The sequence below is a fragment of the Callithrix jacchus genome, chromosome 2 (genome assembly GCF_049354715.1).
Source record: "Callithrix jacchus isolate 240 chromosome 2, calJac240_pri, whole genome shotgun sequence".
In the NCBI taxonomy this organism is placed as follows: Eukaryota; Metazoa; Chordata; class Mammalia; order Primates; family Cebidae; genus Callithrix; species Callithrix jacchus.
Window position 1 is genome coordinate 33,638,603 of NC_133503.1, and position 71,272 is coordinate 33,709,874.

Sequence of the window (71,272 nt, forward strand, 5' to 3'; positions counted from 1 at the left end):
TGGCAGGCTGACTCAGACCCCACAGAGTGGCTGGCCCTGGCCTTTGAAGAGCTGAGAGCTGTTTACATCCTACTAATGGACCTCGCTGGCTGCAAGCAGTCGATTTGGCTGTATAAATATTCCAGGCTGGGGCCATGGAGTGAGTGAGGACATGAATACAAGGAGAAACCCCCTCCTCAGCCTCATCTCCTCCTCAGTAAGGGATCCCTGGGCAGGAGCAGCTGTGGGGACAGGAAGACTCTAGTTTAGCAGGAAGCCCACGTGGCGGGCCTGTGCGTGGTAATGGAATGGTGTCTAGTTGATGATGTGGTATGTAGACATTTCTCCCCGCGTGAAGTTCTTTGCATAAATAAACAGTGACCAGCTGTTAGTCTTCCTATTAGCATGAACATTCATCATGGCTTGTTTCACATCTAAGTCTGGGAGGGAGAAGCTTAGACTCCCATGAAAGGCAAATGTTACAATGGTAATCCAGCCCAGTCTGGCGCACATCTGCTTAGAGAAACTCACAAACTGGAAATATTGGCTGGGATCTATAAGGGGTGTCGGGCATAGGGTATGATGTTATCTGTAAGTATCCCCACCCAGGGAGCTACATTTTTATCAGCAGGGTACATGTGATGAGATCAGGTTCCCACTGGGGGCTGTCAACATGATGCCGATGGCTGCTGTTGTCTCCAGGATGCCCTTCCCTATCTCCCATCACTGATCCTGGCCCACAGCAGGCCTTGGGAAGGTACAGGTAGGCTGGGAAGGGAAAGGTCTTCTTTCTCAGGGCTCAGACCCAAGACCTGGATGTTGTGGTCATGGACCATGGGCTGTCTGAGATGCCCTGGTTCGGGAGCAGCTAGTGATAGGGCAGAATGTCACAGTCGGTCCTATGGCGAGCTTTCCAGTGCCATTCTCTGTCTGTCCCACCAATCTCTGAGAGGGAGGCAGGAACCTGCCCTGCCTGCACCATCCATCCACACGTCCCTACTCCTTATTCATTGTGGATGATGGTGATTATTTTTATATCTTTCTGGGAACTCAGTCATTCACCCACCCATTCTACAAACATTTATTTTATACCTATAAGGTACCAGGTACTAGGAATACAGGGGTGAGCAGGACAGACATGGTGCCCACCTTACTGGAGCTGACATTCCATTAGAGCAGAAAGGATAGTCAGATAAAGCACAAAGAGACCAAAAGACAATGGCAAGTTGTAAAGAGTGCTATGAAAGAAACAGAAGGGATGGAGGGACCTAGTCTAGATAGAGTGGCTTCTCTTAGCAGGTAACTCTTGAACTGAGGCCTAAAGACTGGGATGGAACCCAATAAATGAAGAGCAGGGTGGATGAGGGAGCATGTGCAAAGGCTCTGGGGTTCAGACAGAGCTTGGTTTCCTTGTGGAATTTGGTGTGGCTGGAGTGTGGGGAGTGAGGGCTAGCTAAGAACAGTTCCTGGTGGAATTGCAGGCTGTGTGCCAGTCTGGTGGTTGGAGGAGCTTTGCAGGGGCTGATAAGGCAGCAACATGTTATGGAGATTGGGGATAGGTATACCCTGAGCAAATTGCTTTATGTGTATTAGTATAAAAGCATTTATTTGGGGCCTAGTGCTTGCCAGACAGGGTGTTGAGGCAGATTAAATACAGTTTGAATCTTCTCTTGAAAGCAAAGAGGAGCCCATGGGGGTCTTTAATTTGGGGTGACAAGGTGAGGCATAGAGGCAGAGGAGCAATGATACTGGCTTCCATGAGTTCTCTGCAAATGGTTTCCCAGATATTGACACTCTCTTCTCTCTACCCGGCAACCTGGGGCTCTGGCTTATATGAGTGCTTGCTGCAGATGTGGCCAGTGGTCTGCACACAGTAGGTGCACAGCACACCAGGACTCCGTGCAGTGCAAGCTAAGGAGATCCTGTCCTTGGGTGATGCCTCAGCCTGAATTGCAGAGGGTAAGGGGAGAATAGCACTTGCTCAAGCTATAGAGCTTTTGGATGCTTACTGCTTACCCTGTCTGCAGATAGAGAAATTGAGACCTAGAGAGAAAGTCACAAAGTTCATGACGAGCTGATAATCATATTTTCCATTTTGTGTTAGAAAAGTATTAAAGAAATAGATAGCTCAAAGAGCTACTGCTAGTGCTACTGAGATGTCTGGGCATTCCTAAGGATCCAGCAGCTGTGTCCTGGAGAACCCTCTGTGTATCCCATGCCCTTTATTTCTAAGGAATGAAGTCATCTCTGGCCCGAGAGGCTCTGCACCCTCGTATTTTAGGAGGGATGATTTCTATTCTTAGCCTTCTTGCTTTCCCTGCAGAGTGGCACAGGCTGTTTATAGGTATTACCCACCCTCACCTCTGTTTAGCCCTGTAAAGAACATCATCAACACTTACTCTCTGTTAGGATTTGAGCTTTAAATGGAAGACAGCAAGGTGTGGTTGGAAGGCTGTGGCCCCAGGAGTCACATTGCCTGGGCTCTAGCTGTTTGAATTTGAAGTGACTGGACTTTTCTGAGCCTATAGTCCATTCAGGGAGACAGGAGGGGCAGATGGAGATTCTTGCAGTTGTGAATGTAGCTTATGTGGCAGGTGCTAGTTCTTAATCACCTTCATACACAGCTGAGTGGTTCTTCAACCTACAGTGTGTGTGAGAACCACCTGGAGGACTTGGGAAGCAGAGATCGCGGAGCCCCACCCCGAGAGGTTCTGATTGAGCAGGTCTAAGGTGGAAAAGTTTGCATTTCTACCAAGTTCCCAGGTGCTGCTGCTGATCCCGAACCACACTTTATGCAGGGCTGCACACACTCACTGAATTCATTTCGGCAGCCCTGTGGTGTTGTATTGTTACTGTCCCTTTGTGAACGAGGAAATGAAGGCTTGGAGAATTGGGTAACTTGCCCAGGGTTGCACAGCTGCTAGGTGGCGAAGCTGGAATCCCAGTCCAGGTCTGTGCTGTCCACAGCCACTGCCTTCACCTCCAGCTCCAGCATGGTGCTGCCTGGTGGGACAAGGTGCTCGGTGAAGGCTGGCTGCGGTCCCTTTGCCTCTCTAGACCAGCATCAGGCTTGGGCCTTTATCCAAGATTACAGTTGACACCAAATGGTTTTCATTATTGTTTGGTGATAAGGCAGACCAAATAATACTCAGAAAACGTAGATGAGAAAATCCAGGGTTGAAAGGATGGTAACTAGAGAGGTGCCGATTCACTAGTCATAGGCCCCCAGGGCTAGAGACAGTGGCTCCCTCCAGCCTCCAGGCAGTGTCCTGCCACGCCACAGTTCGGGGTCTTCCTGCTGGAAGGCTTCCAGTGGTGGGCAGCTCACTCCCTCCTCTGACACTGGGACAAGGAGAAGGGACTTGCTTCTTAAAGTAGACGTTGGTTTGATGGAGCCAGCCCAGGCAGCGGAGAGAAGTCACAACCCTCTGTCTTGCAGTGCCTCTTTCCTCAAGTGGGTGGGAACCTGGTGGCCCAGAGGGTCAACCATCAGCACCATGAGCCCCACAACCTGCACAGAGAGTGTGCGTGCCATCACCATCGCAGGAGGCCTGAGCTCCAGGACAGCAGTGGGAACCTTCCAGCTGGGCCTGATGGGGAGTGAGGGGCTCAGACAAGTGCAGGGTAGGGAGGGCACCCCGGGCCGGAGAACTGAAAGGAGCAGAGAGAGGAGCAGGGGACAGAAACACAGGTAGCATGCTCGTGGCGCATTGTTTGGCCTTTCTGTAAATCCCCTCCTCGCTCCCTGACCACGTTTCCCCTGTGGAAACTTACTTTCTACCCTGGTCAGACTGTTGGCAGCCTTGAATACCAAGTGTTCTGGAAAGAGGAGCCCCCAATCCCCCAGCCTCAGCTGGAGCTTGGGGCTCCTGTGGGGAGCACGTTGTCTTCCTTTCTGAATCCTTGGTCCAAACATTTCTGCAAACTTTCCATGTGAGTTCTCTGGAAGCCAGTTTACCACAAAGACTTCAGCCAGGCAACCCCATCTTCAGCCCCTACCGCCACCCCTGCTCTTTTTTTTTCTTTTTTGCCGGCAAGACGGAGTAAATTAGGGAGGGCCGTTGTCCGCGTTCCAGCTCCCCCATCTCTGAGCAGGCCCCGCTTAAGCTGGTACCTTCATCTCTCAGTGAGCTCAGCCCTAAACTCTTGGGTCTTAGCTGGATTAAGGGCCTAGGTTGTTGCTGAGGAGGAAGGAGGTACCTCTGTAATTGCTGTTTAAATCTGCCTAACAATAGCCACATGTGGAGCCCGATTTGAGGGTTATTAAATATGAACGCCCTTCTTTCTTCCCCCAAACATGCCTTTGTTTGCATAGCTGGGCAATGCGGGGAAGGGGAGAGACTTAAACCTGTGGAGTCAAAGGGGGGCTTCAGAGGCCCTGTTTTCGGGAAGCAATGGGTCCTTGGGTAGGTCACATTCTGGGGGCACCAGAACCTGTCACCCACCGAGCCCTCTCTGACTGTAACCTCTGAGGTCCCAGGCAGAGGCAGTTGCTTCCGCAAAGCTTGTGGGGGACTCACCCCAGTGCCTGCTCCTGTTTCAAAGGTCTCGCCCCCTGCAGTAGCCCCATGCACTGTCATGGGTGATGCAGAGGGAGGGGTGGGTACTGTGGAGGGAGCCCTCCAATGTGGCCCCTCTGCAGCCATTTGGGGCCAGATGGGCATGTGCTGCTCAGTGTACCTCTGGTACACTTGTCCTGTGATGTGGGTGGAGGGCAAGAAAAACGTGTTTGGAAGGCCTGCTGTTGGCTCCTGGCTGTTTTCTCGTGGGGTGTAGGGAAGGCCAGGGAGCTCAGTTTCCCTGTTCTGCATCCTAAGATGTGTGAGCAACTTTGACTTGCATGGACTCATTTTGATCATTGCTTTTTTGGAGACGTGCTGGGCAAGTGTGTGTGTGTGTTTGTGTGACAGATAACTGGGTCGGATGAAGGCCTGGAGTGAGCATGGAGCTGCCTCTCGAAGGGCGTGATCCCTGGGAGGATGCAGCTGGGTGCCTAGGTTCCTTTGTGGCTCTCTTGTCTGGGTGCTGTGCTGTGCAGCTGTGGGGCCTCCTGATGAGAAAGTCAAGTAGCAGCCGCTGGCTCCAGGGCCCTGGGAGCAGGACAGCAGGTGTTGGCTGTCTCCCCTGGGAGGGCTCACCCACTGGCCACCACTGGTGAGCCCCAGGGTACCTGATAGACCTGCTTCCCTTTGGAGGGTCCTCACCTGTCACTCCCCAGACACGGTGGCTTTGTCAACCATAGCTGAATTAAAATCCTACAGAAAGTAGTCTTTACAGGTGACAGATGCCTTGATTTTTGCTTTAAAGTATAAATGTAAGCTACTTTGTAAGCTAGATTATTAAAGTTAAAATTATAGGAAAAGAACCCAAAGAATAAGTAATAAAGACAGGAACTGACAGAGAAATTACATTTGTACCAAATGATAGATGAAGAATCTACAAGAGTTCTTACAAATTGGTAGAACCTTCTTGTTTGTGAGGATGTAGGGGTAGGAACGCTCATGTAATGCGGGTGAAATAGCCACCGCATCTCTGAAAGGTGCTTTGGCAAAATGTATTAGATATATTTAAACTATACACAAAGATCTTTTATCTGTTTCTACCAAGTCTGTATTTCTTACAGACTTTTCTCCCAGGTATTTTTCTTTCTGCTAGTGAGCAGTTGACTCTTCCTTCCGTGGAGTGCAGTTGTGTGTTATGTGTATGTGTGTTATATGTGTTTATTATATTTATACTTTGTACTGAAATGCTGTTGCAGATTGTTTCTACCTGGCCCAGAGCCCATGTTACTAACATTTATTAAAATTTCTAAGAGCACTTTAGTACCAGGCTCTTCTCAAATAGAATAAAATGCTAGAGTAGGGAGGGGATTGAGGAGAAGGGAGAGGAAGAAGTGTGGGCTTTGGTATAAGGTAAGGGTTTGAATCCTGGGAGTGTACCTTTTTTCCTGTGTGGTTGTGGGTATGTTACCTAACCTCTCTGAGCCTTAGTGTTGTATCTGTTACCTGGGGCTAGTGTTCACCAAGGGCTACTGCTGCGATCATCAAATGAAGGAATGTGGATGAAGCCCCTGAGCTTATGCCATGCCCAGGGAATGGAGCTATTGTTATGGCTGCAGAGTTCCTGTGACTATGACTTAGTCACCTGGGCACAGGGAGCCTCTCGGTTCCTCAGGTCCAATTCCCTGCCTCTTGGCAGCACTGCATTCCAGGCATTCTCAGAGACTGCCCCGTCTATCTTTACCCATCTCAGAAGCCTCAGGGGAAGGGAAGCCCAGACTCCTGCTTACTCAAGCCTTTCAGCGTGGCACCCTCGGAGCCAGGGACTTCTCCTGAGCGTCTACACTTAAACCCCATGGCCAGATTTGAGGCTTCCTTCCTCTGGCTGTTTCCTTAAGGACAGAAGACAGATTTTTCTCATGCAGAAAGATGTCTAACTTCTGTGGCAAGCAGCTCTATCTCCCCATGAAATCACCTCATAAGAAGAGTTAAAAGGAGGAACTAAGGGGGGCTGTGGAGAGAGATGTGTGTCCTATAACATCCTGGGACTTGTTCCTGAGTAGCCCTCCAAGGACCACGGGGCTATGGTCTGTGTCCTGGATATGCCTGTGTCCCCCTGTGGGACTCCTGTACTCAGCTGGCCCCTCAGCATCTCCCTCTGCATGGCTGTCTCAAAGGGATCTGAGACTCAGCCATGGTCACAGCTGCACTCCTGACCCTGCCACGCAGAATAGCACAGACACTTGCCCCTCTTCTAGTGTCTCCATCTCAGGGGACACCTGGGAGGCATCCCTGACACACCCTCCCTCTAGCCCCCATGTCCAATCCATCCTGAAGTTTTATATCCGAGAGCTCTTTAGTCCCTCAACCTCTGTCCATCATCACTGCTGCCACCCCAGTCCAGTCACCTTTACCCCTCACCTGGACAGCACATCCTAGGTGGCTACCTGCTCTCACCTTGCCCTCCTGCAGTCCTTTCTCCACACAGCACCCAGAGCCATCTGTTCAAAACCCAAGACTGATCATGACTTTCACTTTCTTAAACATTCCCATGGCTTCCCGTTGTCCTTTGAATGAAGACCAGACTCCTTAGCATGACCTCTGCGCCCTCGTCTCTCATCACTCCGCCCATTGCTCTCTGCTGTCCAGCCACTTTTGGCTTTCCTTTCTCAATTCCTCAAACATGCCATGTTCCCTCCCATCCCAGGGCCTTGGCACATGCCCTGGACTCTTCTTGGACCTCTTTCCGCCCTGCCCCTTGTTGTCTGGTTAACTGTCACTGATCCTTTAGATCTCAACTCCTGCGAAGCCTCCCCTCAGGCTAGGTCACGTGTCTTTATCAGGAGCTCTTCTGGAACTGAGTTCCTCTCCTGCAGAGTCCTTGGGTGTCTTTGCAGTTAGGTGTTCATTAGTGTGGCTCTCTGATATTTGTCTTGATCTTCACCTCCCCCTCCACACTCCCTCCATGCTCTGGGAAGGCAGGAATCGTGTCAGATTTGCTGTCCATCTCACCCATGCCTTAGCATAATGCCTGGCACACAGCAGGTGCTCCATCTGCACCTGTGCAATGAGCACTGATCTCTGAAGTTCAACAAGGACTAGAGCTTTTCCAGCCTCCCCTTTGGCGATTATCATGGGGAGCCCATGCCCACTTTCCCTGGCATCCTTTTTGTGGTCAAATGTGTCTCCCACCCCCCATGATCTTTGGGGTTGGGAGCAGCTGTGAGCTGAGGATCTGGTGCTTTATGTAGGGCAGTTGTCAAGTCCCAACTTAATGAGTAGCTCTGAGCTTCTCAGTGGCTGGGTGTACTCAGAGCTTTGTGAATGGGATTATATTCAAATGCTGGAAAATCTTTTGCTCTTTATAAGAACTCTGGGATAAAGAGAAAACAATCCTTTGGTAAAACAAATAATTACCAGCAAATATTTGCCAGCTAATTTGTCCCTTTTGTAACTTCAGTTTATTATAGGTACTAAAAGAGCTTTGCCAGCCGCCTATTAGAGAAATGAGTGACGTTTGCTGACTAAAAAGTCTTTGTACGAGTAAACTCAAGGGGCTCGGTGGTAATGATGTCTTATTGGTCAGCTGGCTCTCCCTTCCAAGTCTCCGAAGTGATGTAAAGCCATTAATAAGTTGTCACTGTTTACTACCACCCCCCCATACACTGCCAGGGTACTGGACATCCAATGCTTTCTCCACATTCCCCTTCCTCCCTGTTCCAGCAAAATAATCCCCTCTGGAATACCTTGGGTGACAGTGCCAATTTGGCTGGCAGGTGATCTATGGGAAGAGTGGCCTGAGGTTTTCCTCCCAGCTCTGTCACTGGTTTGCTGTGTGAGCTGGGGCATCACTTCACCAGGCTTACCTCAGTTTCCCCTATCTGATGCCCCTCTTACAAGTGTGTAGGGCCCATTCTAAGACAGTGGATTAAAGTGCTTTGAAAAGTCCAACATCATTCAAACCCAGGGAACCCTGAAGATTGAAATCTACCAGTTGGCACATTACTAGTTTTCCAGTATTACAACTTTTGAATGCTTGGTCTTCTGTTCCAATGTGACCACCTTGCATACATGCACCTTACATCCCTGGGCTTCCATTTCCTCACCTGTGAAATAAGATGGGCTGATTCTGGGTTGGTGAGTAGGAGAACTGGATGCTGCCATTTTTCTCTTCTCCCACAATTAGGGCAGCCATCACTAGTGAACTCCAAGGATTCAGTCCTCCTCAGCAGAGCCCTCTGGAGAGCCAGCCAGGTTTCACCTGGGGCCAAGCTATTTGCCGGCTATGGGGAGTAAATCTTCACAAATCATCGGGAGGTACAGTTGAGAATTGAACCCTAAGGACTCTAAGTGACTCACCTGCCACTGAGGAGTGAGCATCTCTCTGGATGCTGTTGGGGAAGGCAAGAGGTGTCACCCACCTCAAGTGATGGGCAAGTTTGGGACATGTGAAAGGGACCCAACTCAGGGCCAATGTGGGCCCATTCCTGTGTGTGTTTCATGGGCATCACCTTTTCTCCTGCCCACCCCCAAGGTGGCTTTTGACCTTGTCCTCTAACAGAAGTTGTTGGGCTTGTCTTTTGCCTGCCTGCCTCCTCTCCTGGGGTGAACGAGGCAGACCCTAGCGAGAATGTTGCCAGTCCCTGCAGGAGCAGATTTGTGGCCATGTCCATTTCTGGGGTCAGGGGCCTGAGCCCCTTTTCTTGAACAGGTATGTGGGGCTGGGTGCCCTAGGAAGTGCTGTCTTTTTGAAGTAAGCTGGTTTCTCATATTTTGAGGTGGTGTTCTTCCCAGAGTGCCCTAGACAGAGGATTATTTGGGTGGGGGTGAGTTATGGGGCAAATGCACTGCCTTCCCATGTGCATTAGGAAGCACAGGCGAGTGGGTTGGAGCTCTCCCTTCCTCCTTCCTGTGTTGGATCCTCCACTGCGAGGGGTGGCTGGTAGAGTGGGGAAGGATGGGGCCTGAGCAGCTGGCTGGGCAGGGCAATATGCTGGGCTTGGGCTTCTGAGGGCAGCAGGCCCACCTAAAGCCCCCTGCTCTGTGCAGTGGGCCTGGGCTTGGGAGCAGGGGCCTGCCTCCCAGTTCAGGACTGAATGGCTCTAGTGCCTACGAGACAGGCAAAGGTCTTCTTTGGTCTCTGTTCCTCTCTCATCCCGATCTCTATTTTATTTGCAGTTTGCTTAGGACATTTCATGAAGACATTATACAGCCAGACTCCCAATGTGACCTCCAAGCCCCAAATGCACGAACTCCCCAGCCCCTCCTCAGACATTTCCCCAGTGGCCACAGGCCCCTGCTTGTGAATTCTGGGCATCTCCAATAGGCGCTTTCCTCTGACCTGGTTATGCCGCTTAACAAATTCATTTGGGGCGAGCTCAGAGATGAGGATCGGAGAGGAGAAAGAATTGTCTTTTCTTCTTAACTGTCCCCAGGACACCCTGAGCAGGCTTGGAGGATTCTCACTAATCTAATCCCTGTCAGAGAAGGAACGATAAAACAATTCAGGCTTTAGAAGCCAAATCCCCTTCCTGCACTCATACTATTTCTATATCTCTGCCTTACCATTTTTCCTCCTTTGCAATGAGACTGAGCTTTGGTTTCTCAGAGAGGGTTTCAGTGGATAAGGGTTTCATATTTCACTCTCCCACTTTTCATATTTAAATTTGCTTTACTCTCCAGTTTGACTCTCCACTGACCCTTGAAGAACTGGCGTATTTCAAGGAGGGGGAAAAGATCTCATTATAGGAAATGAGAAAAATGGGGCAGAGTTTTAAAACTTTTAATGACTAAAACACAGTGTTCCAAGTCGGTATTGTACTGGGGTTGAAGTCACTGTTTGGTTACAAGTCTTTTAGGTCCAAACCGGGTCGATGACATCTGTTTAATTTTAGATGTCTGGAATACATTCGGAAAATAATGAAATCCAAATGTATGACCAAATTAGAGAACAATTTTGTCTGCGACAAAGAAGTTTTTAAAATAAGAGCAAATATTTCGACCAAACAAAGCTTTAAAAGACCCATCAAATCTTTGGTCATCTCCCTCGTATTTTCCCAGTGGGTCTCCGTGGTGGGGAGAACATTGATTTTCTTGGTGTGTGCCTCAGACATTATGATGTCATTTGATACCCATTTTTCCATCCTTTCTCTGGGCATGTGTTCTGCTCTGTGCCATCCGCCCTGGAGAGACCATGTTCAGGGAAAACTCCTTTAATGAAGCAAAGGGCTCTTGTCACAACACTTGAGGGCCACCTATCACCTGTTTCATAACGGCCTAAGCAACTGTGGGAAAAGTCCTGGGAAGATAAAAAAAGTGCCAAGGCCTTGCTAATGGGCATGGCGCTACCCATGGACCTCAGGAGAAACCAGGAGCATTCCCAACTCTTACTGTGCCTGTGTGACCTGGCAGCCCTTGACCCTCTCTGGGCCTCGCTTGCCCCATCTCTGTGAAGAGCTCAGACACATGGGGATCCTGAGAGGCTGGCAGGGGTTGGCCTCTCTCCAGGCAGATTCTGGTGTGATGCCGAAGCCCTGCGATTGGGATGTGCACTGAGCAATTCCTCCCACACGCCCTGGAAAGCCCAGCATCTGGGATGATGTGGAGACTCTGGCCACGTGGGTCTCCTTTATTGTCCCTACCCCAGGAAGTTCAGCGAGGGTAGTGCCAGCACACAGATGGTCTCCTGTCCACTCCACTCCAGACCAGGTCCAGTGTTCAGCCATATGCTCCATCCTTGGTGGGACTTTCATGCATAGACAAGAAGAGAATTATGGGCAAGGCCTTGCCTGATGCCTTGAAACCCTTGTCTACTAGACAAGGTAATTCCCTTCCTCCAGGGTATTTGAGCCTTCCAAATATTTGTAGACTCTTATCCTGCCTTGTCCCATCGCTCCAGTATTGGCTGAAGCCTTTCCCTGAGAACCAGCCCCTTCTGTATTGAGGCCCCCCACCCCCACTTAGTGCTGTTTGGTTAGGCTCAGTCATCCCAGGGTCAGCTTCCTGCACCACAGTCCCTTGGAGAACATCTACACATTTCACTTGAGGCTTGGGCTTGTTTTCCAGGTGTCCCAGAGGTGGAAGAAGGTATCCTCAGTGCTTGCCCTTGACTAGTGACCACAGATAAGCCTGGAGGTGGGGATGATACTCTCAGGATGCCCAGGGTATGGCTGGGGTAAAGCTGGGGCGTGGCTGGGCCTCTGGGTTGGGCCCAGTCCCAGCTAGAACTCTGGAATGGGGTCTGTGTATCTTGTCTGTTAGTCCCTTGCCTGTGCCATCTGGCCCCTTCTTGGTGTCCCACCCAGTTGGGAGGCATCATTGGCTGTGTTCTAGGAAGGGCTGAAGGATAATCTGATTGCTGTGATATTTGGCAGGTATGTTTCAGTACATTCATCGGGGCTTCCAGAGGCCCCGTGGTCAAGGGCCATGGACTCTGTTTTCTCACGGACGATGGGCTGAGGTTAGCGAGGAGCAAGGTACAGGAAGGGGCAGAGTAGTACCTCCAACCACTGGTAGTTGGTGAGGAGCTGTGGTTCTATGGTTCTTTGGGGAGCTAGGGTGGAGTTTCATTTAGGTCTGGGAGGTGGTGGGTGGAGATCATGGAGCACTGAGCAGGGGGTCAGGAGACATGCCCCCTGCCTCTGATGCTCCACATGACCTTGGGTGAGCCAGAAGCCTTGCTAGGCCTCAGTTCACCATCTGTAAGATATGGAGATGAGTACCAACCTGAGGGGCTTGTGGTGAAGCCCAGATAATAACATGGATTTGAAAACAATGATAAAGAGCGTACTGTGAAGGAGTTTTAATTTTTGTTTTTACCAGTAGAGGTGTAAAACGGGGTAGTAATGATAACAGCCAGTCCATTGCTGTTGTTTTTTCATGCATTCAGGGCAGAGAGATTGAAAGAACATGGAGTTAGGGGTCAGGCTGCTGGGTTCCTAGTTTCTCCTGCCTAACTCTTGTGTGGCCATGGGCCAGTTCTGCCTGTCTTTGGTTCTTAGTGCCCCTGCCTATCAAGAGGGACCAGCAACTCCCACCCCCCTTTCTCTCCTGGGCCACTCACATGCCAGTGGGGTGGTATAAGCAAGCTCTTTCACAGGCTGGGAAGCACTTGGGAGTGGCATCGATGGTGCTGGGCTGGCACTGACCGTGTTGGTTGCTGGGAATGGTGTTGAGGCCAAGGTATCTTGGTGCCAGATTGGCTCCAAGGGCCGTGCATATCTTGTGGACCGTTCCGAGCCGGACATTTTCCTGTCGCCCAGGTATAACCTGCCAGGTAACCAGTTTGTAGGGTTCAGTCTCTAATTTTTTTGGCTGGCAGTCAAGGGCTTGGTGGACAAAAGGTTTGTCAATGTGGCTGTAAAGAGATCTCTTACTTTTTGGATATTAAGTGTAGCTTAATGTTATAACTATGGTACAATTGATTTATAGCATCCAGGGCTGGGTCTAGCTACTTGGTAGGCTGAGGACATAAAGAGGCACAGTCACATTTTACCAAATACCTATCAGAGGGAACCCTGGGGCTAGGCTTGGTGCTGAGTTTTAGCTGGCATTGTTTCCCCAGAAGGGGCCCTGTGCAGGGCCCTCCTTCCCATTGTCTAGATCACGTTCCATGGGCTTGGCCTATGGGATGGTGCCCAGATCTGGCGTGGGCACTCAGGGCGTGTGGGCCATCTGTCTTCTCACACAAATGTCTTGTGTGTCAAGGGAGGAATCGGTGACCTGCCTGCCACCCTGCGTGGGAGGAGCTTGGCCCCCTGTCAGGAAGGAGGGCAGGATTACGCGTGATGTCAGCACAGGTGGGTTCCATTATTTGTAATGTCACCTTATCATGAACTGACTCAAGGCCCTGTCATTTGACTGAGAGGGAACGCAGGGCACAGGAGGTGTGGCTGTTTGAACCTGTTGGTGGGATTAGCAAAGACAGTGCTGAGTTCTTAGTCTTGAGATCTTTGGCCACACTTGGCCGTGGGTCAGGAGGAGCATGTGTGGAACCCTTGTACTCCCTGAGACCTGCTCCCAGTCCCCACCATTGCTCATAGTACCCACATAACATCTCCATTTCATTGAGCAGGGTCTGTATGCCGGGCCCTCCTTACAATGATTATTTCATTCAAATGATCACAATAACCCAAGAGGAAGATGCTGTTCCTAGCTCCATTTTTCTAGATGAGTAAACTGAGGATCAGAGAATTGAAGAGACTTCTACCTAGTCTCTTGGTCATAAGTGGAGGAGCCAGGAAGTGGGCCCTGCCTATCTGATTGCAGAGCTAGTATTCTTAAGCTCAAGGCTGCCTGCCTGGCCATCCCCTGGCTGAGGGGAGGTGTGACCCAGGGCCACACACAGATCTCAAGGGGTTTTGCCCAGTCAGTTGGGAGGTAGGAGTGGCAGCTGAGGCTGGGACATCAAAGATGGCCACTAAGATTTCCACTCTCTTCACCCCCAACCCCAAGCCCTCACATTATTCAGAATATTCAATCTTAACCATGCTGGGCCTCGTGGGAAAGGCCAGGGTCTTGTGGGAGGTGGGTGGGTTGGGGAGGAGGAATGCAGAGATGGGAGAAAGCAGACGTTCATGCCATGGTGACTGAACATCAGATCTAAGCCAGGTGCTGTGCTAGATGCTGGGGCCACAGCCATGGGCATGACTGGTGAGGTCTGTGCCCTCCTGGCCTTCTGTGCTGGGGGGACACAGGCCGCAAACACAGAAATAAACACGAAGATTGTCAGGTGTGAGAAGCATCCTGTGTAGCATTAAACCTGGGTGATGTGATGGGTGGTCAGGCTGGCTTCCCCAAGGAGGTGACATCTCAGTGGAGATCTGCATGGCAAGGAGTCAGCTGTGAGAAGATCAGGAGAGAGCATTACAGGCAGGCAAAGAAGTAAGTGCAAAAGCCCTTGGATGGAACAAGCTTGGTGTGTTCAAGGAGAGAATGGACCATGAACTCCAGTTGGACATGGAATCCAAAAGGAGTGGCACATGATGACGTTGACGAGACAGGCAGGGTTCAGTTCCTACAGGGCTGTCCTCGCCAATGTTTTGGAGTTTGGATGTCATCCAAGTACAGTGGGGTGGTGATGGTGGTGACATGATTAGATTTGTGTTTTAAAAAGACCCCTTTGTTGAATGAACAATGAATTGTAGGGAGCAAAGGTGAAGACAGGGAGGTCAGAGGAGGCTACTGTGGAGTCTGGGTGCAAACGATGATGGTGTAGGCTCACGTGGGGCAGTGGGGAGGGAGAGAAGGATCCAGACATGCTTTGGAAGTATAGTCAGCAGGACTTCCTGATGGAAGCTCAAGCCAAGAACTATTCTGGACTTCCCTCTTTTTCTCACTCCAACAGCTGTTTGCTGAGATGGGGAAAGAGAAGAGGAAGTGCAGGTTTGGGGCAGTGGGTAGTAAAGATCAGTCTGATCTGAGAGGCCTATTAGACATGCAAATACTGATGTCAAGTTGGCTGTGCTGAGTCTGAGAGGAGAGGTAGGGGCTGGAGACAGACCTTTTGCACCATGGCAGTGGCACAGGCCTAGGTGAAGCCTAAAGCCACGGGACTAGATGAAATGGTGGCTGGAGATAGGAGACAAGTGAAGAGGTCTCAGAGGAGTAAGCCCTCAGGCACCGCAGAACGTGGACATGGAGGAACCAGTAGGGGAGCCCACGAAGGTATAGCCAGGGAGGTGTGCAGTCTGATGGGGGGCAGGAGACAGGAGGTGTTCAGGGGAAAGACTGTTGAGAGCTGGCTTTGACCTCAGTGAGAGCCGGTTTGGTGGAGTAGGGGAGATGAAGCCTGGCTCCGGAGGGTGGAGAAGAGATGTTAGATCCATGTAGCTTTCAAGGGGTTTTTGCCAAAATAGGAAGCTGGGAAATAGGGTGGCAGCTGGAGAGGAATGTGGGGGTCAAAGAAGGGTTTTTTAAGATTAGGGAGAAATCACAGCAAAATTGTGGGCTGATCCAGGGGATGGAGGAAATGTAATAATCCAGAGAGGGGACACGGACAGAATGATGACTGAGGGTGTGGGAGGTGAGTCAGGGTATAAAGTGAGGGGCCAGCTTGAAGGGGAACAGGGATGCTGTCTTCAGGCCTGGTCACTGGACGGAAGATGGAGAGAAGAGGATTTGGTGGAAGGACCCTAAGGCTCTTAGGGTCTCCACCTGAGTATCTGTCCCCAGAACAGACCTCCCTCCTGATCCTCCTGCCCATCTGTCTCCTGACATCTCTGGCCAAGTATCTGTGAGCACACATGTCCTTCCCCACCTGTGCAGCTCGTTTGACCCACTTCTACTGTTTTCACTGCTTCAGCCCATACTTCCCCAGCCTGCCTCTGCCCCCTTCCTCCAGGGAGCCTTACCAGGTTACTTCTATCCACAGGGCTCTCTTCCTAGCTGAGGTGTTGGAGCCTGTGGGAGGGAGGCTGTCTTGTCACATCTTTTGTGCCACCGTTATGAAGCTCTCTGCAGCAGGTTGTGAGTTTGTGGAGTGAGAGAGAAGCTGGGGGCTTGGGCTCTGGAGTCTCACGGGCCTCTGTTCAAGTCTGAGGTCCTAACTACTTGTGTGACCTTTGATGTCTTACTAAAAACAAAAACTTCTCTGAGCCTGAGTTTCCTCATTGTAAAGTAGGGTTAATAACAGGATTTACCTCTCTGGCTCTGGTGGGGGTTGAGATCATGCCTATCCATTGGGTCAGGCACATTAGTTAGCTATTGGGTGCTAGCTCAATATATCTCGTGGATATCATCATTATTCAGTGTTATTCTGTCCCTTCCATTTCTTCAATGGGACCTTAGGGAGTCACCTGAGTTTTCCATGCCTCAGTGTCCTCATGTGAAATATGGGGATAATAATACTCTCCTTAGTGGGCTGCTGGGTTTAATGAGTTGAAATGTGCAAATAGCACATAGTAAGTGTTCAACAGACAGCCTGCTGCTGCTGACAGTGATGAAAACGCTAGTTACTGCTGGCATCCCTGTTTCCCCTGCAGAACTCCGAGCCCCACCACAGCTGGGACTGTGGAGCCAGCTGTCCCGCTGCCTCTGCTCTGCGTGGCCAAGGTGACCCCCGCCCTCTCTGGTTAGCCTCTTTGCACGTTTACTTCTTGCACTTTCCCACGAACCCATTCATCTCTGGCTGTGAGGTTATAAGGCTTTGGAAATTAATTTTAAAAATCACACTTTCTGACCCTTTAAACTTCATTTCAAATCCCCTTAGCGCCTTAATGACGCTCAGGCTATTTCGGGCCCCTTGGAGAAGTGTGGCTGACAGTGGCTTCTTAATTTACAAGACAACATAGGAACAAGCATGGGCCCAAATATGTATCTGTATAATGAAGAATAAAAAGCATAATCCCCTAAGTGGGCTGTGTTAGTGAGCATCAGGTTTAATAGGGGATTAGGAGGTGGAATTAAAGTTGCCCAGGGGGTATAGGGGAGACTTCAAACACCTTTTGGAAAACAAATTAACGTGGTTTGCAAAAACTGTTTTCCAAGAGCGGCAGAGGGTTTTCCTTGGGCTTCCCTGCTTTCTTTTGAAATGTATTTTTAACACTTGTATAAACACTTTGGGCCCGTGACATGGGGCTTCCTGTGCTCCCTTCGTTAGCTGGTATCTCTGGGAGAAGAATTCGGCTCATTATCTAGGTGTTTTGATCTCCGTGGCCGTGGCTGTTGCTGCTGCTGCTGCTCGGCCAGCCCCGGGCCACCCTTTTGCTTTCCTGTTGCCTAGTGGTATGGAACCAGTTGGCTTGTGGCTTAGCCTGCCTCCACATCTTCCTGCCAAGCCTGGCCTCCCAGAGGGGCTCTCGGTTTTCTAGACAGCCCGAGTTCTCAGGCAGGGGCAGTAGTGGCAGCTGGGTGGCTGGAGACTGGCCCTGTCTTAGGCTCAACTGAGAAACTGGCAAAAATCGGCCTCCGCACCCAGCCTACTGGCCTCTTCATTTATTTCCCTTTCCCCTCTCTTCAGGTGTATCTGGAGTGGAATGTGAGGCCTCTGTAGGTACTGAGTTCCCCGTCCCTGGAAGTGTTCAAGGAACGTCCTGGTGGAAGTTTTAAGGGCTTCTATGAGCAGCTGTGGACCTGGATGGTCATTAGAGTTTCTTATAAACCTGAGATTCTGCAATTTACACTTTGCAAGTGGAGTCTGAGCAGGGCCGTGTTGGCCCTTGATAGCCACAAGGATCCCTGTGATAGAAGATGCAGCACTGAGCTCCACGCAGACCTTCAGGAGCCCCCATTCTGCTGTCTGTGCTGGAGACGAAGAGACAACCAGCTGTTCTCATTGGGAGGCTCCTGGCTTAGGCTCAGCCATAGCATTTCCTTTAGAGACTTGATCCTGCAGAGACTTGGGACAAAAACTCCAAATTATGTTTATCCAGGTTCCCTTTTAAAGTCCACTTTCTTCCTGTGTAAAAGGGGGTAATAAATAATAATAGCTAACACCTATTAGCCTCTCATTGTGTGTCAGACACAGCTTGAAGCACTTAATCACTTATTTCATAACTTCTTAGGAAGAGGTACTATTATTCTCCCCATTTTGCAGAGGAGGAAACTGAGGCCCAGGGAGGCCAGCCAACTTGTTGAAGGCTACACAGCAAGTAAGTGGTATATAAGAACACTGCCAGATGCTGGGGATCTGCTGAGCTCTTCACAGGAAGGTGGAGGTGCCCCCTTGGCTGCCCTAGGTTCTGCTACTGTCCGGCGTTGGTTCTTCACCTCCTAAGAGGTAGAAATGACATTAGTCCTTTTCAGCCTTGTCCCCCTTCAGCTGCCCAGGGCTGGCAGGAGCCAAGCAGTGAGTGTGGCATTTCCCATCCCAAAGACAGCAGAGTGCCTGTGGCCTGGCCAGCCAGTGGCATCCAGGCTGGGCTGATGGGGGTTTACATTCTGGACATTTCCCTTGCCTTTGCAAGTGGGCTGGTGGTTGGAGGTGAGCCTTGTGAGGCTGATTCACCCCGAGTTCACACAAGGCCACATGCCCCACATGCTGTATCTCCCTCCTGCCACTGTAGGCAGGTACATGCAGGTGTGTGAGGCCAGAAGGAGGGAGTACCCCATCCCAGGAAGTAGGTTTTTCTGTTATTTTCTTGTCCGTCTGGTCCATGGATAAGGGCACGAGCGGTCCTGGCAGCTTTGTCAGCCCTGTAATCCTGCTTCTCATGAAGCTGCATGTAAATCCTGTCCCCCTCTCTTCACCCCTGCCCCCCACCTGCCAGCTGCTGGCCCTCCTCTCACAAGGGACTCTGGCTTCCTGTCACAGAGCTACGGTCACCGGGGGGGGGGGGGGGGGGAATGCCAGGAGGGAATTAGCTGGGTTCACGGGTCTGGCTTCACAAAGGTGGTGGAATTCTCTCATGACCCTTGAGGCATGAGAGAATTTCTGCTAGTAGAGAAGGGGCTGACATTGTCTGATCACATCCTTGGAAGGCAGTGTGCTGAGCCTGCAACAGTCATGCTCCTATTTCATGCTCAAGAAGGCCTGTGCTGCTATCTGCCTATTATAGGTGAGGAAACAGAGAGAGCAAGCAACTTGACCAACGTTCCATAGCTAGATCTGAAGCCAGGATGGAAACACTCTCATGGTCTCTCCCCTCTAGCAGCTGGAGGGAGAGGCATGAACCGTGGCAAGGGGGCATGGAAAGACATGGTGGGTTGACTGAACAGCTGGGAGGGAGAGGGGATAACAAGACACGAGGCTGGGATTGGTGGTGGTGGAGGTGGGTAAGGTGATACGTGCCCAGAGCATCAAACCTCACTTCGTGGTGTGTGTTGGTAAGCATTTAACAACCAGCTGCTCTCCAGGAAGAAAAGAAAAGTAGAAAAGTCTCTGATGTGAGGCATTTGCCAATTTCCGTGGTGTAAATATTCCCACCATGGCCGATTTCAAGTTGTCAGTGTGATGTCACTGAATACTAGGTTCCTGTGAACTGGCAGGAGCTGGCTTTGGCACTCGACTGGCCTCATCTCTTAGGTTCTGCTGCTTGCGGCTTATTTGGGAAACAGAAAGTAATAGGAGAGTTGACATCATCAAGGCTTTGTTTGAAAATGCAACTCTCAAGATTATCATGTCTTGGGAATAAAGGCTGGAGAACATGGCCAGTTGGAAGGCCGCTGCTGGCTCTTGGGAGCAGTAAGGCTTGGGGGCAGGCAGGGGTGGGAGGATCCTTGGAAGAGATGGGCCAGATCCCATCATATTCAGTGAAGTGAAAATCTTTCCCTCTGTCCAGAAGAATCTCTTGCTCTAAACATGCATTTCTGAGTGAGTCTTCCAGAGGCAGTGAGACCTTAGCACTCCCAGCTCCTTTCCTGTCTAAGGTCAGTTAGCCCTAGAGCAGTTTTACAGGGGACTGCTTGGCTTCCTTTTGTACATCCATGCAGTCCAGTTGTTTAAAGCCAGTAATGACATATATTTCCCAAGAAATGACCTGGGAATATTCATTTGGGAAAAAATAGATTTTCTTGAAACCCGTCTGGGGAATTCAGGATAAAAGGCTCATCAGTCTTTGTGCTCAGCTGTGACAGAGGCCTGCTGAGCTGCAGGGACATCTATGGGACTGGAGAGAATCCAGTGGGGGCCTCCTGCCCTGATCCTGTATGAACAAGGAGGCACCAAGGCCAGAGTGTGGCCACAGAGAGATCAGGGCTGGTCCAGAACCAGCAGCCCAGGCTTCCTGGGGGAAGATGCTTTTAGCTGGATGTTGATATATGGGCAGAATCCAGAGGGGCAGGGGTCTCTGGAGGGGGGGGGTGTCTGAGAGTAGCTCCATGGCTGCCGTTTGCCTCTTTGCTCTCAGATCCATTTTTGCCCTTTTCCTGCTTCACTCTGTATCTCAAGGGCTGGCTTTGCAAACTGCAATTCCCAGACTTCCTTGAAAACTAGCTCTGGCCAAGTTTGGCCAATGAAAGGCACTGACAGAAGACTGGAGGGTAGGGGGAAGACAGAGGAAAGACTATTTCTCCTCCGTGCTCTGGCTTAGGCAAGGTCTCTGCAGCAGTTGCATCTTCTCTGTGGCTCTAGCCATCATTCCTCAGCCTCTTTCTATGGCCTCAGCTCCCCCAGATTGAGGAGGCCCTTAGGTGACTTTAACTCCTCCTGGGTGGCCCTGGTTTCTGGGCTGTGGAAGCACCTCCTCCTGCTGCTGTTCTACAGATGGCTCTGGTGTTGCTCATCTCTGCTTGCTTTACTGCTCCCTGCTTGTCTTTGTAGCTCTCGCAACTTTGTAACTAGTTCACATGTAGATTTATGGGCATGGGCTCTGGTCTCTGTTTTCCTACCTGGATCATGCTTTCCTTCCTGCCTGGCCCCTCCTCCCTCATCCTGCCCTGCTCTGCCTTGCCCAGGGTGGAGGCCTGCTGACTGCTGGGCCAGGTCCTCATTCTGTGGCTTCATGGAACCCTGTATCTCAGTGGAAAGAAAAGGTGAGACCAGAGTTCTGTCTTGTGAAGGGAAACACTTGCCCAGGGTTATACACCAGGCATCAGAGAGCTCAGCTTTGATAGGCCTCCAGGCCCCAGATGTGGCTGCAGAAGGGTTTGGGGTTCATCAGCATGTCTGCGAAGGGGTCCCTGAGACCCTTCCTCAAAACTCCAGGGCTTCCAGGAACAAAGCTGGGAAACCACCAGTTTAGTCTCAGCTTCTATTTTTATGCATGTAGAAACTGAGGCCAGAGAGGAACAGGGACTTTCCCAAAGCCACACTGGCTCTGAGCAGACTGGTAGAGCAGGAACTCCGGCTCCAGTCCCGTAGCCCAGTGCCTTGAGGCTCTGCCTCTGGATTCTCGGTAGCTTTGGGGAGCACAGGGGCATGGAGCAGATAAAGGTGTGTGGCTGGGAGAAGGGCCCACAGCAGCCACCCAGCCCTGCTGACAGGCCCATTTGCTGTCAGCAGAGGCGTCAACTGACAGAGGCGTCAACTGACAGAGGCGTCAACTAGTGCTGCCTTGGCCCTCCCTCCTCAGGAATCCCTATATCCAGCTGCCTGCTTCAAGGTTGGCAGAGACCCATCCAATGCCCAGGTGTGCCTAGCCTCCGCCTCCAAGTGCAGGGCGTGAATATGGAGACCTGCCCCAGGTGGGGCTTGTGAGAGAGCCCTGAGCCCACTCCAGCAGCACCCTCCAACACCCTTCCAGAGAAGGGCCAAGTCGTGCAAGAGCTGTGTGGCTGCGGCTGCACTTGTGTTACTTTGTACAGAATTGAGAGCGGTGCATGCTCATGGGAGAGGGATGACTCAGCAGTGCTGTTACTAAGGGAGGCCAAGATGGTGAGCCACTGGGCCAGGGTGGGGGCAGCATGTGCCAAGCCCTCTGGGAGCACCCCAGTGGGGAGCAGGGAGTGCCCACAGTTCCCTCTTTAGGCCAGTGGCCTGCTTGTGTACCCATTGGGTCCTCTCCCACACCATGGGGCCCTTGCCCCGGCTGATAAGCTCTCTTCACATTTCTGCATGTTCACCAACTCCAGGCAGCAGCCTTGGGTTTGAGTGCATTTGAAGTCTTGGGGGCATGGAGGGGTGTTTCAGGCAGAAGGTAAATGGCAGGCAAAGCAAGGATCCAGGATAATGTGACAGTGGGTAGTCCTATCGGAGTGGGAGGTGGAATCCCCACAGGAGAGTTCCATAAAAGACCTCTAGAAAGGAAAGCTCATTGAGTCTGAAAGTCAGGAGCCACTGAAGGTTTTGGAGTAGGTGAGTGCTGGTACCAGAGATGTGCTCCAGGAAGGTGGAGAGAGGGTGCACAGAGCATGTGAGTAGAGCTAGAGGCCACTAACACAAGCATGGAGGAGGGCTGGCCCAGGACGGTGGCCACAGAGGGCAGAGCCAGGCTTGGTCAGTCTCTTTCCCTGGGCCTTCAGGGTCAGAGGGAGGAGCTGCTTTCCCCCCCTGCAGGAGGGCATGGCTCGAGAGCATGGAGTGGCATTGGAGAACACCTGTGGACCGGCACCAAGGGTCCATGATGCTGAGCCTCAGTCATCTCATCTGCTAATTGGGAATCACATCATATACTTCCTAGGACCTTTGGGAGGGTTGAATGTCTGGAGAAGCCCTAACATAGCTCCCAGTACCAGCAGGTGCTTAGTAACTGCAGGCAGAGGCTCCCAGTACCAGCAGGTGCTTAGTAACTGCTGGCAGAGGCTCCTAGTACCAGCAGGTGCTTAGTAACTGCAGGCAGAGGCTCCCAGTACCAGCAGGTGCTTAGTAACTGCAGGCAGAGACTCCCAGTACCAGCAGGTGCTTAGTAACTGCAGGCAGAGGAGGCCCTGATTCATGGACTAGCTGATGAAGCCTCTCAAGGGTCCAAGCCAACACTCAGCCTTTCAAGTCTTCCTCCACATAGTCCCTTCCAAGGCCTCTTTGCAATCTTCCTGTGGCCCTGTAGGGTCAAGGTGGGTGACTGCCAGGTCCCTCTCCACACTCAGGGCACCTTCTCCCTACTGTGCCCGTGACTTCAATGAGCAGGAACCAGCCTGCCCTTTTTACCCACTGGTCACTGAGGGGTCAAAGCCAGAGATGCCCCACCCATCCCACCCAGCCTCCTGGCGTGGGAACCCAGAGGGTTGGATTTGCTCTGGGGGGTGGCCTGACCAGGCTGCATGCACCTACCAATCTACATCCCCCATCCTTTGATGATGGTCAGAGAAAGGCTTTTTAGTGAGGAGACATGAAAAGAATGTAGCAATTAACCAAAATGTGTTTCTTGGAGGAGCCCTGGTTTCTCATCCATCAAGAGAGGGCCTAGGAGAAGTTCGAGACTAGCCAGGCCAACATAGCAAAACCCCATCTCTACTAAAAATATAAAAATTAGCTGGGTCTGGTGGTGTGTGCCTGTAGTCCCAGCTGCTCCGGAGGCTGAGGCATGAGAATTGCTTGAACCCTGGAGGCAGAGGTTGCAGTAAGCCAAGATAGCACCACTGCAGTCCAGCCTGGGCAACAAAGCGAGACGCCACCTCAAAAAAAAAAAAAAAAAAATAGCAGAGCTGGGGCCAGGCACAGTGTCTCATGCCAGTAATCCCAGCACTTTGGGAAGGTGAGGTGGGCAGACAGCTTGAGCCCAGGAGTTCAAGACCAGCCTGGGCAACATAGACCCCCTTCTCTACAAAAAGTTATCCAGGCATGGTAGCATGTGCCCGTGGTCCCACTACTCAGGAGGCTGAGGCTGCAGTGAGCTGTAATTGTGCCGCTGCACTCCAGCCTGCATAACAGCAAGACCCTGTCTCAAAAAATAAAATTAAAAAGGTGGGGGTAGGTTATAGGGGAGTTTGGACAACCCCTCTTCTTGAGATCCCACTTTCCTTTCTGGGATTCTTGATCTGAAAGTAGGGGCCTGCTGGGAGGTGTCCTGAGGGCCAGTGGCAACGTGAAAGAGCACAAAAGCCTCCTTGAGGGCAGGTGAGGGGCAGGTGGGCATAGAGCCAGGCCTCAGGGACCCATGGCAGGGCAGCTCCATCCCTGGGAGGTGAGGGCTGCTGCAGCTGGCTGCCACACCAGTTCCTTGGGCTGCCAGGCCTTTGTCTTCATGGGCTGCTGGCTTTCCCCCTGATCTGAGTGGTGAATGCAGATGACTGACAGGGCGGTGCTTTCTCGACACACAGGACACCTCCTCTTGGGGACTGGAGGGTGTGTGCCAGGACAGAGGCTGTACCTTGGCATGTGGGAGAGAGCGAGCCACAGGAGAGTAAGGGCTGGCTTTCAGGACACATGGAGAGCAGCCTGAGCTATTTTTCTAGATTCTATAAGAACTCTTCCTGCAGCGTGTGGAGAAACGGGCCGGGGAGAATAGTATCCTCCCTGGACATTTCCTGTACTGCCGATGTCCTCAAAAGCTGGGGAGATGGAAGGTGGGAGAAGGAGAGTTGTTTTTGCTTAAGACTGGGGAGCTAAGTCTTAGGAGAATCCACCAAATCTCATGGTTTTGTTGGGGACCTGCTGGCTGGCAGGAGGTAGGACAAGATGACCCCTTGGCCAACTGAACCTGTTATCTGCCTCCACTGTGGCTGATCTTGGCACCCTCCCCCACCACTCCCGAGGACAGGTGCCAGCTCAGGATGAGCCTTTGGTCAGGATGTCGAGGCTGGCCTCATTTCAGAGCATGCACCCTGCTGCAGTCCCCCAGGTGTGAGGCTCGGGACTAAATTGTCATGAAACAGAATCATGGCACTCCTGTCCATATTGGCAGGGGAAATAAAACTCAAACTGAAGAGAGTGGATGTAATGTTCTCAAGTGTAAGTTTTTCTTCCATAAATTTTTAATTAAACCATTGGCACCCATTATACCTTCATCCCTGGAAAGCTCTGGCAGATGCCAGAATTGTAGAACCATTTCAAACACATGTGAATCCAGTGAGATGACCCGGAGCTCTGTGGGGGCACAGTTGTGGCTGGAACTTGAACAGTTTGTGGTGACTTACCAATTGCCTTTTCAGCTGGTAAGATTGCGCCTGGTCTGTGTGCTTGAATTTGGCACGTTAGTGCTTTGCTGCACTGCTCAGAGGGATCTGGTGACAAGAGTCCAGGCCCTGAAATAGGTGAAGACATCAGAGGCGTGGGGCCCTGTTTTTCAATGTTCAAGAGTCTGCGTTTTGATTTTGATAAAAATCTGTTAAAATTCATACAATCTCATCAAGATTATCTGGGTACTCACCTCGTAACTTGGGTTTGCAGCACTGTTTAAGAGACCCTTTACATGTCTTCGTCATGGTGTTTGCACCAAGGGAAGGCCGAACGCTGCCGAGGTCCACGGTACAAAGGAAGTTCAGTGTGCTTGCATTTGTTCAGACAGAGAAAAGTGAAGGTGGAACAAAGCCCACACCAGTGGGCAGGACGGAGGTCGGGTACCTGTTAGCTGGTAGCCAGGGTCACGTTCATAGGGCAAACAGATTCTGGCTTGCCATGTGGCAGCTTGCTGGAGTTCATTGGCAGTAAATGTGCTGGGAAATATGTGAGGAAGAGATTGCTGGAATTAGAATTGGGAAGAAATTTTAGTAGCACCATAGACTAACGTGGCTTCAAGTGAACAGGACAGCTTTATAGAGTTATCAAGTAATCCCTCGTTAAAACTGATGCCTCAGGGTGGTTGTGTGCTGGGTTTTGGTTTTGTATCAAGGCTGGTTAACCCGAACTGAAAAACAAAGCCTTAAAGTTATTAATGCTACTTTGTCTGTTGCATACATCTGTTTGTAGGCATTCACTCTCTGCGTTGGTATTAATTAAATTGAAATACAGAAACACAGCTGGCCCGAGGCCACATCTTTCCACTATTAAACCCATTCTTGGCAATTGAACTTTAGCAAAACACATCATCTAATTTTATTGGTAGTTTTGTTTGTATTTTATTTCCAAATTTGCTTTGGCTTTTTATGTGTTCAAGGGTGATAAATACAAGGAGTGGATTGCACTAATTTTTGTTTCTATATATGTATCCATTCATGTACCCGGGATATTGCCTGAGCTCCTGCTTCGTGACAGGCATGTTCTAGGCAGGGCGGATGCAGCAGTGAGTAAAGATGAAGAAGGCTCTGCTCTTGTAGCGTCTACCATCTAGAGGCGGAAATAGCCCCCAAAACAAAAAGAACCCCGAACAACCCAAAACCTCATAAACAAATGTGTAGACATGCAACAAAATATTCGGTGGAGATGAAGGAAAAGTTAGTTGCATAAGAAGATGGAGCAGAGGAGGCCTTCCCCTTAGGTGAGGTCTGGGTGGGCCCGTCTGAACAGGTGATACTTACTCAGAGACCTGTGTGAAGCAACAGAGTGAAGCATACCAGTTGGGGAAGGGGGTTTTGCCTTAGGAAACAGCAAGTGCAAAGACCCCTGAGATGGCATGTGATCAGTGCATGATGTGTATTTTAATTATGCTGAGAATGAAGATTTTACACTCACCAGCACATGGCAAGACTGGGCACTTGGGGTTTGGGAGCCTGCAGCAAGAGGTGGAGTCACCAGGGTGGTGTGGGGGACTAGGAGGACCCCAGATCCAGGCAGAGGAGAAACCTGGCAGGCAGAAGGCTTCCCTCAGGCTTGTGAGCTGACAGGTTGGCATAGCACCTTGGCTTTGGAAGGGCAGAGGAGCTGGGTGGCACCCCTCCCCACCGTTGCAGCCTATTCCCCCGGAACATGGCCGCGGAGAGCGGTTGTTCTCAACCTTGAGCGTGCCGCAGGATCACCTAGAGGGCTTGTTAAAACATGGACTGCTGAGCTCCACCCTGGGATTTCTGATTCAGGAGGTCTGGGGTGGGGCCTGAGAATGCAGTTCACTAAGGTTCCCAGGTGATGCTGATGTTGCTGGTCCAGGGACCACACCTTGAGAGCACTGATCTAGAGCAAATGCAGACCATGCTGGGATTTGTCAGGAATGACCATCGAGAGAGAGTGAGGCACGAAGCCTTCACTAAAGGTGCCCCCAGGGGCGTGACTAGGTCTGCAGGGTCCCTTGCTGAACACCAGTGCATGTGTGTGTGATAGATGCTGCTCGTGCATCTGAGTTCATGGTCACTACTATTAGGGGCTTTGCAGGTCAGGGAGGACCCTGCAGCTCGGGCTGGATGGGGTTGGGTCACAGCTCTGGCACAGGGTCCTGGGCAGTCGGCACTCAGTAAATAAAGACTGACACGGAGAAGCGGTGGCCCTGATATTACCACCTAGAGATTGCATCTGTGCCCGTGAATCTGGGGTCCAGCGGCTCTTTGGTCCCGCCTCTTCTCTCTTCTCTCTAGTCCTCTGACTCCCCAGACTTTAGCCTTGTCTCCTAGCTGGGGCATGTGCGAGGTCCTTTGCAAGTGACATGAAGTGGTGGTATCCAAGGTGAGTCCCTGATACCTGGCTTGATTTTCCCAAGTCAAGACCCTCTGCTTTTCCCAGGAGTCTACTCCTGGGTGTGGGTTTGACCACTGGGGAGAGAAGAAGAAGGAGGCAGTGGGCCTTGCTCTGCCTGGAAGCATGTAGGAAGCTGATGGGAAACAGCTGAGCCAATAGCTCTGCACACTCAGAAGATAAGTCCTGGCTTCCGAAGAAGCTGCAGAAAATTGATTCTTTGCAGCTTCAGTGGTCATCCTGAAGGATGTGGGGGATGGAAATGGGGCCCATTTCTCATCGGTGTGTTCTATGCTGCTGCATCAGGTGTTCTTCAGGCCTGGGTCGGTATCCATCACCCCTCCTCATCTCTCCATCACTCTGTGCAGAGGAGAAGGGGCTGAGGGCTGGCCTTCCTCATCTTACCCTAGTGTCCAGCTGCTTCCTGCCTGTTGCCTGTCTTTTGGGCCCGCTGCCATGAATGGGAGAGGTGTGCATGTTCGTGCAGCCAAGCTGGGATTATGGCATTTGCACAGGGATGCAGCTGTGGGTCTGTATGTCTGGGGTGTCGGGGGACAGGCTGGGGTGGGTGATCTTTAGAGCTTGGCCTCTGCATGACTGCCTAGTCCCTCAGTGAATGCTGTAATTGGCTACTAGGGAGACATTAGCCAGTTAGGGAGGTCTGCATGTCCCTGGGTCTGGGTGGGCTTGTCACGGGCCAGGGCCGTGTCTAGGAACAAGGGCTGGCCCTCTGGTGTGTTTCCCCTGCATGTATGGAGAGTGGACTTAGCCCAGGCCCAAGGGATCTGAAAATTCCCACAGCCAGGGAGGAAGCTGCAGCTACAGATGGACGGTTCCTGGAACTCCTGTTGGCTTTGGATGATTTCATGGAAAACTTGGCCAGGGTGCTATAGGACAGAGCTGTGACCTCTCAGCTCAGCAGCCAGCATGAGGAGTTGCTTAGCCTTGTAGAGACAGGCAGTGTGGGCCGCCACAGCCCTCCCCTGGCTCTGTGTCAGCTCTGCCCTGTGGAGTCAGCTGGGTCTCTCTGGTCCCCAGCCTATCCTTGTCTGTCAGGAAGGATGCATTCTGCCTTGTTGGACTGATATGAAACCCCATGAGCTCAGGCCTAAAGAGCCCCACCCTTTGTCTGCATATGGAGGTAGGGATTAGAGACAGGAGTCTGGGCTGCTGTGGTCGCTTTTGTTGAGGCTTGGAATTTGGAAAGGAATGGTCTTTTCTGGTGGTCCTCACTGATGTGGCATATCGGTGTCTCTTTTCCCGAGCAGCGCCGCCTTGCATCACTCAAGTGTTTCCATCTTGCTTGACTTACTGGAAGGAGCCATGAGTGAACACCCTGCCAAAAAAGATCAAGTTCATCAGGGGGTTTGATGCTGAAGTCCCTGAAAAGTGGCAAGTGTTTCTTTTTCCTTGTCTTGTCTGCAGTGGCAGCTTCTGTTGCTCACACCTGGGGGCCCTGCTGCTTATGCTTGAGGGATGTGAGGAGGGACGAGGATGGAAGAAAAGGGGAACACTAGACAGTTTATCATGATGCAAAGATATTTTCTTTTGGTAAAAAGTGAAATGGGGGCCCTTATAAACCCTGAGCAGCCCAAAGTTGGAAAGAATAATGTTATGATTATAAAAGTGTTATAGTTACGATTCTTTCCCTCCCAGTTTGGCCTGATCAGGGATTCTATGTGCTGGCATTTCATGTATCACCTGTTAATGCCATAATGTTATTAATAATTATAAATTAAACAGTAGCCGACGTAGTAGGTTCTTATTTGCAGACACTGTGCAAAGCACTTTATATCTGTTATTTCATTTAATTATCTCAAGAACCCTATGGGTAATTACTATTGCTATTTGAAAGTGAGAGAAACAGGCTGAGAGGTGAAATTACTCGTCTGAACTCCACTGAGGCAGAGCAGGGAGGCCAACGGCAGGGGCTCTGGACTCAGACAGACCCTGGATTTACCCTAAGAATTACCACTTCTGGCTGGGTGCGGCGGCTCACACTTGTAATCCCAGCACTTTGGGAGCCCAAGGTGGGTGGATAATGAGGTCAGGCGTTCAAGACCAGCCTGTCCTATATGGTGAAACCCCATCTCTGCTAAAAAATGCAAAAATTAGCTGGGCGTGGTGGTGCACACCTGTAATCCCAGCTACTCGGGAGGCTGAGGCAAGAGAATGGCTTGAACCCGGGAGGCGGAGGTTGCAGTGAGCCGAGATCGCACCACTGCACTCCAGCTTGGGCGACAGAGTGAGTCTCCATCTCAATAAAAAAAAAACAAAAAAACAAAAAAACACACTTCCTGGGTGCCAGGTACTCCTGCCTGGGACAGACAAGCAGGGCAGTTGAATACGTTTGTTGCAATGATGATGGGAATGGTGATGGAGAGGTGACAAAGGGGAAAGGCCCTGGAGCTGGCCTCCTGAGTTCAAATTGCCGAAGCACTACTTAGCAGCTGGGTGGCCTTGGGCAGGTGCCTCAGTTTCCTCATCCGTGCAATAGGATAGCAGCTGTACTTGCTCAGGGGTTGTTGTGAGGATTAAGTGGCTCCACATAAAGGGCCTACAGGGTCTTTCCGTATGTGTTGCTGGTGATTATTGTCATCTGCGTGTTCTCCAAGGTCCACACTTTGCTACCCAGAAAGGCCTATGGGTTAGTGTGGTGAAGCTGGCATATGATGGATGTCCAGTAGGGATTCCCTGGATGAGAGAATGCAATTTACCAGGTGGCCTAGAGCCTTGGGCAATAATTAATCTTCTCTTAAAAGCATCCTCCCCATAACTTCCTGCCTGAGACTGACCTGCAGGTGGGAGCCTGCCTCTCATCCACAGTGGCCAGCACACCTTCCCTGGGTCTGCTTGGCAGGACGGTCATAGTCCTGGTGGATCCCGGTGGCTGCTGGAGGCACAGGCTCCTTGAGAGGCCAGTGATGGCAGACCCCAGCTCTCCGGCCTGTGAGGAGGGGGATGGTAGGAAAGCCATCCTTCTCTGAATAAGGGGGCTGCTCTGCATGAATGTGCAAGCCATGGAGCTGGAGCCCTCCCCCACGGCCTCGTGGGAAGGGACTTGCAGAGAGCCCAGCCAGCCCGTGCAGGAGGCTACAGGGCCTGTCAAGGTTAACAGATAGTCCTTGGCTCTCCCCTAGGAAGTAATTCAACTTCTCCCCTGACTTAGGCCACATTGTTTCAAAGCATGTGGTATAAACTACTGACCACTGGGGAATTGCTTGAATTAACAAACTCATTTTTCCCGAGACCTGAGGTTGAACTTGACTGAGGAGTTCAGGGCTCTTTTGTAGAAATCCAATAGATCAGGAGAACTCATGTTACACCATGTTTTCAACCTTGATCAAATGCACATTTTGCTTGGTGTGGCCTTCTCCCACGCCTGCAGTCTTCCAGCTGTACCGGATTGCTGGAATTGTGGCAAACCAGGCCGGTAGCTGGCACTGGAGCCTGAGCTTTGGGAGAGCTGGCCAATTGTCTGGGTTAGAAGGAGCTTCAGAACGACTCCTCCCTCCTCCTCTCCCTCTTCTTCTCTACTCCTGCTCCTCCTGTACCCACCTTTGGAGTGCCTTATACTAAGAAAGAAGGGGTATGAAAGGTTAGCTTGCATCACGTTGGTTTCCCCTCCTCCTCCTCCCTCCCCCTCCCCCCTCCACTCACTGTCCTGCATGTCTTGCTTCTGGCTATGAATACCTTCTGAGCCTGCCTCCACTCTGCTGGGGAACCCTCCATGAGGCCCACCAGAGATCCAAAAGAGCAACAGCAAGCCAGCCCCTCTCCCACTTCCAGCCCCATCCACACAGCCTACAGCCAAGTCTAGCCTAGAGCAGAGCTCAGTGGAAGCCAGGGGGGACAGTTCCACACTTTAGAGGACACAGGCCTCTCTCCTGTAGGCCAGGAGCTCCTCAAAAGGGTTCCACATGTGATACAGGCTGAAAACCACATGGGACAGTGGATATCCAGGGCATGAGGAAGACGGGACTCGGATAAGGAGGGTAGGTTTCCTGGAGTAGGCTCGGTGGCATTTGGAAGCCCACAAGAGAAGAAAGCAGGTTTTGACAGACTGATACGAACTGGAAAACAACAGTGCTCCCCACACTCTTTCCTCTGCCATCTACACACTGGGGATTCTGTTTTGGTGAGGCAGGCAAGCAGGTATGTGGCCTAAATGAATGGATCCTAATCCTGCCTAGCATCCTGAGCACCCAGGGAGCTGGTAAACCTGTGCATGCCCAGCCCCACTCCAATCCACTGCCCTTGGATGGGGTCTAGATACCTGCTGTTAGAAGCTTCCCAGAGGGTTAGGATGCTGGGCCGTGCTCCAGAGAGCCCTCCCTACTGCACGGGTTGGCTCTCTTTCACCTGTCTCCTTTCCTGCAGAGGCTCTTTGGGGTTCAAAGACCTCAGTCAATGGAGAGACATTTGATAGACTCTTCTCTGGCTTTCAGTGCCCCTGTGGCGCGCAGTTCAGCTCAGGCCATGGGAGGCGAGTTCTGGATCACAGTGCCTCTGGGTCCCAGGGGCAGGAGATGGGGGCTTAGCCACTCCCTATGCCAGCCTCTCTCCATCTTATGGTGGATGGCTCTCACCATCTCTTCTGCACGAGTTTCTTTACCCTTTTCAAACTTGAAAGAACCAGAGGCTGCCAGCTTTTGGAAGCATCATGATGTTTTGGCTTTATCTGTTGCTGCACCGCAGTTCTCCTGGAATTTCCTCACTCAATCAGGGAATCCAATTGGTCCAACTCATAGGTCCATGATAGCCCATAGATTGGTGCCATGGGTAGCAGATGGGAGTGCAAACATACAGAACATGGTTGTCAGTGGGCCAGGGGTGGGGCAGGCAGGTGGTGGCCGTGATCAAGATAGATCTTTGTTGAGGATCTGAGAAGCTGAAGCCTGGCAGAGGCATCTCCATCAGGGAGAGCAGGCAGATAGTCATGGTTTCCATGTGCAGGCAGGGAAACAGAGCTAGAAGACTTGGGGATTCACGAGCTAGAGTCTTCATTTCTGTTTCAAGCATGAGGTCAGAGACTATGTGGGTGCAGAGGGGGCTCTTGGACCTTCTCACAGCCATAGACATGGTTCCTTGTCTGTGTATCCTAGAGCTTAGGGTCCTGGGAGAGGAATGGCAGGCTTGGGAATGACTTGGCTGTCTTGGTCTCCTTGTTTTAAGGAATTTCATTACAGTTTCTAGATCTGAGCACCCCTGTGAAGCTTCAGGGGCTTAGGAATTGTTTGGCATTGGATAGAGGTATTGTGCTGTGTGAACTTTTTTGGGGAGAGGGATCCATGCCTCTTTTAGCTTCTTCCAAGGCCCCCGGCATGTGAAAATGCACTGCTTCCTGGACCATTTGAGCTGCACTAGTTCCTTGTGTCCTCAACCGATGAGACTGTGGAGCAAATGGCCTTGCTCGGTTTCATCAAAGGAATGCGGAAGTGTCTACAGAGTCTTTGTCCTCCCTAGTCACTTTCCTGGTGGCTGCTGTTGCCATAGGCAAGCTCTGGGGGAGTTTATCATCAGAAAAGGTGTGCACGACAAGTGCACAGGGGCTGTGTTTTATGCGTGTGCCAAGAGAAGAGTTTCTTGTCTTCACTTTTTCTGGCGTTGGTATTTGGCTTAGAGGAGCATAGAAACTTGGGCCTAGAAGTGTTTCGGTCTTCCTCTCCCAGTGCTTCTTCCACAAGAGTACTCCTGGGGCCAGGGGAGCCACGAGAGCCTCCTGGGGTGTGTGACTGCAGGGTAAAGAACCTCTTTTAGTTTCGTGGCCCTTGGAGGCAGGGGGAGGTGGAATGACTCAAGCTGGCCTAGGCTCATATCCAGAATACTCCCCTTGTGGCTTCCTGCCTAAGTCAAGACCAAGCTTCCTGGGCTTTAAGGGGCTGTCTTAAGAGATCAGACCCGGCAGGGAATGCCTGCTTCACCCTCTCCTGAGCAGCCGTCATACGAGGTATTAGTCATGTGCCAAAAAGGTTCTGACGGAGACACGCCAATGGCCTTGGTTGGAATGCCGGAAAACATTCATCCCGGTGGCAGCTGTGGTGCTGACAGTGGGTCCTGTCACCCTCCTGCAGTCTGTGCTTCACGTGGACATGTGTGCACTATTTATGTGGCTAATAGGCTTCCTTACTGAGGGCAACATTTACATGCCATAAAAAGTCCATTAGGCTGAATTTAAGCTTCTCCAGAGATCATGGGGCCTAATCTGTACTTGGCATTTGACATGGAGGGAATTGAAAATCCCAAGGACCCTTTCTGCTGGGCCGTTGCCGGGATTGAGGAGAGAGCTTCGCTGAAGGCATGAGTAGGTGAATGGATGTGTTAGGTGAGTGAGTGAGAGAACGATATCACTGGGGCCAACTGCTTGTCTCACAAGGCTGTGAATAGAAGTGAGACTTTATGGATGGGTATTCAGTAAACAGCCTTTTATTTTTAATGCCAAGTGGCACAAAGTTAGCCATGGTAACAGGACAGTTTTGCTATTTTTGAAGATTAAAGTGTTTAAAAATACCATTGCCTGTTTTAAAATTGATGGTTCGAAAGGGTTTTTGTTTTCCCTCTTCTGCTAAAGGCTTCGTCAGGCTAAGAAGCAGTATCAGTTGATCTTTTCCCCGTTGTACATCCTAAGGCTGAGTTTAAGATGATCTCTTTTCTCAGGCCGCGTCCTTTGGCCCATCTGGAAGTGGGCCAGTTCTGCTGGCTCCTCTCCTTCCTGGGAAGGTCACCCAAGTCCCTGAGCCAAGGCAGACAGAAAGTTTGCTCAAGTCCAAGTCTCTACAGTTTGCTTGGGCCGAGCAGGGCTTATGTTGGGTCTGTAGATATTCAAGGCCTGACTTGAGTACCCTCCTGTCCAGCAAACAGCACAGCATGAGATGCTGGGGAGCCGTGAAATGACAGCCTAGATTCTGAGAGGCAGAGGAGTGCTGTGGGAAAGAATCCAGAAGCCTTTAGAACCAATGGACTCTGTGCTTGAATCCCGGCTCTGCCACTCAGTAGCTGCATGAGCCTGGTCAAGCGCCATGACTCTCTCGAGCCTCAGTTTACTCACCTGTCAGATGGGGATGATGACATCCATACTGCATGGGTTGTTCTGAATGCATCATGATGATAATGAGCGTTAAGTGCCATGCTACACATGACAGCAAGATCCTCACAGTCTGACTTTGGATCTTGCACTAGCACTCACATGACCCTGAAGATCAGAGAGATGGAGTGACTTGCTCGGTTTCCTGAATACGTAGGCATGCCATCCCTTCCCTCCTAGTCGCATCCTGCATTGCAGGTGGTGGATGAGCCTGTCAGAGGTAATGATGGATTGTGTGATCAGTACTCTCCTCTTGCCAGCCAGGCCAGCCAGCAGAGGGAACATGGGCCCATGGGCCGTGGACCCTGACCAGCTCCTGTCTGCACACTGGGGGTGCAGTGATTTCAAGACCATTCCCCTCTCCTCAGGTTTGGGGTTTGGAGCAGAAGGGATATAGAGAGCATTCCCTTGCTATGGCAGTCCCAGGGGTCCGTCCAGGCTCCTGATCACTAGCAGGCCTCAGGACTAGCCAGGCTGTGGCGCTCGGCCTGGCCCTGACCTTGGGCCCTGAACTCCACTGGTGCCCTGCTTGTCATGCACAGCCCTGTCAGGGCCAGCTCCCTAGGCTGAGGGGCTGCCCTGTGCTCCTCTGAGTCCCCGGCCGAGCGCACCGAATTATGTAATGCTGCTGAGCCAACATTTACGCGTCGCAGCCAATTTGCCGGCCTAGAGTTACACTGTGCAGATGCTCTGCCTTACGGCTTGCTTTTGTCTCGGAGGCCATAAGCAGATAGCATAACCCCGCTTACCATTAGACGTTTCGCAAATCATCTAGGCTCGAGCGTGCTGCAGCCAGACAGTTCATTTATGCTGCGAAGGGTATGATTTGTAAAGTAATAAATTTCCTATCTTTCTGCCAGCAATAAAGTACAGCAAGCAGGCGAGGCCAAAGCCCTCCAAAAATATACTGGCTCCCAGCGAGACCTGGAAGAGAGCTCTTTCTGGTTCTGCTCCTCTCTGTTCTTGAATTTGTTGGATTCTGGGAAGTCAGGTTTGGGCCATAAATCCCCCTACCATCTGGGTGACCCTGGCCCCCGGCACAGATGTGTTACTTGCATGGGTAATTGGCTCCTAGCATGACACAGTTGTCACTTCCGGGTCCCTCTTGGTTCTGGCATTAGAAGAAGGCCTTGCTGGACATCATTCAGGCTGGGATGGAAAGTTGTTGACTCTCTCACCCCTCTTTGTGGTGGCGTGTCTGTGCTTGGGACCGGGGCAAGGCTCTTTCTCCTGTGCAGTTAGTGGCCTACAGTGATGGGTGTGTGTGCTGGTGGGAGCTCCTCTCAGTCTCCTGTGATGGCCTCCAAGGGCAGGTGCTTGGTCAGCCCCAAAGGGATCTCTGTTGTGAAGGTGGCTGCTGTGAGCAGAAGGTCAAGGAGGAGCTCAGAATGAGCCTTGGGAGTCTGGATCCCAGTTTCTTTGTTGGAGGAGGCTTGGTGGATGGAGGGCACCTGTGACCAGCAAATACTTCCTTAGAAGCCAGAGTAGTCAAGGAGCCCCTGGAGTTTCAGCCCAAAGTGACAGCTGTGTTCTGCGACCCTGATGGGCAAATCGGTGGCTTGAAGTCCCCAGTTTTGGCCAGGCCCTTTCTTCTTGCCTCCTCCTTCTATTTAGAGGGGCCTGGCTCTGACCTCTGTCTCAGATGATGGTGAGGACTCACACAGCTCCCGCTCTCTGCTGGTGGGAGCTATCATTGTTTCCTCTGCAGGCAAGATGGGCCTGAAAATGGTAAAAGCCTCACACTTAGCTCTGATGGTTTCCCCTGGCCCTCACCTTCTCAATCTTCATATTCTCTCTTTTTTCCTCTTCCTTCTCCTCCTTTTCCACATCTGCTTCCACTTCTTCCACCTTTGGTATTTGCTAAAATTTTGTCCCACTTAAAAATTATGTAATGTTTGGGGACTAGATAAAAGTAGGAAAAGAAAAGTATAGTGAAATGGCTCAAACACAGTCACTGTGACTGTTCTGTTGTTTCTAGGTTTTCCACCTGGTCTGTGGGGACCCCAGAAAGGGACATCCCCCTTCACTTAGGGCAGCCCTGACGTCACCTGTGGACACAGGGCCTTTTCTAGAGTTCTTTGTCCTAAGCGGGGTGGGTAGATAGAGTCTCCTCCCTGCTGTCGTGAGGAGAGTCTGCTTTTTATATAGTTGCTCCCCAGCATCAGAATCCAGTCCCAGAGGTGCAAAGGAAGGAAGGCAGAGCTCCAGGAATGTCCCTGCCCTGACTTAGTCCCCACAGCCTTTTTTCAGCTGTCTATACCCCAGCTCCTCCACCTGGCAGTCTCACCCTTCATCTCTTCCAGGTCTCAGTTCAGGCCCCTCACTCAGCTCAAGCATTTGCTGCTCGTGGATCTCAGTTTGCTTGGGGGTGTGGGGGAGTTGATAGTTCCTGCCCGATAGGATTGTGAGGATTAAAGATGATCTGGCATGCAGAAGGTTTCAGCAAATGTTGGCCAATAATGCAGGTTCAATGTATGCACTGGGCATGGGGCCACCCTGTTGCTCAATCCGAGGGTGCCCACACATGTCAGCATATGTGACCTTCCCTGACCCTGTGAGGCAGTGCACAGCCTTTGCCCTATGTGGCGGCCCTGAAGGTGATATCTCCAGGCCTGGGACTGGAAAATGAGGGTCCAGGAGAGAAGTTTTTTGGAGAGGCAGTGGAGTCCAGTGTGGCGGTTGAAGTGGAAGACTCAATTCTTTTGCTCTGGGAGAGTGAGGGGGAATGGCAGGGGAGGGTGACTCAGGCCACAGGGAGGAAGCTGCTGATTGCGGTCTTTAGCTCTTTGGAGAAAGATGAGGACCAGAAGCTGAAAGTGGTCAAGACCTGTGGCCAAAAGACCAGAGGAGAAAGGCTTCAGAGAAAGACAAGTTGCCATGGGTTATCAGGAAGGAAGACCTGGAACTGGTGCTGGGAGCAGGTGTCTCAGGAAGGAGATCCTGGGATGAATTGCCCTCTCCTGCCACAGCTGCAGGGGTGCCCAGAGTTCAGGTCTGGGTGTAATAGGGAGGGCAGGTGGGGACTGGCAGAGGATTCCCTAAGCTCTGTAGGACATCATGTGTCATTCTTCCCTCTCCAGTGAAAGGGCAAATGCTCGTTGAGCAGGTATCATGAGCTAGGCACTATGTGAGAGACTTGATGTGTATTAGTTCATTTAATCCTTAGGGCAGCCCTGAGAGCAGGCATTAGAATGGGGAAACTGAGGCTCAGAGATGTTACATGACTTGCCCAAGTTTTCCTGGCTAGGAAGGATATAGAAATAGGATTCCACTCACTTCAAACACTTCCCTATAGACTGTAGAGACTGGCTAGCCCTGCAATCTGCTGGCTCCTCTGGTGTGTTTGTCAAGGTGCCTGGCACACAGCAGGACTGAGTGAGTGTGTGGTTGAGCCCAGGTCTGTGTGTTTCTGAGCCCATGCAAGGTCCTGATGGTCCCCCTGAGCAATTCTTTCTGCCTGGTGGCAGCCCCCTTGCCTTGCCTGGAAAGTACTGCTTGTTGGTGGGGGGCAGTCTCGGGTTGACAATACCCTGCCGCCAGCTCGCTAGCCCCTTTAGGCCCCAGAGAAACTATTGAGTCATGCATTTTGCTTGGGTTTTGATGATTCGTGATTCATGCTTGTGAGGAAGGCAAGGGAGTGACTCATGCTGATTTAATAAGCTTAGGAATATTCCTGAGAAGTGGCTGATAAAGTGCCGGCTGGCAGCCCACTCCCCTGTGGCTGCCAGCGCCAAGTGCTCAGAAATCACCAGGTTAAACAAGTCTGCAGAAAATTCAATCTTCCTGGCATGATTTTCCTTATTTGAGCTAATAGCACGAGGCGCCTTTCTCCTGGCGCTGCGAAGTGCACCGGGGGCCATGCCGTCTTCCCTGGGGTTGTGGGGGAGAAGGAGAGCAAATGCCTTACATTTAGCAGATGGGCTAGGAACTGCTAGGACCTCCAGGGTTTCCTTGTGCCCTTGGAACCAGCAGTTCCGCCGCAAGGGAAGCCAGCTCTGTATCCTAGTGCCGGAATGATGGGGTAATGTGAGTGAGCTGCCCTTCTTCACAGGGTACAGAGAATGAGGCCAGACAGCAGCTGTCCTGGCCTCTCCACCGTGTCAGAACTAACACGGCTGGGTTGGGCCCACTGGGGTCAGGTTACTCACGGTAAACAAGTGCAGGTGGAGTGTGGTGGCTCAGAGGAGCAGGCCACCGTGTTGAACCCCTTGTGGTATGTGAAGCTCAGTGCTGGGACCAGCCAGGGGAACAAGGGTTCTGGCTTCTTGGGTATGAGACTTGTTTAGAGTGCAGACTCTCCTCCCACTTCCCTAGCCTCTCCCTTCCTCCATCCAAAAAAATGTTATTGTGAGAACACACATAAAGCATTTAACATTATGATCACCTCCATATCTGCTAGTTTTTATTTCAGAATTAATATTCTTAGGTCAGACGTGGTGGCTCAAGCCTGTAATCCCAGCACTTTGAGAGGCCAAGGTGGGAGGATCACCTGAGGTCAGGAGTTGGAGAGCAGTGACGGCAGTGCTCTTTAGATAGATCCGAGCTGTGCAGCACAGTGGTTCTTATCCCTGTGTGTCTGTTGAGCTTTGGAAATACCCACTCTGGCCAGTGCAACTGAAGGACTAGATTTTTTACTTCTATTTAATTTTAACCCCCTCTAAACAATTCTAACCCCTTCTAAATAATTTAAAACCCCATCTCTGTTAAAAATACAAAAACTAGCCAGGCATGGTGGTACACACCTGTAATCCTAGATACTCTGGAGGCTGGGCATGAGAATTGCTTGAACCTGGGAGGCAGAGGTTTCAGTGAGCCGAGATCATGCCACTGTATTCTAGCCTGGGCAACAAAGCAGACTTTGTCTCAAAAAATATATAAATAAATAAAAAATATTTATTGCTATTATTTAACATCTTTTGCATGCCAGGCAAAAAAAGGTGAATACTGGTGCAAATTGGTGAGCATGTTACATGAGAGCTAGAAATCCTAGAGCTGGTCGGCGGGGAGGGATGGCTAATGCCTGTAATCCCAGCACTTCGGGAGGCTGAGGCAGGCAGATCACGAGGTCAAGAGATAGAGACCATCCTGGGCAACATGGTGAAACCCTGTCTCTATTAAAAATACAAAAATTAGCCCATGTGGTGGCACACGCCTGTAGTCCCAGCTACTTGGGAGGCTGATGCAGGAGAATTGCTTGAATCTGGGAGGTGGAGTTTGCAGTGAGCTGAGATCATGCCATTACACTCTAGCCTGGTGACAACATAAGACTCCATCTCAAAAATAAAAAAGAAGTCCTAATGCTGGTCTAGCCTCACCTCTCATGCTGAAGATGGGGATACTGAGGCCTAGAAAGAGATGAAGAGATTGATGGGAGTCTCATAGGGAGGGAGTGGCTAGGCCAAGCCTGGAACCCAGGGCTCCTTCTGCCGTGGCATGCAGCTGTCATGCTGGGATGTGCTGGTCCGAGGGGGCTTCTTGTAGGAGGTGGATTTTGAGATGAGCCTTGAGATAAGAGTAGGAATGAGACCAGCAGGAGAGGAGGGGCGAGAAGGGCCAGAGCACAGTGGCCCAGGATAGCATAGAGATGGGATCCACGAGGGGAGAAGGGTCAGGAGAGACTGGGTGGGGGGGCACCAGAGCTATCTCAGTAGCATCTTTTGAGGGGTCCTGCAAAGGCCCCACTGCCCCCACATCCTGTTTTCTGCCACTGTCATCAGGTGCTTCCTCCTGGCCTGTGTAGATCAGATGGTGGCCCTGGGGCCTGAGGCTCCATCTGCTTGCCTGCCTCAGTGCTCATGCTCAGCAGGGTCCCATGGAAGTCCAGTCGTCCACGCTGAATGCATCTCTCCCAAGAGAGCAAACCCATTCAGTCGTAGTTTGCTATTAACCCCTTATGTTAGTTTCCTAGGCCTGCTGCCACAAATTGCCACACATCAGGTGGCTTAAAACAACAGAAATTGATTCTCTCAGAGTTCTGGAGGCTGGAAGTTCAAAACTCAGGTGTTGGCAGGGTTGCCTCCTTCAGGAGGATGTGAGGGGGACCCGTCCTACTTCTTGCTGGTGGCTTCTGGAGGCTGCTGGCAGTCCTTGGCACGCTGTGTAACTCTGGTTTCTGCCTCTGCCTTCCTGTGGCCTCCTGCTCTGCTACATCTCTTCTTCTTATAAAGGCACCTGTCATCAGGTTTAGGAACAACTTGGATGAGTCAGCCTGGTCTTATGCTAAGATCTTTAACATAATTATATCTGCAAAAACTTATTTTTTAAAATAAGTTCATGCTTAGAGGTCCTGGGTGGACGTATCCTGGGGTGGGGGTACCATTTTCACTACACCTCTGAAGCAGTGTGACAGTGTGGCCTTGGGAGATGAGTCAAAAGGGAGCTTTTGTTGAGATGAGGGGATAAGTCTGGGTGAGACATTGCACTGGGGGTCCTGGGCAAATTCCCAGAAGTGTTTAGGCCTCGGCTGTAGAGATTTTTCTTAGATGGGAAACTCAGGGCCCAGCTCTAAAGTGATGATCAAGGTGTTGACAGGCTCTACCATGTTGAGGATGGACCTCGGTGCCCATGGTCCCCTCGGGGGCTCATCCAGGGCAGTGCTATCCAACAGAAACCTCTGTGGTGATGGCAGTGCTCTTTAGTTAGATCTGAGCTGTGCAGCATAATGGCTCCTATCCCTGTGTGCCTATTGAGCTTTTGAAATACCTACTCTGGCCAGTGCAAGTGAAGGACTAGATTTTTTACTTCTATTTTATTTAAATTTAAATTTTAACTTAGATAGGCCTATGGGACTAGTGGCTTCTGTATTGAGCATCGCAGCTCCAAAATCTCTTGATTTCACCCCTTCTCCTCATCTGTTTTTCATTTCACTACCAAAAATGTAATTTAGCACAAAGAACTGAAATTGTTCTTCTGTTTTTTGTGTATGTAATGCTTAAAGTTTTAACTTTTGGCTTAGAGAAAAAGGCCAGATGGAATTGACCGGTTTTAGGCCCAGTACAAGAAAGCATGGCCTTATCTTTGAGTGAAATGGAAAACAGGAGTGTTTTCCTGTGGACAGTGCTGTGGCTCACAGTTGCCTAGTGGTTAAGCGTGAGAAGCAGCTGGAGAGGCTGCAGTAAAATCTAGTCACTGGCAGCAAGGAGGTTGCTGGCAAGGTTGCTTAGAGCCAGGAGGAAGGGATGAGAACCCATGTCTCCATCCCTGGGCTTTGTTTGGAAGTCTATGAGTTTGGGGCTCTTTACACTTTGTCATGGTTTCGGGAAGCCACAGGTGAAATTTGGGTCTCATAAAGCAATTTACCCCCACATTACTCCTCATATTCCTGCTTTCCCAGATGGATATTGTATATTGTCTTCCTTTAGAGGGAGGATATTTATTTTTGCTCACTGTTTAGACATGATCTTAAGCAACACTTCATTTATTTACACGTTGGCATGTTTTTGACCCTTCTGGATAAAAAATAAAGTGTCTGCCTGAGAGCAGAAAATCTCCAATGAGGCGGCTCTTCATAGGGTGATGGGATCTTCATGGACTTAAACTGTGTGGGCTTTAAGTTCAAGCTCATCTCTTCTTCCTTGCTTCCTCCTGGCAAACCAGGCACAGTAGCATCAAGACTCAAAGCGCCTGCTTCTGTGCTCATGCTCCGTGGGCACCCCTGGGTCACACCCCTGGAGTCACAGGCCAGGAAGAAGAGAAGGTTCTGGGCCTCGACTCTGGTAATACAGGCAGATCAGGCCTATTTTAGATGGGGATTTGTAGAGGAGTCTCCTGCTCGGGGTCATGCTAGCACAGCACCGTGTACATGTAAGACACAAATTAGGGATTTAGAGGCACGGAGGCTGCTGAGTGTTGCTAGGCAACCTTTCAGCTGGGCCTGGAGGTAACACAATCTCTGGGAGCAGCCCGGTAGGAAGGCCTCATAAGGACAAAACTGAACTTTTAGAAGAAGCGTCTTCTGCAACTGCACCTGCCTCGCTTGCCTCTAGGAGGGGCGGGTCAGCAGAGCCATGTTATATAAGCCGCTTGGGGGAATTGTGCATCTGTGGATTCTTTATTTGTTATGTCTTCTTTTCCTTATGTATGTATTGATGTCCCACCTTGTACAAAAGAGGATCTGTGGTGGCTTTCAGAAATACAAATGCTGCAGCAGGACAACAAAATAAGAAGCAGCTGGGCAAATGGAAAAAAAAAGTAAGAAAATAGGAGTGTGGCTGGTCACTCAGCAAGGATACTGAGGATTGACTATGTGCCTGGCTCTGTAGAGACAGCAGTGGACAGATAAACAGACATGGTTCCTGCCCTCCTGGAGCTTACAGGCTAATAGGAGAGGTACAGGAGTAGAGTAGGGGAGGGAGGAAGAAAGGCCCCCATGAATCCAGTGCTTTTACTAGGAATAGGCCGCAAATTAAACTGTGAGTGTCCTGGCAGCCAAAGCAAGAGGGGGATACAATTATGGGGGTTGGGTGTGTTGTCAGTGTTGTGTTGGTAATAATGCAGCAACAGTAGCTTCATCCTGCTGTCCTGGGTGTGCATATCATGACGCAGGTACCCCCAGGCCTTGTGCAGAAATGCTTCCTTCTCTCCTGCCTTGCTGTCAGCCTCCCGTTGGTGCCAGCCTCCTGGCTGGGTTCGTGCCATCCAGGACATCCTGGTAGCCATCCCTCAAGTGAAGGGCTTGGGTGCTCTTGGGCCCAGCCCGTCCCAGAGCTCTCCCCTGCACTTCCTGTCCATGTCCTAGGCCAGACAGTTCCCTCCTCCTGGAATGCTGCTTATCTCTGTTGTCTCTGTCTTCTCTCCTTGCCATGTAGGGCCCTTCGCAGTTTTTAATGTGCCCTTTACTGATAGCATTTTATTTGCTTTTTCCAGTGATAGGGTTTGGTTCTGTGTCCCCACCCAAATGTTATCTTGAATTGTAATCCCCATGTTTCAAGGGAGGGACCTATCATCCCCACATGTTGAGGGGAAAGTGATTGGATTATTGGGGCAGTTTTCCCCATGTGTCTCATGATAGTCAATTCTCATGAGAGCTGACGATTTTATAAATGGTGGTTTTCCCTGTGTGCTCACATGCGTTTTCTCCCCTGCTGCCACGTGAGACATGCCTGCTTTCCTTGCCACCATGATTGTAAGTTTCCTGAGGCCTCCCCAGCCATGCAGAACTGTGAGCCAATTACACCTCTTTTCTTTATAAATTACCCAGTCTTGAGTAGTATCTTTATAGCAGTGTGAGAATGGACTAATACATCCAGCAACCCTGGTGAGCCAGCTGTGATCTTAGTCATGTACAGCAAATGGAAGCAGAGGCACAGACTGGCCTGAGTTTGCCTGAGGTTGCACAGCTTCCTAATCCCACTTTGCCTCCTGTCTTTGGCTTCTTCAGATTTGGCATATATAACTTTGCTTCTATAGTTGGGGTGCAGCTTGCTCTAATTATAGAGTCTGGAAGAGCCTTATCCTTCTGCATCTCTGTGGGAGGCAGGCTGGAATTGATCAGGCCAGGCTTATCACTTCATCCCATGGATACGAGCATCTGGGGTCTTGTTTCCCCAAGGCAGTCCTTTTGTTTGTCTGTCTGTCTATTTATTTGTTCATTCAACAAATATGTCACGAGCATGCCAGGCACTGTGTGCTAACCACCTACCATCCTTGCCCTCAAGGAGCTCACAGTTTAGTTGAAGAAGGGTCAGGACATGTGGGATTAGAGTGCGGAGTAAAGGAAGTGTGAGTATGAGAGTATTAGTCAACAGCAACACTGGGTGCTTAGGGTGGCAGGAGGTCTGGGACCAGGACATATGAAATAATTGCAAAACCTGGACATATTTAGCCTATTTGTGTTGTATTTCCACTGCTGATTAACACTCTAACTCACACTCACACCATTTTTACTGTGCACTCTAATCTCACATGTGCTGATCCTTCTTCTAATTGGGCAAATTTCACTTTAAAGTGCAAGGTCATTGAATCCCATATACCCTTGTATGAGTTATTCATAGAAGAAAGGAAGACCTCACCTCTTGTGTTCTTGGAAGCATGTATCTATTAATGTAACCTGAATTTGCAGCAGCCTGGTGGTATAAGAGATAGCCTTGGATAGGTATGCCTACAGTGTAAGCCTCTCATACAAGAGGAGCCTTCTTGAGTGCTTGGAGACATAGGGCCCACTTTTCCCCGAGGAATGTTGAAGGAATCTTATTTAAGAACATGAGGGCAAGTGCCTTGTGCGTTTTCCATTAATGAATGCTGCCCGCTTTCTGGTTATATAGCAGAGTTCTTGGATGGATTTCAATGTTTTGATCCCTCTTTAAAGAAAGCAACTGCAGCTATCCCAATTATGAATATGGAAATACCCTTGTGCAGCCGTTGGGGTGGGAGTTGATTAGGCCATTGTGTTATCATTCCACGCATCTCCCAGAGATAGAGACCTGCATAAGTAAAACCATATTTCTGTTCTTCACGATCCAAGGTACCAATCCCAGGACTATCGGGCAGACTCAGAAGCAGCACGTGGGGAACGTTCTCAGACTTGGTAAGTAGCTGGCTCACTGATAGAGAAGGTTAAGGTGCTTTTGATCTCTTCTCCCCTAATGACAATGTCTCTAGTTTTAAAAATGACTTGGGGAAGTCTTTCTTTGAACAGTCAAGAGGTTGCTTCAAAAAGAGCCTGCCCTATTTCTAGACAGTGTGTCTGGGAAGTTACGCTGCTGAATTGTAAATGGAGTTGGGTGAATTTTTCCTTCTGCCACCTTAAAATTGTGACTTTGTCCCTTAGATGCATTAGCTGATGACCCACAGTGCACCAAGGCTCCCCACCTTCTCCTGGAGTCAGGCCGCTTGTCAAGTCTCCAGCCCCTCAGAGGCTGGCCCTGGACAATCAGATCTGTGTGCATTTGCCTGAGGAGTCATCTCTATGCTCCTCCTGCTTCAGGGCGTTGTTTTGGTGCCATACTCTGCAACCTCCAGTCTTGGCCTTCTGCCTGTTGTGTTGAACAGGTAGCCTGGGGAGAGGGACTTCCTGAGACGGCAGAATGATTTAAAGGCATTCTGGTGAGATTCAGTCTGGAAGCAACAATTCCTTGTGCAAGATGTGTGAGGGGAAAAAAATAAGTGTATCTTGCTCTGGCCTTCAATTCATGGAAAGCTATATGAATTAGAACTCAGATGTCAGATCATCAATGAAAGAAAATCTTGTTTAAGTAAACGTTTAACTGTTCACTCATGTCTTCATGATGTAGAGATTAAGAGTGTGAACCTTAGAGGCTGGGCGTGGTGGCTCATGCCTGTAATCCAAGCACTTTGGAGGCCAAGGTGGCAGATCACCTGAGGTCGGGAGTTCAAGAATGTGAACCTTAATGTAGACTGCTTGGGTCCCAGTGTCACCAGTTACTAGCTGTGTGGCCTTGGCAAGTCATTTAATTTCTCTGAGCATAAATTTCCTCATCTAGAAAACAGCATCCAGCTCACTGAATTTTGAGAAATTGAATAATGCATAAATAAAACACTACCTGCTTTATCTGCTCTGCGCCCTACCAAATTTTGTTGTTGCTTTGTAGTTATAATTATTCTAATGGTATTCTAATCCTAGATTGATTGTTCACGAGCTTTTTACCTTACTTACTATGACTAAGCTCCATGTGCAGGGAGCTATGGGACAGAGGGAAGGGTCAGATTTCATTTCAGTTGCATTAAAGAAGAATAAACACACAGAAAGTAAAAGTGTGTTTCAAAGCATATAAATTTATACCAAAAGAGAGAGATCATTACTAATATTCATATTAGTGAGCGTTTCCACATAGAATATAAAAATGCAAGAGAATATTGCTTCCACCCTAACAGCAAAAAAAATGAGACAGTTTATAAAATCACATATTTTTAAGTCTGTCAGCGAGCTGCCCTGAGGATACGAGGTAACCTAATGAGTTTAAATCAAAGGAGTGGCAGTCCCTCCAAGGATATTACCCTGGGCAGAGCAGCAGGAGGAGGAGGTAAATGTCAGAGATAGTAAGAAGAAAACAACTGAAATTGTAATCATGTTTTAAGAGCCAAGTATGGGCTAGCATAACGGTGTAGAATTATAATAAGCTGCAGACACAAGGGGTGTCTTTCTTTTGTCCTTTGGCTTCCACTGAGAGCTTACACAAAAAAAATTGGGGATGGAGTAAGAGGATAGACAACTCTCTATGATTTAGGACCTACCTAAATCTTTAGTGAGAGAACCAGTAAAAACCCTCCCATGCTCATGACCTCAAGGCCTGCCCAACACTGAGGTTAGAGCAGAAAAACCAAGAGAAACCCTCCTGGACCATGCATGGGCAAGAGTCAGTGATTATCTGCTGCTGAGGAAGGGGCAGAAAATCAGGCCTTACTCAGGATCTTGCACTGAGTATAAAGCAGCTATTATCTGCTACTGGGTGAGGGCTGGAAACCTACCCAAGCCCAGGGTTCTGTACGGAGTATGAGATAATGTCATGTGGGGGAGAGAGAGGAGAGCTAAGAGTGATCCTCTCTAAGGCCCAGGTATGTAGGGCTGCCTAAATAAATCTTTATGAAAGCTGGGCCTTGCGTTAGGCATCAGGTGGTAGTATTAAACTAGGAGAGGGGCAAGAATGTTGAGAGACCTCTTCTACAGTGCAGAGCCTACCGAAGTCTAAGGTGGTACAGGAGAATTGAGAGAAACTGTCCATTACACTAGGCTTCATGCTAAGTGTGGGACAGCAATAGTTCATTAGTAAGAGAATTTGAAGATTCTAGTGCATTGAATGTAACTAAAACAATAGCAAAGTCCAAACCCAGCTGAATTTCAGATTAGATACTAATTCAGCTTCCCATATTAACAGACTGATAGAGGAAGACAGTTCTCCATTTTTTGGTGTATTTACCTCATCACTACTTTTTACATACAATGTATGGCATTCAATATAAACTTATCAAATGCATATACACCCTCAGGCAAACAGACAAACAGTGATATGATCACTTGTCAATACACAAAATAGTCAATAGAACCAGACCAAAGTTGGCCCAAATGTTGCAATTATTGGACAGGGACTGTAAAATAGCTAAGATAAATATGTTTAAGGATCCAGTTGAAAAGGTAGGCAATATGTATGAACAGATGGAGATTTTCAGCAGAGGTATGAAAACTATATATAAAAAAATATCTAAATGGAAACGCTAAAAAATGAAAATCATGATGTCAGACATGAAAAATTCTGTCACTGAAATTATTAGAAGATTAGACACAGGAGGAAAAAAACTTAAAGAGATCAATAGAAATGATCCAATCTGAAACAAAAAGAGAAAAAAGAATGAAAAAAATAAGAGTATCTGAGTTCTATGGTATAATATCAAATGTCTTACACATATATAATTAGAATACCAGAAGAAGAAGGTGAGAGAGAACATGAAAGAAGAAATATTCAAAGATAAAAGAATAAAACATTTTCTAAAACTGGGGAATAAATATACACCTTACCAAGAAGCTTAGAGAATCCCAAGCAGAATCAGTCAGATTGCCAAAAACAAAGGATAAAGACCATGGTATGTCAGCTTTAGCATGCTGCAGGAAAAAACAAAAGATCTTGTCAACCTATAATTCTATATTCAATAAAAAATATCATTCAAAAATAAAAGTGAATTGAAGATATTTTTAAGCAGACAAAACCAGAAAGAAGCAATCTTCAGGGGAGATGCTAAAAGGAGTTCTGTAGGCTGAAGGAAAATGATTTCTGATGGAAACTCGGTCCTACAGGAAGAACTTGTATGAATGGAAAACATCAGAAAGAGTGAATAGGTCTATAAATAAAAAGCAGCTTCAAAACTCTTTAAAGATAATTGGCCATTTAAAGTAAAAATAGTCTGAGCCCAGTGGTTCAGCCTTTGGGAAGCTGAGGTGGGCAGATCACCTTAGGTTGGGAGTTGAAGCCTGACCAACATGGAGAAACCCTGTCTCCACTGAAAGTAGATGTTATTTGGCAGACATCTACTTATTGAAAAGACTGTCATTTTCCCGTTTATATTCTTGACGCCTTTGTCAAAAATGAGTTCTCTGAAGGCGTGTGGATTTGTTTCTGGGTTCTCTATTCTGTTCCATTGTTTTGCCAGTACCATGACGTTTTGGTTACTATAGCTCTGTGGTATAATTTGAAGTCAGGCAACGTGATTCCTCTAGTTTTATCGTTTTTGCTCAGGATAGTTTTGTGATTCCATATAAATTTTAGGATTATTTTATATGGAATGTTTTTTCTATTTCTGTGAAGAATGTCACTTGTATTTTGATAGAGATTGCATTGAGTCTGTAGGTTGCTTTGGGTTTCCTAAGGGATTTAAAAAAATAAGTAGAACTAATAATTTATGTTTTCAGTGTTGCAGGATATAATTAAGTTATAATTCCATATGTGAGCAATGAACAATTAACAATGAAAATGTTAAAATAGTAATTGTAGCACACAAATTCAGATACTTAAGGATAACTTTAATGAAAGATACAAAAGACTGGAAACTATAAAACACTGATGAAAGAATTAAAGACCTAAATAAATTAAGAGATATATCATGTTTATGAATTAGAAGACTCAACATTAAGATGTTACTTCTCACAAACTGACCAGTCCTAAATAAAATTCCAGCAAGCTTTTTATCTTGGACAAAATAATTTAAAATTTGTATGAAAAGGCAAAAGACCTAGAATAGCCAAAACAGTATTGAAAAAGTAGAGCAAATTTGGAAGATTTACCCTGCTTGACTACAAGACTGACTGCATAGCTACACTAATCAACACAATGTGGTATGGATAAAAGAATCGGTTAAGAGAAAAATGGAACAAAATAGAGCCCACGCATAGACCCAAAATATATGGGAAAGTGATTTTTGACAAGGGTGCCAAGGAAATTCAGTCGTGAAGGAAAATCTTTTCAACTAAAGGTACAGAAACAACTAGATATTCATTTAAAAAAAAACCTTTGTTGTTACCTCTAGTAATATAGGAAAATCAGTTCAATATGGATCATTATATAAACGCAAACACTAAAGTGATAAAATTACTAGAAAAAGCATACAGTATTTTTGGAACCTGGAGTTGGCAAAAGTTTCTTAAATAAATCATGGAAAGTACAGGCCATGAAAGCAAAACTTGATAAACTGGGTTTCAACAAAATTAAATCTTTCTGCTTATCAAAGACGCTATTAAATAAATAGGCAAGCCATAGTTTTGCCACCACACATCTGACAAAAGACTTCCGTTTGGAATAGAGAATTCCTGTAGTTCAACAATAAAAAGACAAAGAATATAATTAAAAATGGTAAAACAACTTGGATAGAAATGTCATTAAAGAATATATACAAATGGCCAATACACACATGAAAAAGTTTTAAACACTACTAGACATCAGGGAAATGCAAATTAGAATTGTAGTGAGTTACCACTAGATACCAACTAGAAGTCGGTTAAAGTGAAAAAAACTGATGACACTAAAAGTGGGAGAGGATGTGGAGGCACTGGAACTCTTATGCATTGCTGGCAGGAGGGTCAAATGGTATAACCAATTTGGAAAACTAATACTTCCTTTAAAAGTTAGAAATACACTTACAACCAGCATTTCTATTCCTAGGTATTTACATGAGAGAAATGAAAATATATTTCCACACAAATCCTTGTATAAGAATGTTCGTAGCCATTTCATTCATAAAAATTGAAAACTGGCAAATAGCCCAGTTGTCCATGACTGAAGAATGGATAAACGCACTGTGGTTTAAGTTAATGCAACAGGTTACCAAGCAGTGTAATCGAATGAATGACTAATACATGCACCATCATGGATGAATGTCAGACATAGGATGGGTGACGGAAGCTGCTATGAAAATGTGCATGCTAATGTGATCCATTTATAAGAAAATCCAAAATAGGAAAAACTAACCTATGGTGATAGAAATAAAATCCGTGGTTGATTCTGGGGGTGGGAGATTGCTTGGAAAGTGTGAGAAATGTCCTGTACTTTACATATATTCATCAAAACTGATTGAACAGAACACTTAAGACCTGTGCCCTTTATGTAAATTATACTTCAATTAAAAAAAAAGTGAGATAAAAGTCATTTCTTTCACTGGGCTTCAAGTCATACTTGACAAATTTGAAGTTGCTATACTTAATATAACCCAGTGATGTAACTATTGTAGTGTGATGGACAAGTGCTGGAATAAAACTATTGGAAGCCTGGTTTGAAATACTGAATGAAGGCTACATGCTTTAAATAAATCTATTCTTCAGCAGCATCTGTTCTCGAACCCAGATCTGCCCATTCAGCCTAAGCTTTCAGGGAGGTCAGGGCAGGTACGATCCAGGCCCCTGCCTGCCTCATGGCACGTGGGCAGGGTGTCCCTCTGAGCTTTGAGGCAACAGTCACAGCTGTAGCCACGGATACGAGCCTCAATGGTATCTGCTAATTATCTGCTTCTAAATCTGGAGTTTATGAAATGCTCTTCACTACACTTCAAAAGCTGGGAGTCATCCCGGTTATCTATTCAAGAGCCCAGCTTATCCCTCTCTCTCAAAGTCTGTGACATCAAAGACTTGGTTTTATTGCAAAATTGTCTGGAACGATGGCGTCAGGCCGGCTCCGCTTTGGAAGGGTTTGGAACACAGTGTTGAGTCAGAGCTCCTCTGAGGAGCACCTGACCCACCCTCTCTCCTTCACGTGGGCTTGGCCCAGGGAGACCTGGCCAGAGCCTTGCTGATGTGGACGTGGGGCTCACTTGGCTTGGCTCTGCTAGGATTTGGAGCAAAGCTCTCCTGCTTGCCTATAGGGAAGAAACCTCTCAATCTAGGCCTGGGAGGGTAGGGTTTACTTGCTTTTTTTTTTTTTGGTCACTGGTAATAATTTTTTTTGTGTGGGGGAATGAAACTATACGCCTTTCTTAAACTGCCAGAGCATGACCAGGAAAGGTCAGCTTTGATTCTGATCTTTCTTTTTTCATCCTTTCATTTGAATGGCATGAGGACATTTCCCTATCAGGTTGTTAGGTGAGAATCTGTTTCTGTTTTTTCTGCTTTCCTTGTTTTCTTTGCTAGGATACATTTTGTTTTCCTACAGTAATACAAATATTAATGTATATACAGGTTTTTTGAACTAAGGATTTTAGTCTAAATTGTTTGCTGACAAAAATGGAATAAAAGGTCACTTCCCAGTTGTTTATCTACTCACCGGTAATTCTGGAAGTTAAAATGCTGTGTTGTTACTTCCTGGGCTAACAGTTCTCATCTCACTAAATCATGCCACAGATGTGAAGTTTCAGTTTGATTTGAGTCCTGGTACTGTGCTTACAGAGGTGTATGAAGACCCTGGCTCTGTAAATCTCTTGTTTTTCTACTTTTATTTTTAAGTATAGCCAGATACAAAGTTTATATCCATTTAGCTGACCTTTTCAATGGTAAGAGCTATTTTATAAGGCAGCAGAAGTGAAAGTTATCAGCACGGCTGGGTAATGTAAAGTATTTATGAATGAACGTGCAAAAAACAATATGGGGGTGTAAAATGTGGGGCTGGGCTTGAGCAGACCCGCTTGTGACTTGAGCCTTCTTTGCAGTAAAGCATAATTCATGCTGCTGTTAGCCCTTAAAACAGGAAATAATATACCCATTTAACTTAATCACAATTTATATTACATGTGCATATTTCTAAACAAATGTTGTAGATGGAGAGTTTGGTAGCAATAATATTTATGGATTACACTTTTAGTTAGCAAAGGAAATGTGTGACCTCTTACATTTGGTTTGACATTTGAATTTGGTGTTCAGTGTATTTGACAGGAGTGATGGATTCTCATTAGCTCAATGTATAAACAGGAAATGCTTCCTTGGTGAATAGTTATTAATGTAGGACATCCCTGAATTTGAATTTTCAGTTGCGTATTCTGGTCCAGACTGTGACATTTATTTAATTTTGTTCTTAAAAAAAAAAAAAAAAAAGAAATGCATGGCATTTATTTTGTTTATAGCAAACCTGAGCAACATACGAATGCCAGGCTCTGAAAAACAGAACATTGTTCATGCGGGGGTGGCAGGCGAGGCCATTGAAGGCTCAGATGAAGGGAGCAGCCCCGGCCGCATACAGCCCCCATGTGGACTTGCGGTTGCTTGCCTTAATTTCTAACTAAGATAACCTACAGGAATTAGAACAAGACTCGGGGGCAGATGCGAGTAAGCTCATACTTAACCTTTACCCGCAGCAGGATTAAAGCTGTTCGTGCAAAACGGGATCAGAGCACATTTGCGATGTGGCTTGAGACAGCAGTTTTCTTTTGAGTTTTCTGCACTTGTGGTACTCTGTGATGATATCAAAAAACAGGAGCCGAGCTGTGGGAATGCTAGCAGCGTCTGACTTCTAATGGGAATGAGGAGAAACCAGGCCACTTGGCTGCTGTCTGCCATGGGCCCCGGCCTGTCCCCAGCCCCTTCTGAGTAAAGCTTAGAATCTAATTAGAAGTCAGTTAGAGACCCGGAAAGTGAAGCTGGCAGGCCCTTAATCTGAATTTCAGGTCTTCAGAGAAGGAAAGTAGCATTTTTATTGTTGGAGGTCAAAGTTTAAATTTAGTTTATATCATATTACCAAAATATGCTTTCGGTAAGGTTAGATTCTCATGCTTGGAGAGAGTGGGACTGTAATGAAAGCAAACAGGGCGAGAAATAATCCCATTACGGATGAACTCTTCACTTGAACCTCAAACATTTGGGAACCATAATAACACCATCTCGGCAGGAAGATAAAGGCTGGACAGGCAGGAGCTGGGAAGGAACCTCCCGACCACCCGTTGAACGTGATCCCTTCCCACCCCGGTACGCCTGGACCTGGCTTGATCTTAGAGCACTTAGGTAAATGACTTATTTATTAATTAGATTTTCTCTGTGCCGCCTCTGCTAAAATTTAAGCCCCTGAAAGGTAGGGACTTTTGTCTGTTTTCTTCACTGCTACCTCTTCACCATAAAGATCATAGCCTGGCTCATAGGAAGCCCTCGCTAAATATTTGTTGAATTAATGAAGAGACCTTGGTAACTCTGAGCAGAAAGCTAAGACTTTTAAAACCAAAGATTTTGAAATTGAGGGAGAGAGCCAGTCCCTTGGTGTTCTGGGAGAAGCAGTGAGCGCCTCGGAAGGAAGAAGGGGTCGTCCCTCTCATGGGTTCTGGGAGGGAGGCCACAAGTCTTAGATTAGGGATTGCCAGCTCTGAGTCCAGGAGCAAATTTTGCTTGCCTGGGGCTTAATGCCGAGTGGGCACTCAACACTCTGGTGTTGAGCTGGTATTTATAAGGGGGTGGGTTGGATGAGCCCTCTGTTGAGTGTCTGGGAGCTCCTGTCTGTCCTTCCTGCACCCTCAGGACAGTGAAGGGATGTAGGCTGAGCAGGACGAAGTGAATACCTCCAGTTGCGGACTGGAGATGGGGAGAGAGCTGGGGGCATGATTCTTCTGGGAATTCACCTGTGCTGTAGCAAGGTCTGTCTGCTTCCTGGTTAGGCATGAAGTCTGAGGGCTTAGAGACAGGACTGGCAGGAAAGGATGAGTCTCACTTCCGGGCCGGCCTTGCTGTTCCTGAGCAATTTAGGAGCAAAACCCATCAAGACATTCCTGGGCTTCAAACCAACTGCTACCCTTTTGACTGAAGATGTGCTTGTGGGAAAACCACCCTTTTTCCTCATTCCTCCTTTAGAAATCACGTGTGAAATAGACTGCTTGCTTGTGCCTCCAATGAAAATAATTTGCAAACTCTCCCCTTTCCTCCTTCCTCATGGAAAATAACACAATACTCTCTTAAGAATATTGCTGTGGGTCACTATTTTCTTTTGGTCCCTAAAACAAAACATTGTTTATCAGCCTTATAGCCCCTAGATTCCACCTCTTACTTCCCAGACGCTGACGGTAGTATCCCTCTGCCCGAGACCAAAGACAACAGTCAGAGGTCTCAGCTGCAAAGACCAACTCTCTCGGCAAACGTAATTCAGTGTGTGTTCCCTGAGCACCCACTCTGGCCGGGCAATGGGCGTAGGAGAGTGAGCAGACAGACGTGGTTGCTGCTCTCCAGGAACTTAAATACCTGGGATGATAGTAACTGACTGTGTGCTTTGGATGGGGGTGAGTTGACCTGGAGTTGGGGTGGCTGTGGGAACTGACTGTGGCTGGGCCCCAGTGTGAATTCTGTTCTTGTGACCCTGGAAGTGAGCCTTTCAGGCTTGTGCTTCCCTGCTGGGGCTCCTGGACATGCAGAGAGCCTGCCTTTGGCTCAGCATTTCCAGGCAGAGGGCCGTCTGGTTGTGAATCATTTTCTGGAGAACCAGTCTGTTAAAGGGAAACCAAAACGAGTCCTTTGCAGAGGTAGCTTTCAGAGTGATGCAAACTCTATTTTTACCACTGTCACCTTCAGAAGAGTAGGGAGTTTGCCAGGCAGAGCTCAGGAAGCATTACTGAGCACCTACTGTGTGTCAGACCCTTTCTTAAGCCCTTGGCCTCTCCTTATGTCATTCAGATCCAGAGATCTTCTGTTGATGCTGTTGTTATCTCTTACGTGGCCCTAATCCTCCATTTGTCCATGTCCTCCCATTCTAAAGGCCTCAGAAGCCCCTACCATGAAGCCCTTATATGTGAGCGCTCATACCTTGTCTGCCCCTGCACCCCTATGGATTTTAAAAATTATTCCCTCAGAATATCATGTATTTTGTCTCTCCTACTTGTCATGAGCTCCTGGGTATAGAAACTGCCACTTCTCTGGCTGCTCCTTAGTGGCTGTTGATGAGTGTATGCTACAGTATTTATTAACAGTAAGCACGCCTTGAGATTCTGCAACCACTTCCTCTTTACCAATAAACTTTGTATTTTGGTGTAATTGAAAACTTTCCTACTTAAAATATTGTGAAACTAATATATGTTTGCTGTAAAAAGCCAAAGAGTATAAAGATGGATAAAGAAAAAAATCAACAGTTTGTGAGTCCCCCTTTCAATCTCATACCCCGAAGTTACAGTGTCAACAGTAGATGGTGATTACCTCTATGCATTTCTTCATGCAAACACTTAAATAAAAATAGGTGCATATTTAGAGATTTTACCCATTTCTTCTTTTGAAAAAATAAAAATTGGCTCCTGTTAAACATGACATTCTTATATTACTTTTCAATGAATGCCACATCATGGTATATTACATTAGCTAGTGAACTTGCTGAAAACCTCCCCTATCAGTAACGCGCATGGGCAGATGCAAACTTTCAGATCCATATGAATAACTTTTGAAAAATATAAAGCGATATAAAAGAACAATAAAGACAGATGAACTCGTTAATAAGGCAGAATATGTGAAAGGAGAATGCGTTACATGAGGAATTAAAAATAAAAAAATCCATCATTTTTCTATGTTAGTAAATGTAAATATTTATTCTTTTTTTCCAATACCTGCATATTTATATTTGATAGCACAAATATAACATAATTTTTTCAACATTTTAACTGCTAGACATTCATTTTTAGTTTTTGGCCCTAACAAACAATGCTGCAATAAGCATTCTGGTAGGTATGGTCTATAGGGCACGTTCCTAAAAGTGAGACTGCAGGTATTTTAAATTTTACTAGATGCTGGCTAGGTGCAGTGGCTCATGCCTGTAATCCTAGCACTTTGGGAGGCTGAGATGGGCGGATCACTTGAGGTCAGGAGTTCAAAGCCAGCCTGACCTACATGGTGAAACCCCATCTGTACTAAAAATACTAAAAAAAAAAAAAAAAAAAAAAAGCCAGTTGTGGTGGCAGCCACCTGTAATCCCAGCTACTTGGGAGGCTGAGGCATGAGAATCGCTTGAACCTGGGAGGCAGAGTTTACCATGAGCTGAGATCCTGCCATTACACTCCAGCCTGGGTGACAGAGTGAGACTCAAAAAAAAAAAAAAATTTTTTTTTTTTTTAAATTGCTAGATGCTGCCAGTTACCTTTCATAAAGGTTGTAGCAATTGATCACATTTAGCGATGAATGAGACCTGCTATTTCCCCGTACCCTTACTAGCACTGGGCATTACCAATCTATGTTAGTTTTGTCCATCTGGTGGTTCATGTTTGTTTTGATTTATATTTCCCTACCCACCAGTGGAGTTTCACATCTTGTCATTGTTGGCAACTTAAATTTTCTGTTAAGTTGCCTTTTCATGTTTTTTGCCCATTTTTCTGCTATTCTTTCCTTCTTCTTATTAATTTGTATGAGTCCTTCATATGACAGGATAGAAACTTTGCCATATGTGTTGCAAATATTTTCTCCCATCTGTCGTTTTAATTTTATGACAAATCTGGCTTCCTAAAAATGTAAAACTAATTATATTGTTAAATATTAAAACATTCTCTTTCTTCATGACTTTTTAAAAATGACTTATGAAGCCCTTCCTACTCTGGCTTTACATATACAGTCTTTTAAATGTATTCAAATATTTTCATAGCTTTTCTTTTCATTTAGATCATGAATCTACCAGGAAGTTATTTATGTACATGGAATGTGGAAGGGCTTGGCTTTATTTAATAGATGGTGTTGGACTGACCATTCATAGAGGAGGAAAAAATACAAAACAAAACATCCTTTTCCCACTGACTGCGCCTGTGTCCTATATGGAGTTATTCTATGCTTCTCATCTACTGGGCTCCCAGGCCTTGCTTTCGAAACTTTGGGGTGGGAGGCCACACCCACTGTCCCAACAGTGTCCCAGGCATCAGCATGGGCACTGGCTCACTGTTGATGTACATCTCATTTTGCTTTGTATTTAACTGTCAGAGGGAAAAGGGGAGGGTTTGGATTATACATTTTGAAACTCAGATCTATTCTAAGTTCTCAAAGCAGAAAATATCCCTTCTTTTAGCTTGAAAAATAAAAACAAGCCAAATTTTGAATTATGAGAACCCCAACTGGTGCATGAAATCACTGGCTGCTTCTGTGCTGGTGACCGCAGAGCTCAGTGTAAGAGGTCCTGATCACCAGCAGCCTTGTCCTCGAGAGTCTGGAGCAGTGTTGCCTGGCTTTCTTTTCGATGTCTACTCTCGGGCTGAGATTTTCTTTAGGCCAAGTCTCAGCCTGGAGCAAATTTTTTATGGCTGTGAGCTAATTCCCTAGCAAGCCCTGGTTTATACAGAAATGCTGACACAGTGCTAGCTCTGGTGATTCAACTGGGGCGGCTGGACTATTTATGGCTCCCTGATGCCAGTAGGGGATAATTCTCATTTAATAGATTCAGTTTCTGTTGGGACGGGGATCCCATTTCTCCCCCAGCCCCAGTGGGGCAGTGGAACTTCTTCCTCAAGAGCTAAGTGATGGGGAGGTGGCCTGTGGGGAGGACCTGCCTTGGAAGCAGCTGAGCTGCAGTAGGTTACAACCAAGGTGGGCTTTTCAGCCTGGGATTGCTGGAGCCTTAGGAACAAATAAATATTTTCATCTCCTATTTTGTCTCTAGGCAATGGGCCCAAAAAATGCCTTGATTCTTCTCAGTGAAACCTGGGAGAAAGCTGAAGATGACTTAATTCCCTTTTCCCTCTTCCCCTTTCTGCACTTATTTCTTTGTATTTAGGGCCTGGAGCAGAGGTCCAGAGCAGCCACTATTTCTGGGCGTAGCTAGGAGGATTGGACTCCAGGGCCTCTGGGAGGTGGGCAGAGAGCATGGCACTTGTCCCCCTCCCCAGAATCCCCTCTTGCCTATGCTCATGTGGTGAGCCTCTAGACAGGGGACTAAAGGGGCTACAGATGGCTTTGGGGGCTGGCAGGAGGTAGGCAGCTTTTGGCTTGGGCTTCATTGCCATTGTCAGCCTTCCCTTAAGAAGCCTTCCCTTGGAAGAGCTAGGCACCTTGTTCCTATTACTCTCCACTTTTTCCTCTACCTGAGGGGAGGCAAAGGAACCAGACTATTGAAGAAAAACAATTGTTGGCTGGACACAGGGGCTCACGCCTGTAATCCCAGCACTTTGGGAGGCTGAGGCGGGAGGATCACTTGAGGTCAGGAGTTCAAGATCAACCTGGCCAACATGGTGAAACCCCATCTCTACTAGAAATATAAAAATTAGCCAGATGTGATGGTGCATGCCTGTAATCCCAGTGACTCAGGAGGCTGAGGCAGGAGAATCACTTGAACCCAGAAGGTGGAGGTTGCACTGAGTCAAGATTGTGCCACTGCACTCTAGCCTGGGCGACAGAGTGAGACTCCATCTCAAAAAATAAACAATGGTGGCAAAATATTCATAACATAAAATCTGCCGTTTTAACCATTTTTAAGTGTATAGTTCAGTGGGATTAAGCACATTGATATGAAATATCCACGTTGTTTTGCGACCATCACCAGCATCCATTTCTAGAATGCTTTCATCTTACTCAGTTGAAACGCTGTACCTGCTAAACAGTAACTCCCTATTCCCTATGGGGCAGATTTTTGTCAGTAAAGGATGAGGGGCTTTGGAACCTGAACTCTGATGGGTCTGGACATGTGGTGGGGAATTGGGAGTGGACACTAGGGATGCCATGTGGCTGAAGTCCTTTCTTCGTTCATTCTTTCCTGATGCATTCTAGAAGGAGAGCTCTCTCTGCTACCACGGGCCCTAAACAGATGACTCTTGGGGGCCCTGAGAAGCAGCCATCCCTATACAGGAGGGCGCCCTCTGTCCCACATAAAGCCTTTCCCAGTGAAGTTTGGAGGATCAGATAGGCAGGAAAATTTTATTAGCCCTATCTGGCAGGTGGAAACACTGAGGCCTGTGGGGGTAAGTGACTTGCCCAGTTACCAAGTTGCAGAGCTAGAACTTGAACCAAGACTGCTTTGGCTCCAGAGTCCTTGCTGTTAACCACATCTGTGCATTTACCCCACATCTGGGGTTCCCAGAGTGATTCCCAGGCCAGCAGGGCCGTCCCAGGAGCACAAGCATCTCTCCTAACTTCGCAAGGCATCCGGATGGACCCCACCTAATCGGGGCCTTTGAAGTCAGTGTTGTCAAAAGTGGGGCAGCTTTGTCTTTTACCAGCTTTTATGGGGCCTATCGGGAATGGAAGCACTTAGGGATGGCAGGCAGATAAAGGATAGGCTGGCCTGTCTTGATAAGGTGGCCCGAGGTGGGGGTGGGCCAGAAGGACACTGAAGCCGCCAGGGTTGTGGTTTCTGCTTGGGAGTAAGTGTAATTTCTGGCAGAGCTGGAGGAGCTGTGAAGACAGGCTGGCGGCCTTGGGATTTAGTGGTTTAGCTTTGTTGAAATCCCCAACTTCAAGGACTTCCCTGGTGACTGTTTTTGTCAGGCTAATTAAGAGCGAGCCCAGCCGAGCTCTGGGAAGGGAGGAGGGAGAGGAAGGAGATGCCCAGCGCAGCTGGGAGGTGGGAGGAAGGAGCTGTTGTTGCTCCTTGTGGACAAAGGCCCACAAGTGAGACAGGTGATGCCAAGGATCCAGTGTGAGGACTGTGGCGCCTCCTCACAGCTCTCGGGGCTCTCCCTTCTTAGGGTTCCTGCCTGGCTTGAGAATTCACCTGGAGATGGGAACATGAGGGGCTAGAGCTGCGGGGAGCCAGGGTAGTCCTTGGACGCAGGGGCATCTGGCCCCTCCAGCAGGGCTTGGCTGCAGACTAGAACTGTCTTATCAGGGATCCCGGGCTGGGAATGAGGAGAGGGGCTTGGGCCCGGGTGGGAGTGGCAGGGAGGCTGAGGGCCGCTCCTGGGGAAAGGGCTCCTTAGGGCTTTCAGTGCTCCACCGGCTCCATAATGCAGGTCCCCGTAGTGAGGTGACCAGTGCCTGACTACAGCGTAGGTTCCTGAAAAGTAAGGGGTCTTACAACCATTCTAATCCCCCCCAAACCCTGGTGGTGTGAGGTGGATACACTTACTCTCCTTATGTTACCGTTGAGGAAACCTGCGCTCAGAGAGGTTGAGTAACTTGTCTAACGGCACACAGATAGTAAGCGTATTTAAATCCATGTTTGACTCCAGAGCCAGGCTCTATGCACAGGTCACATAGCTGGCAGGAGTGCCTGCCTAAAGGAGCTGGGCCTGGGAGAGGGGGCCCAGCTCACTGTGGCCTGGCTGCAGCTCCCTCAGGATCAGGGGCTGCCTTGGCCAGGCAGGAGAGGAAAGGGCACACCCGGTAGCACCTGTGTCCATTAAGCCCTTTGAAGGGACAGGTCTCTTCTAGGCTGGGGAGGCTGCCCTTAAGGGCCCTACTGCCAGGCACGTGATGCTGGGGACAGAAGACAGGAAGCCTGGGCAGCCAAGCCATCAGAGATAGTCTGTGGTTTTACTACCCCAAATTGCTTAATAACAAGAATAGGCTGGTCCTCTTGCAGCTAGCAGAACAGGAGCAAAGTCATCCCCAGCTGAGGGACCCCAAGAACCGTGGGTGGGAACTGGGACTCTTGTGTAGTGGGGAGGACAGGAGCTGAGTCTGGACGGATGAACAGGGTGTGAGGGAGTTGCCCTCAGGAGGGGAGAGCATTGCTGCTGGGCAGAGGAGCCCAGTGTGTGTCTGGATTAAAGTCCTGGTTCTGCCTTATGCTACCCTGAGCAACTTGCTTAACCTCTCTGTGCCTTTCCTCGCCTATGAGGACACTAATAGTGCATGTTGCGTCTGGTTGTTTGGAAGAACAGATGGGTTAATGCAGGTAGAAAGCTGGGTCTGTACTCAGTGAACGGGGAGGTAACCGTGTGCTGGCTTTGGACTGCTGTTGTTCTCAGCTGAGAAACATGAATGGCCAAAATCTTGGGGCATGGGAGGGGAAAGGGAACCAGTGACTTGGACTGTGAGTTGGGAGGGACACCCTTATCCTCCTGACCTGTTTTTCTGGATCTCTGACTCCTTTACCTTGGGTTTCCCCAGGGTGACACATCAAATCTTGTCAAATAAAATATTTCCTGGGGTTGGTGGTAGTCTTCCACCTGGACTGAAAGCTGAAGCTTGGCAGGGCCATCTTTCAAAACGGTGGAGGGCTCACTGCGTTCAACAAACATTCTTTGATTTGCTTGTCTTTTCTGTGAAGACACTGGGCTCAGTTTTGGGAGAACAAGCTGGCCAACCATGTCCTTGCCCTCAAGGAGCTTGTGGTGAAGTGGGAAGTCAGGTGAATTCCCTCCTTCATGCTGTCACTCAGCCACCATTTGCTGCATGCCTGCTTTGTGTCAGAGACCTTCCTAGAAACAGAACAAAGCAGAGGCAGGACAATAGTTGGCTCCTGCCCTCGGAGTCCACATGCTAGATTGATGGCTTGCGTCTCCGAGGTGGAATCAAGCTGTACCAGGTTTGCAGTGACGAACCTGACCTTCAGTCTCTACTTCATGCCAAGCACTGGGAAGCAGACAGTAGACAGAGTGGGCGTGGTTAGAAGCTGGGTCTCTGAAATGGGACAAACCTGGTTTTGTATCCTTGCTCTGCTGTTTACTGGCTGTGAGACTTTAGGCAAGTTACTTTATCTCTCTAGACCTGTTCTTTGTCTATAAAATAGGGATAATGATACCTTCCTCATGGGGTTGTGGTAAAGGTTAAATGAGATGTTGTGTGAAATGAACTTAGAACAGAGCTCAGCACTCTAGTAGTACCTATTAAATGTGCACCTGTTAGTATTGCTGCTGTTACTACCCTCACTCTTGCTTTTAAGTGCTTCCATGAGACTGGGAGGACTCTCTCTCTGTTTCTTAATATTCCCCCATTTCTTAATATTTAAGAAACCATTCAATAAGTCAGGTGCGTAATTCTGGTTCAGAATTGACTAATTTCCTGAGTTTATATGTAACCTTTAAAAATCAATTAGAAAAAAAGATCACTCGATGGAAAGTTGGGTAAAGACTTGAGCAGGAAATTCACAGAAAAAGAAGTGTTTATAATCGAGCAAAAAGCTTGTAAGCAAATGAAACATATTTTTAAAAATGTCTGTTAACACACCAAGATACCATTTAACCAGCAGGCTGATGAAAATTTGAAAATTTGATAATGCATTTTGTTGGAAAGGAGTGGGAAACAGGCACAGTCACCCAGAGAAGGCAGGGAGTATAAATTGGTGTAAGACTTTTGGAGTTGGCAGTTTCTATTAAAAATGTACCACCCTTTTGATTTAGCAATTTTTTACATAGGAATTTGTCTCGCAGATATAGTAGTGTCCATCAGTGAATGTGGTGATACCAATTTCAGAGCATCGATCATGTCATTGTTTATGACAGCAGAAAAGAGAAACCGGTAAATGTCCATGAAGAGAGGACTGATTAAACTAAGTTCATCTGTGCAGTGAAATACCTTGAAGCTGTTATAAAGTACTTGAAGGGCCTATAAAGTATTGAAAATCTTATAGATCATCAAGACATGTCAAGTACAGAAACAGAAAGGTACAGAGCATTATGTAGAGAATACTCCCATTTGTATGAAATGAAAAGTGTATGTTCATATGTATATGTCTAGATTATACCCTTGTTGAATGCTAAGAAACTATTCACAGTGGTCTTGGGAGCCTGGCAGGCAGACAGACTTTTTATGCTACTTATGCATAGGGTCAGAATTTCTTATTATATGCTTGAATTACTTTTATCATGATAAAGAAAGAAGTTAAATTGGCCAGGCATGGTGGCTCAAGCCTGTAATCCCAGCACTTATGGGAGGCCGAGGCGGGTGGATCACGAGGGCAAGAGATCGAAACCATCCTGGTCAACATGGCGAAACCCTGTCTCTACTAAAAATACAAAAAATTAGCTGGGCACGGTGGCACATGCCTGTGATCCCAGCTACTCAGGAGGCTGAGGCAGGAGACTTGCCTGAACCCAGGAGGCGGAGGTTGCAGTGAGCCGAGATTGTGCCATTGCACTCCAGCCTGGGTAACAAGAGCAAAACTCTGTCTCAAAAGAAAGAAAGAAAGGAAAGAAAGGAAAGAAAGGAAAGAAAGAAAGAAAGAAAGAAAGAAAGAAAGAAAGAAAGAAAGAAAGAAAGTCAAACCAATGTAAACTACATATTAGTAGTTAATAAGTAAAATGCTGTTCCAGGTTTTGTGAGTGTGTTTAGACTGATAAACAGTGTTTTTCCTCTGAGATCCTGCTAAGAACTATTTAAGAAATCACTTGCAGGCATAGTCACCTATTTAGAAGGTTCAAGCTTAAAATGGGGTCTTGCCATGCTTGGACCAGTGTGAAACAGAATGGGTTGGGTCTGAGCTTGCCAGTGTCCAGGGAACCTTGTTCTTCCCAGGGCTTGAAGAATAGACAGTGGGTCGTATGTTCTCAAGTCACCCTGTTGAATTAGGATACACAGCTGCCGGGGTGAGGGCTGAGATCTCCATGCACCCTCAGAACCAAGCTTACCCCTGTGCTGATGAGCAGGTGTTCTCCAGGGGAGACACCCTGGGGTCAGGTTATCCTGGAAGAAGTTTGACTAAAATGAATCTTCCAAATGGATGTGCCAATCTGCATTTCCTGTGAAAGCCAACCAGACAGCTTTCAAGTATATGAAATTTGGGGAACAATGTATGCTCTCTGCCCCTGAATCCTGGGGAGCTAGCTGGGCCTCTGTCAGGAGGGCAGTCAGAGAGCTGGGCGCCGCTGGAAGAAGCAGCGTGCACAGCTGGCCTGTGGCGTCTCCTCATCAGACTCACCAGGCACAGCAGCCATGCCTTTTTTGCTCTCATTCCCCACCCTGCTTCCCTTTCTCCTCCTCCTCCTCTTTTTTCACCTAGAGTTTTTTTAGTTAGTTTTTGTTATATTTAATTTCCAAATAAAAGTTGCCTTTGCACATAGTTGAGAGGGTTGAATAGTTCCAGCTTGCATGTTGCGAACACACGCGTGCAGGCACACAAAGTCCTGGACTTGTCCATCACCCCTCCTCCACAATTTTCTACTATCTAGAGGCATCTACTTTTAGTAATTAGGCTAATTTTTTAAATGCATATCTCTACATGACATGTTTATGTTTTTGCTGCTTGAATTTTTCATTTTCACCATTGTGTATTGACTTCTCACTGGAGAAGAAGAGAAGTGAGTTATTTTCCCCACTGCCTGTCAACACCCCTGCTCTCCATCCCGCATCTTTCCAGACAGTTTTAGTGTAATTTTATTAGATCGGTATTCAACGATGATGCTACTTTGACCCTGAAAACACTATTCACAGCTGAGGTGTGATGACTTGTGCTTTCCTGATCCACATTTGTTCCCTGGAGTTAATCTTTATCCTCCTCTAATTATTTTTTTATGTATGTGTCACTAATCTGACACCAAACTCTCCCCGAGTTGAATACAATTTGTCTCAACATTATATTCATGATTCTGGTAATACCAACTTCATCTTCTTGAGGACATGCCTCCTGGAACCTTGGGAGCTGGGCTGGGTGCTTCCTAGGTCTGCTTTTTAGCTATTGTTTGAGGACTACTCTTCATGAATATCTTGACAATTCCTCTGGTTTCCTTTCCTACTAATCTTGCTTCTTGGGTTCCATGTCCTCTTTCTTGAGTAACTTCATCATTTTGGAGGAGCACATTTTTTTTTCCCATTAACTTATAAAGAGGTAAGCAATTTTTTTTGAGACCTTGCATGTCTGAGAATGTATTTATTGGATCCTCATTCTTTTTTGTTTTTGTTTTTGAGACAGAGTCTATTTCTGTTGCCCAGGCTGGAGTGCAGTGGCACAATCTTGGCTCACTGCAACCTCTGCCTCCCAGGTTCAAGCAATTCTCCTGCCTCAGCTTCCTGAGTAGCTGGGACTACAGGCATTGCAGCACAGGTCTGGCTAATTTTTTGTATTTTTAGTAGAGACAGGGTTTGACCATGTCAGCCATGATGGTTTTGAACTCCTGATCTCATGATCTGCCTGTCTTGGCCTCACAAAGTGCTGGGATTACACGCATGAACCACTGAGTCCTCATTCCTGGTTGATGGTTTGGCTGGGTATAAAATTCTAGATTGGAGATCCTTTTCTCTCAGAATGTTGGTAGACTCATGCCATTGTCTTCAAGCTTCCAGTGTTGCTAAGAAGGCTCTTTTATGAAAACTTTCTTTCTCTCCTACTATAAGAGTTCTTCTTTGTCCTTGTTATTTTGAAATTTTATAAGATTCCTTGATTTGGATCTATTTTTGCTCATTGTGCAAGGCATTTGGTAGGTCTTTCCAATCTGGAAACTCATATCCTTCAGTTCTGGTTATTAATTATGAAAATTATTTCCCTGATGATTTTCTCATTTTTCTCTTATTTTCTACCATCCTCCCCCACCCTGAACTCCTAGTATTTGGATATTGGATCTATTGAATTTTCTCCCAAATTCTTATTTCTCTTATTTTTCATCTTTTTGTCTTCTCTGTTTTCCAAACCATTTCTTTAAATCTTTGAGTTTTTAAAAAAATTATATTTATTTCTACCATAATTTAAAAAAACACTTTCAAGAATTCTGTTTTCTAAATGTTCCTTTTTAAAATAGCATCTTGTTTTTATTTCGTAGATGTAATATTCTCTAATATTAATAATTTTACAAAGTTTTCTCCTCCTTACCTATTTGTTTTTTACACTGTGTTTTTTGCTGGCACTTTCCTCAAATGCCTAGTGATTGTTTGTTGTTGCTCATATTTAAGGGCGGAGGTAACCACAAGCTGACCTGAAAGATCCAGGTACTCGGGTGGCGCTGTTTGTACCATGAACTTCATGTAGTGTCATCTAGCTGGCCTGTTTTCATAGAAAATCCTCAATGTTGGTATCTTTTTGCTCTTTTTTCAGAGACTAATCAGATTGCTTGGAGAAATCTTCTCCAGTCTTCTGCCTGGAGGATATTTATCTGACTACCAGCATTCTGGGAGCTCAGCAGGGGAAGGCTTAACATCTCCTTATTCAATATGCATGTCAGTTCTTTGGGGCTGCCATAACAAAACACCACAGACTGTGTGGCTTAAACAACAGAAATTAATTTTCTCACAGTTTTGGAGGCTGGAAGTCCAAGATCAAGGTACCAGCAGGGTTGCTTTCTGGTGAGGGCTCTCTTCCTGGCTTATAGATGCCAGCCTTCTCACTATGTCCTCCATGGCTTTTTCTCTGAGGAAAAGACTCTGAGGAAGAGACTCTGATGTCTCTTCCTCTCCTATATGTAGATTAGTCCTATCAGGGCCCAATCTTTATGACCTCATTTAACCTTAATTACCTCCTTAGAGGCCCTATCTTTAAATATGGTCACATTGGGGATTAGGGCCTTGACATATTGATATTGCTGGGGGCCACAATTTACTCTATAACAGTATGTAAAACTTCACTTAATCTTTCTGTTTTCATTCTGATACTTCCACCTTCAACAGTGCTTGGTGATCTTAATACTATGTCATCCTTTCCAGAAAATAATCTTATGGTCTTCTGCAGGAGTGGTGAAGAGGCTGTCACTGGCGACGGAGTGAGGATGGGTATCTGAAGGTTTGGCAGTTTCCTAAACAGACTGTAAACCAGTTCTCTTCTTTTTAGATGGACATTCGTCTTCACTTCCAGAGATAATCTTGTTACCATTTCCTGACCAGTTGATTTTTGGATTTCATTACTGTTTATTTAGGATGAAATTGTTTAGATCAGCTAAATTGGTTATCACTTGTCCAGCTTCCAAAATGTTCTTCTTGTTGTATTCTTTCCTGTTCTCATTGTCCATGGGGATTATACCATAACAAAATTCTTTTGACTGTTAATTAAATGGTGTTTCTCAAGGGAGTACAGGTAAATATATGTTTTAATTCACCATTTTGACTGGAAGCTGTATGTCATCTTCTGTTGAAAGCAAATAGAAGCCCATCAGACGAGTTAGCTTTGATTCCAAGTCCATTTCTCCCTCAACTCTGGTGTTTTCCCAGAATGTCTCTTTATTATTCAAATATGTTTGATTTTGCTGCATGATGCATTGACTAGCTTTTGAAGACAGGTGGTCTGATGCCACTTGACCAAAAAATGGGGAGCCCTCTCTGAGCTTATCACAAGATGCAAATGTCTTAATAAACTCAGAAAATGGTTTGTGCTTTCAGTTGAACAAAGCCTCCACATTTTCCTGAGTGCCATTTCCCTATACTTTAAAACTTGATGTATTTCCAGGGGAATCTAATCCATATGTTTCTGTCTTTTTGCTTTTAATACATCATAATATTGTTTCATAAAACACTATTTAAATCAGTAGTCTTTATTAGCTTTTTTAAGCAAGACTTTTTCCTTAGCTTTTATTTAGAACCACATTTTTTTCAAAATTTCCCAACCACAAAGTTGAGTCAAAACCACAAAGATCTGAGTTACATTTGAACTTTTGAGTTTTGCTGGGTTCTAATTAGAGCAAAGCCATGTTCTCTAAAACTACATTCTCAGCTAAGCAAATTCTGCACCCAGAATCCACTCCACAAAATGTCTTATTTTGTGATATTTTGGGCAATGACCAAAGCAGGTATTTATTTAATACCTGCAGCACACCTGTCACTGTGGCCCACTATGTGGTCAGGAAGACAATAAAAGCACCAGCCTAATTAGGGAGACTAGGGAAGAAGGGAAGGGTTTATCCCTTCTTTACTACCTACTGTGTGCCAGATAGTAGACTAGCCACTTTGCCATTATTATATGATTTAAACCTAATAAGCATTATTTTATCTATATAGAATCCTTATAAGTACTCAGGATAAATATAATTATTATCCCCATATACCTGAAAATAGTACTGAGGCTCTAGAAAGTTATTGAACTTGCCCAACATTGTGCACTAATAAGGGGATACAGCCTGATTTGGAACGCAGACAGGATCCCAACATATATAAACAGAATCCTGAGAAGTGGAGTATGATCAGGTACCTGGCATGGAGGCCTATCAATAGTGTTTGTAGAATTAGTGCAGTGGGCCCAGTGGTGCATACTGTAAAGGGGTGAGAGGAGATTTATGAGGGCTGTCACCCCTAGAGAGAAGATGCTCTAGAGGAGACCATCATTCCAAATTGGTCTCATTCTTCACTGCCGCCACTGAGTTCAAGTCGCTGCCATCTCTGCCCTGGGTAACTGCTGCAGCCTGCTGACTGCTCTCTGCCCACAATCCCTCTAGCCTGATTGTCTTTTCTCATGCAGCAGCCAGCATGATCACTTTTTACAAAAAATCTGAAGCAAAATTTACCTACAGGGAAATGCATATTGCTTAAATACGTAACCTGCTGAATTTTGACGAATATACACACCTATGACCAACACCAGAGCCAAGACATAGAACACTTTGATTAACACCGAGAGTCCCTTGTATCCCTTCCAGTCAGTCCTGTCTATTTCTAATAGGCAACGATTCTTATTTCTATCACCATAGATGAGCTTAGTCTACTCTTGAGTTTTATGTAAGTGAAATCACACAGTAAGTACTTTTTGTGTCTGGTTTCTTCATTCAGCATTATACTTTGAGATGCATCCATACTGTCTGCATGTGTCGGTATTTCATTGCTAAAGTTGTTGAATAGCATTTTCATTGTATAAAAATACCACAGTTTGTTTACTGGTTTTCTTTTTGAAGGAAGTTAGGTTGTTAACTGTTTGAGGCTACTATGAGTGAAGCTGATACAAACCTTCTTGACCAAGATTTAAAAAAATATTCAACTTTTGTATTAGATACAGGGGTGCATGTGCAGGTTTGTTATATAGGTATATTATGTGATGCTAAGTTTTTGGGCATGGATCCTGATATGGTTTGGCTGTGTTCCCACCCAAATTTCATCTTGAACTATAGCTCCCACAATTCCCACGTGTTGTGGGAGGGGCCCAGTGTGAGGTAATTTAATCATGGGGTTGGGTCATTCCAGTGCTATTCTCATGATAGTGAATAAGTTTGATGAGATCTGGTGGTTTTATAAAGGGGAGTTTTCCTGCACAAGTTCTCTCTTCTCTTGTCTGCCGCCATGTGAGATGTAACTTTCACATTCTGCCATGATTGTGAGGCCTCCCCAGCCATGTGGAACTGTGAGTCCATTAAACCTTTTTCTTTTGTAAATTGCCCAGTCTTGGATATGTCTTTATCAGCAGCATGAAAACAGACTAATACAGATCCCATCACCCAGTTAGTAAACATAGTACCGGTAGTTTTTAACCCACCGTCCCTCCCCCTGCCCTCCTGCCTTCTAGTAGTCCACAGTATCTGTTGTTCCCATGTTTGGTCAATATTCAGCTCCAACTTATAAGTTAGAACATGTGATATTTGGATTTCTGTTCCTGCATTAATTACTTAGGAATACTGTCTCCAGCTGCATTCACATTGCTGCAAAGGACATGATTTCATTCTTTGTTGTGGCTGCGTGGTATTCCGTGGTGTATACTTACTACATTTTGTTCATCCAATCCAGTTGATAGGTACCTAGGCTGATTCCATTTACTATTGTGAATAGTGCTGCGATTCCATTTACTATTGTGAGTGAGTGTGTCTTTTTGGTAGAATGATTTATTTTCCTTTGGCTATATACCCAGGAATGGGATTACTGGATCAAATGTTAGCTATTTTAAGTTGTTTGAGATATCTCTGAACTGCTTTCCACAGTGGCAGACATTCCCGCCAGCAGTGTGTAAGCATTCCCTTTTCTCTGCAGCCTCATCAGCGTATTATTTTTTGACTTTTTAGTAATAGCCATTTTGACTGGTGTGAGATGTATCTCATTGTGGTTTTGATTTGCATTTCTCTGGTGACTAGTGATGTTGAACCTTTTTTCATAAATTTGTCAGCCACATGTATGTCATCTTTTGAAAAGTGTCAGTTCATATCCTTTGCCTATTTTTTTAAATGGAGATTATTTGTTCTTTTGCTTGATTTATTTAAGTTCCTTATAGATTCTGGATATTAGACCTTTATCAAACGCATAGTTTGCAGATATTTTTTCCCATCCTGTAGATTGTCTGTTTACTCTGTTGATAGTTTCTTTTGCTGTGCAAAAACTTCTTAAGTTCAATTAGGTCCCACTTGTTGATTTTTGTTTTCATCGGAATTGCTTATAGGGGCTCAGCCAAAAATTATTTGCCAAGACCAGTGTCAAGAAGGGTATTTCCTAGATTTTCTGCTAGGATTTTTGTAGTTTGAGGTCTTAAATTTAAGTCTTTCATCCATCTTAACTTTTGTATATGATGAAAGGTAGAGATCCAGTTTTATTCTTCTGCATATGGCTAGCCAGCTATCCTAGCACCATTGATTGAATAAGGATTCCTTTCCCTGTTGCTTTCGTCAGATTTGTTGAAGATTAGATGGTTGTACATTTACAGATTCATTTCTGAGTTTTCTATTCTGATCTGTTGGTCTGTGTATCTGTTGTTGTATCAGAACCATGCTGTGTTGGTTACTGTAGCTTTATAGTTTCGTATTTGAAGTTGGGTAGTACAATGCCTCTGACTCTGTTCTTTTTGCTTAGGATTGCTTTGGCTATTTGGTTTATTTTTTTTTGGTTCTATATTAATTTTAGAATCGTTTTCTAGTTCTGCAGAAAATGACATTGGTAGTTTGGTAGAAATGGTGTTGAATCTGTAGATTGCTTTGGGCAGGATGGTCATTTTAATGATATTGATTCTTCCAACCCATGAACACAGAATATTTTTTCACTGATTTATATCATCTCTTATTTCTTTCAGTGGTATTCTGTAGTTCTCCTTGTAGAGATTTTAAACTTCCTTGGTTATCTGTATTCCTAGGTATCTTATTTTTGTGGCTGTTGTAAATGGGATTGTGTTCTTGATTATACTCTCAGCTTGACTGTTACTGGTGTATAGAAATGCTACCGAATTTTTAATATTGATTTTGTATCCAGAAACAACTAAAGTCATTGATCAGTTCTAGAAGCCTTTTAGCAGAGTCTTTAGGGTTTTCTAGGTATAGAATAATATCATCTGTGAGTAGAGATAGTTTGATTTCCCTTCTTACTATTTGGATGCCTTTTCTTTCTTTCTCTTGCTGATTGCTGTGGCTAGGACATAGCAATGGTGAGAG

General features: G+C 47.4%; 1 long non-coding RNA gene and 1 other non-coding gene across 2 annotated transcripts; one reads left to right on the forward strand and one right to left on the reverse strand.

The window, feature by feature from the left end:
- Positions 1-26,988: 26,988 nt before the first annotated feature.
- LOC118150157 (uncharacterized) lies at positions 26,989-38,556 on the reverse strand. The gene is made up of 3 exons (XR_004738078.2): positions 38,506-38,556; positions 30,069-30,220; positions 26,989-28,609 (listed from the first exon to the last, which is right to left on the reverse strand). It is a non-coding gene; the product is annotated as an uncharacterized LOC118150157 (long non-coding RNA).
- LOC103789170 (uncharacterized) lies at positions 33,405-45,252 on the forward strand. The gene is made up of 3 exons (XR_004738074.3): positions 33,405-33,598; positions 44,820-44,882; positions 45,126-45,252. It is a non-coding gene; the product is annotated as an uncharacterized LOC103789170 (transcript).
- Positions 45,253-71,272: the final 26,020 nt, after the last annotated feature.